We start from the raw sequence: 65,526 nt of genomic DNA, 5'->3' as shown, positions 1-65,526 counted from the left end.
TAGGCGATGGAACATTTTCTTCTTGAGGCCATTCAGGCAGTTAACTGAAGACCTGATGTATGTACAGGGATTAGCGCACAACACACCCATGTTCATCCAGGTACTGATGCGGGGCTGGAAAGTCCAAGAGCTTAAGTTGCCAGAGTGAATTAAAACAAAACTTATCTTTTCCTTGTGCTTCAGCCCACTTGAAGTTAATTTAGCAGCTTGCCCTGGCCAGTTTTCTCAGCTCAGTGGTTAGAGCATCAGCCTGAGGACTGAAGGGTCTGGGGTTCAATTCCGACCAAGGGCACCTACCTCGGTTGCAGGCCCGGCCCCGTCCAGGTGCTTGTAGGAGGCAACCAATTGGTGCGTCCCTCTCACATCGGTGTCTCTCTCTCTCTTCCCCCTTCCACTCTCTCTGAAAAAGCAATAGGAAAAAGATCCTCTGATGTGAACTAAAAATAATAATAATAATAATTTAGCAGCTTGACCACAGTGACTCCATTTTATTTCTTCACTTTATTTCTCACTCTCCATTTTAGTCTCCACCCTTCCCCATGACTATCTGGTCCCCCAGAGGGTGACCTTTCCGGCCGCATCCCAGACCCCCTTGCTTCTGGTAGTCTTCAGAGGGGGAAGGAGCCGGCAGGGGATCAGAGGGGAGGAGAGTGAGACGGGGATGTTTACTTCCCAGCTCCCTCCCTAAGCCACAGGTTGACAAAGGCTGCATTCCTTTGAAGGCGCTGCTGTTGGCTGGCCCTCCCTACATCTGCGGCTCTGTCTCTTTCCTGGTTCCAGTAACTTCCCTTTGTCTCTTCAGCAGGCCTCTCTATTATTGCTAGCCCCGGGTTGCCTCATCAGCCCTTGCTGGTTTTCCTTAACCCTGCCTACACCCCTGTAAATAGTTCCTTCATTAAACTCTCCTCAATTTCTCTTTGAGATGCCATATGATTCTTTTTTTAAAAATTATTTTTAGAGAGAGAGGAAGAGAGAGAAATATCGATGGTCTGCCTCCTGCCTCTTACTGGGAATGGAACTGGCAACCTTTTGGTGCAGGGGAGGACACCCAACCAGCTGAGCCACACCAGCTAGGGCACCATATGTTTCTTAAATGGGCTTGTATTGATATAAGCTGAGGGGTTGAGTGACTTTCCCAAGGTCACACAAAGAGTAAGCGACAGAAGCCCTGAGAGTACTAATTCTAATACAGAGAAGGGCTGAGTCTTTTTCTGGCCTGGCCACCCTGCCCAGCCCCCTCCCGGAATCTTGTACCCAGCCTAACCTGCCGGAATCTGTGATCCTTTTGTTGGGATGGGATTGTATTCCCCAGGGCTCCCTTCCCGGACCTGGCCCACAACTTCAGTAACCAGAGCTGTGTGAGAAGAAAAGCCAAAGCCACTGGGGTAGCCGCACCCCAAAGAGAGGTGAGGTCTCGGGTGAGTCAGGCCAAAGAGGGTCCACCTCTCTGTCCCAAAGGCCAATGCTGCCCTGTAGCCCTGCCCCACTAACACTGGCCTCTCAGCCGCTGGCTATCCTCCCCTGTCTTTGCCCACAGGGTTCTCCACCCCTCCCTCCCCCACCCAACGGGTGTCCTGGAACTGGGACATCTGCCTCCCACCCCCACCCTGGGCCTCCAGAGATGTGAGATGGGACAGGGCTCTGGGTTGGGCCTGCAGGCTCCCTACTTCCCCTTCCAACCCCTGATCCTCTCAGATTCCCAGAGACGGGTTCTGGCCAGGGAGGGTGGGGCTGCTCCAGGGACCATCACGAGCCACGGGCTGCCTAAACAGTGACAGAGCTGTGGCAGGGAGCAGACCTTCACCCATCTCTGTGCCTCCAGTTGACTCAAATGTGCCATGTTCCAGCGCCTGCTTCTCCCACTTGTGATCCTCGGTAACCTCAGGAGACAGAGGATGCTGCAAGAGGCCTGGGTCCTAGCATCCGAGCAGCTAGAAAGCAGGACTCCTGAGCTCTTCACGGGAGTCCAGTGTCAGAAGAAGGGCAGGGGGCCATCAGGAGGAGGGAGTGAGGTGTCTGGAGGGAGAGGAGTCGCGTATGCTGGGAGGGAGAAGGGCTGCAGTGGGGAGGGAGAGCAGATGTGAAGCCCGGGGAGGGAGTCGGGGAGGGCGGGGGGCACCTGCAGGCCTCAGCCCCTTCCTGCCTCCCTCTCTCCAGCCATCAGCCCCATCCCAGGAGCGTCCCAGGACTCAGGTAGGGCAGCTGACTGGGGAAAGTCAGGTGCAAAGGCAAAAAAGATTGGAGGGCTAGCTTGGGTGCTGGGGTGGCGTGGGGAGGGTTGAGGGGGTTGCTGAAAGGGCAGGGAATTGGGAATGAGGAAGGGGCGGATGGAGAAAGAAGGTGAAGGCTGGGCAGTGCCAGGGGCTGGGCAGGGCGGGGGCCTGGGAGTCATCAGAACGTCCCTCTCTTCGCCTCTGGCTCCCAGCTCGAAGCCCTTCACCAGAGCCTGAAGACCTGGGTAAGGAGGGGAGGGGTGGCCTCAGGTCCACGGGGAGGCTCAGGCTGGCTAGGCAACGGGGGTGGAAATGACCAGAAACTTAGACGGGCCTGGGTCCTCTTTGTTCTTTGCTCAGGGGGGCAGACCGAAGTAGGCTGGGGAACGGGGCTTTGTCCTCAGTTACCTGGGCCTCTGGGTGGGGGGCAGGGACGGGATATGACCTCCGCGGTACCCCCACCGCAGACTGCGGTCGCCCCGAGCCCTCTACCAGAATCGTGGGGGGCGCCGACGCGCAGCCGGGCAGCTGGCCGTGGCAGGTGAGCCTGCACCAGGGCGGGGGCCACGTCTGCGGGGGCTCCCTCATCGCCCCGTCCTGGGTCCTGTCCGCTGCGCACTGTTTTGTGAGGTGAGTCCCCACCCACGTCCAGCTCCTCTCCTTCGAAAGCCAAACGCGCCCGCAGCTCGCGCCCGGGCGCACGTCTCGTTTGGAGACTGGCTGCCCCGCAACCCCCGCCCCCCACCCCGAAGTCGGGTGCTCCGCGGGGTGTCCTGGTTCCCAGCGAGTGGGAGCCGCTAAGTACCCGAGTGAGAATCACGTCGCTCCCCGCCCCAGCTGCCCCGACCGCCCCCCCCCCCCCCCGGGTTCCCGCCGTCCCCACCTCCCCGTCCCGGGCCCCGCCCCCGGTGGGGTCAGCCTGCCCCCTCTCGCCCGGCCCCGGCGCAGCACCAACGGGACCCTGGAGCCCGCGGCCGAGTGGTCGGTGCTGCTGGGCGCGCACGCCCAGGACGCGCCCCTGGCCGCCGCGCACGTGCGCGCCGTGGCCGCCATCCTGGTGCCCGACAACTACAGCGGCGTGGAGCTGGGCGCCGACCTGGCCCTGCTGCGCCTGGCCGCGCCCGCCCGCCTGGGCCCCGCCGTGCGCCCCGTCTGCCTGCCCCGCGCCGCGCACCGCTTCGCTCACGGCACCGCCTGCTGGGCCACCGGCTGGGGGGACGTGCAGGAGGCGGGTGAGCGGGCTGGGCGGGGTCCGGCCGGGGGCTGCTGGGGAGGTGCAGCCCACTGATCCCTCTTCTGCGCCGCACCGCGGGGGCGTGTCCTAATAGCTGGGCCTCAGGGGGCGCGGGCCTGGGGCGGGGGTGCCAGACCGAGGGTAAGCACCTTGCCTCCCCAAGGGCTGCCAGACTAAGACCCCTGCGTCATACCGCCCCACCCCCATTCCCTCCTCACCTCAGCTTCCAGTTTTCTTTCCTGGGTTTAGGATCAGACTCGAGTTCCCATCCCAACTCTGTTTCAGACGAAGCACTACGCCCAGTTCACTTCTTCCTCTGAAAATTGAGGAAAATAGTGGCCACTTCTTAGGGTTATTGGCTGGATTAAATGAGAAAATCCAAGTAAGGTTTATAACACAGTGACTAGCCTATCTGTAATCCGTGCGTTTTAGCTATTTTTACTCTAGGGGATCCGAGCTCCAAAGCACAGCACCTGGTGCAGAGGAGGCCTTCAGCAAATGTCAGTGTCTGCCCTCCTTTCCCCCGTCTCCCTTTCTCCCATCTCATCCCCCCCAACTGCTCTCTCCTCCCCCACCTCCTGTCTTCTCCCTACTCACCCTCATCACCCTCATTCACTTATTCTATCTTTCATGTATTCAACACATATTTTTTGAGGACCTCCTTGTGCCTGGCACTATCTTAGGCATTAGAGATATGCCAGTAAACATAGCAAGCAAAAATTCCTGCCTTCGCAGAGTTTACATTCTAGTGGGTAGACAACAATACTTATTTAGCTAAAGAAGCAAACACTTCTATTAGAAGGCATGGGAAGAAACGGACAACTTCCATTCCCATCATCCCCATTACCCTGCTATCTTTCCGTGTTAGCAAGGCCCCCACAATAATTCCAAAGCGGTGGTCAGACCTGTGCAATGCCACGGCCTTTAGAGAGGATACTTGGGGAGCAGATGCCACAGCCTCTGCTCGCAGGGGCCACATCAGGGCAGGAGGTGACAAGGAAGGGTCAACCTGAGCACCTAGGAAGTCTGTGTGGATGGGGCCAGGCCATCCTGAGAAAAGGCACCCAGAGCAGGAGATTTTTGGAGAAGTTTTGTGAAGTCAGGACATACGTTGGCATTACAAGAAGGTGGGGGGAGATGGAGGCCATCCTGGAAACCCAGGTGAGGCAAAGTAATGGAGAAGGGCCAGGCTACCAGGCTGGAGTGGAGGGGGCAGGGGCAATAGAGGCTGAAAAAGCTAGAGGGGCGGGGTGTTGGACCATGAGGGCCTTAAGGTCAGACTGAGGGCCAGAGTACCCCAGCAGCTCCAGGGATCCCCAGGACAATCCCTAAACTTCTCTGGTTGGCCCTCAAGTACAGCCTCAGCCATCACCTGGCCTCTCAGGATTCTGGGTGGGGAGGGAAGGAGCTCTGTCCACACTCTCCCCCACACTTGCTGGATCCTGAGACTTTGTGTCCATTGCAAGCAGGTTCACCTCAGGAAGGGACTGAGGTCTCAGGTTTAGACAGTGGGATCCATTTGGTTGTCCTTGGTAAGATTAGAGCGGAGCTTTAAAAACATTTCTCTGGCAGGCAACAAGTGAAGGGTGGGTTGGGGAACAGATCAGTGAGGAGGCCAGGCCAATCATCCAGGCTCAAGGTTTTGCCTCCTGAACTAGGGCAGTTGCAGTAAAAATGCCAAGCGGTCACAAATGATAGGTTTTCTCGACTTGGGAACTTATTGGGGAGAGGAAGTTGAGACAGGGGTCAGGGATGACACCCAGATTCCATGCTTGGCAACTTGATATAGGACCACACCTAGTGTATATGGCATCTTCGTTGAAGGGTCCCCTCTCAGGACTGACACAGCCCACATCAGGGCTCAGAGCTTAATGATTTTAGCCCCCACGTGAGTCCTTTGTTGGCTGGGTACCTTTGTACAGTATACAACCATCCATGCAGCTCTCACTGGGTGCTTGATGGGGTCATTTCTGAAATGAGGATTTAGGAAGGGCAGAGAGGAGCAGATGATAATTGATTTGGATCTGGTGGGCTGAAGCGCGATGGGGCATCTAGGTAGAGATGTCCAGGAGACAGGTGGAGGGGACAAAGCTGAGCCCTGGGGAACAGGGGACTCCACAGCTGCCTCACAGCATTTTCTCTCTCTTTCTGCCCGCAGACCCCCTCCCTCTCCCCTGGGTGCTGCAAGAAGTGGAGCTAAGGCTGCTGGGAGAAGCTGCCTGTCAGTGTCTCTATAGCCGACCGGGCCCCTTCAACCTCACTTTTCAGCTATTGCCAGGGATGCTGTGTGCTGGCTACCCAGAGGGCCGCAGGGACACCTGCCAGGTGAGGGGAGGCCCCTGCACCTGCCTGACAAGGCCAGGCAGAGCAGGGTGAGAAACAGACAGATCCCATCTTTTTCATATCTCTGAGCCTTAGCTGCAAAAAGAAGACAAGATGCCAATGGATTAGATTGATGTGAAGATTATAAACGGACAGAACTTGGGGCTCAACAGTGGGCACTGTTATTTATGGCAAGATAGTGCAGTGATTATGTGCCAGACTCTGGAGTGAGTCTGCCTGGTTTGAAGCTCTGCACCACCACATATTAGCAGTGTGACCTTGGCCAAGTTATTTAACCTCACGTCCAGACTTTGTCATCTGGAAGATTGGAGATGGTAGTTTTACCTACCTCATGGGGTGAATATGATGAATAAATTAATTTGTATATGTAAGAGCTCTTAGAACAGTGTGTGGTCTTTAATAAGAGCTAAATCAGTATTAGCTATTAATATTGTCATACTCCCACTTCCCAGTTCTCCCTGGGTGCTTGACGGAGCCATTCCCGAGGCAAAGATGTAGAAGGACAGAGTATAGCACCTGTTAGTAGATATCAATAAATAGTTATCCTTTAAAGGAATTAATCCTCCACAGAAGGGAATTTTCCAGATGACCTGCTGAAGGCCAAAATATAGTATACCATTTTCCCCAGAAACCTTTCTCAGATCACACACATTTTTTAGGGTGCTCAGTGTGCATGGTGGTGATGGGGACTCAAGGTAGGTGGTCTGCAGGGTCCCTCCCAATTATGAGGTTCTGGGACCTATGGACATACTCCTCTGCCTTTATCAACAGGATTGCAAACCAAATTCCTCGAGAACAGTGCTGTCCAGCAGAACTTCCTACAGTGATGGAAATATTCTGTATCTGCACTGTCCAGGGTAGTAGTCACTAGCCACATTGTCTACTAAACACTTGAAAAACATTTGCAATGTGGTTAGTGTAACTGAGGAATTAAGTTTTTAATTTTATTTAGTGTCTGCCGTATTGGACAGCACAGTTCTAGAGGAGTCTGAGCCGTCTTTGTGACCCTGTTCAGGCACAGAGATACCTGAGCTGGACTACAGAGATGTCTTAGGGACAATTCCTCTAAGCATGAACTAGCCCAGACCCACCGTTTTAGTGTCTGGTCATTGTAGTTCTTCCTCCTGTCTCTTCTGGTTGCTTTTAGATTTCCTTTTTTTTTTTTTTTAATTTACTCATTTTATATCTTATTGCTTTCAGAGAGAGGAAAGGAGAGGGAGAGAGAGAGATAGAAACATCCATGATGAGAGAGTCATTGATCGAGCCCGCAACCCAGGCATGTGCCCTGACCGGGAATCGAACCCCGATCGCCTGGATCCCAGGTCGACACTCAACCGCTGAGCCGGGCTAGATTTCCTTTTTTTAAAAAAATATTTTTTAAAAACATACCTTTATTGATTTCAGAGAGAGGAAGAGGGAGAGAGAGTTGAAACATCATCAGCCTTTCTGCTTTACAAGTCTTTCTTCTGTTTAGAGTCGTAGGAAACACAGAAGCTGACACAGCCAAGGCAGGGTCCTAGGAGACAGTGGCTGTATACTGGGCCAACTAGAAGAGGTGTAGAACCTTTGGAAGGTGGCCCATCATAAGCTGGTGGGTACCTGGGCAGATCCCCTGACACGGTGTCATCTATCACCAGGGAGACTCAGGGGGGCCCCTGGTCTGTGAGGAACATGGACGGTGGTTCCAGGCGGGAATCACCAGCTTTGGCTTTGGCTGTGGGCGAAGGAACCGGCCGGGAGTCTTCACTGCTGTGGCTCCCTACGAGGCATGGATCCGGGAAAAGGTGATGGGCTCAGAGCCTGGGCCTGCCTTTCCAACCCAGTCCCAGGGGCCCGACTCAGGCCCCTGGGAGCCCATGGATGAAAACTGCACCATCGCCCTGCCAGGTGAGGGGGTGGGACCCTGGATGTCCCCTGAACATGGGAGACTGAGTTGGGATGGAAAGTGCTGGGGGCTCAAGAGGCCTGCTGACCCAGGCCTCTCACCCCTCAGTGTGCGGGAAGGCCCCGAGGCCAGGGGCCTGGCCCTGGGAGGCTCAGGTGATAGTGCCAGGATCCAGACCCTGCCACGGGGCACTGGTGTCTGAAAGCTGGGTCTTGGCACCTGCCAGCTGCTTTCTGGAGTGAGTGAAAACCCACGTCTCAGACAGATGCTTGCCCCTCCCCCCTTCGGCCTGAGACACTACCTACCTGGCCCCAGCCCTGAGTGGGGGGACCTCAGCCTGGACTGCCAGGGAGGGGGGCGTTCTCCTTGGGTGGTGTAGGACCCAGCTCACAAAGCACGGTCCTGGGACATGGGGGCGAGTAGAAGGGTTAGTATAAGTTCGATCCAGGATGCGGGAGTCTGAGTGTGCGGTTCTCAGGCCTGTGATACAAAATCCCAGCCTGGGATACGGAGCCTAAGTCAGGGTGGGAGGTTTGAAGCCCGGGGTGCGGAACCCAGCTCACGTCCCCAATCTCCCCACCCCGCGGCCCAGCAGCTCCGCCCGCCCGCCCCGCGACCTGAGCAGCTGGCGCGTGCTGCTGGCCTCGCGCCCACGCGCGGAGCAGGTGGCGCGCCTCGTGCCCCACGGGAACGCTTCCTGGGACGACGCCTCGGACCTGGCGCTGCTGCAGCTGCGCGCGCCCGTGAACCTGAGCGCGGCCCCGCGGCCAGTGTGCCTGCCTCACCCGGAGCACTACTTCCTGCCCGGGAGCCGCTGCCGCCTGGCTCGCTGGGGCCGCGGCGGTGAGCGGGGGCCCAGGGGCGGGGCGGGTGGCGCGGGGCCCGGCTGAGCCGCGCGCGGACTCCTCCTTCCCTTTCCTCTCCCAGAACCCGCGCCCGGCCCTAACGCGCTGCTCGAGGCGGAGCTGTTGAGCGGCTGGTGGTGTCACTGCTTGTACGGCCGCCAGGGGGCGACAGTGCCGCCGCCCGGAGACCCGCCGCACGCGCTCTGCCCCGCCTACCAGGAGGAGGAGGAGGCGGGCCGCTGCTGGGTCAGTGGCGGGGGCGGGGTCTGCGGATCCGATTAGGACTCGGAGAGAGGCGAGGGGCGGGGCCTGCGGACCTGACTAGGACTCGGAGAGAGGCCGAGGGGGCGAGGGGCGGGGCCTGCGGAACCGACTAGGACTCGGAGAGAGGCCGAGGGGGCGAGGGGCGGGGCCTGAGGCTGAGCGCCCCTGGGGGCGGAGCCTGGCCCGGGGATTTGGGGAGGGGCCGGAGGCGAGCTCTGGGCTCTGTCGGGCTTTCTCGCTATCGGTTTAAAGGGAATCCTAAAGTGAGGATTGACTTCTTATGTAGATTATTAATGGAGCCTGGCTTGGAGGAAGTGGGACTTACGCCCGAGAAGGGGGTAATGTGGAGTCCAGGAAAGCCCTTCGATACCCTCTCAACACACACTCACACACACACACACGCTCACACACACACACGCTCACACACACACACACTCACACACACACACTCACACACGCTCACACACACACTCACACACACACACTCACACACACACTCACACACACACACACACGCTCACACACACACGCACCCGCTCACACACACCCACACACATACTCACACACACTCACTCACACACTCACACACACTCACACACACACACACGCTCACACACACACACACACTCACACACACACACGCTCACACGCACACGCACCCGCTCACACACACCCACACACACTCACACACACTCACACGCACCCACTCACACTCACGCACACTCACACACACTCTCACACACATGCACGCACACGCACACTCACTCACACACACACACAGTCACACTCACACACGCAGGCGTTGGTAACACGGTCTCTTGCTGCAGAACGACTCCAGTTGGAGCCTTTTGTGCCGGGAGGAGGGGACCTGGTTCCTGGCTGGAACCCGAGGTTTCTCCAGTGGCTGCCTGCGTCCCAGAGCCTTCCACCCTCTTCAGACCCACGGCCCGTGGATCAGCCATGTGACTCGGGGAGCCTACCTAGAGGACCAGCTGACCTGGGACTGGGGCCCTGAGGGGGAGGAGACTGAGACACAGACTTGCCCTCCCCACACAGAGCATGGTGGTGAGGAGGAGGCCTTTGGGGCTTAGTTCTTGGGGGTGCTTAGTTCTTGGGGGTGCTTAGTTCTTGGGGGTGCTTAGATCTATGGTGGAGGCTTCAGGGGTCAGCTGTGAGACCTTCACTTAGGTGGTCACCTCCTCTCCCTAGCCTGTGGCCTGCGGCCAGAGCCTGCTCCAGTGGGGCTCTTGTGGCCCTGGCTGGCAGAAGTGCATGTGGCCGGTGATCGAGTCTGCACTGGGATCCTCGTGGCCCCAGGCTGGGTCCTGGCAGCCACTCATTGTGTCCTCAGGTGGGTCCACCCATTTCCTGGGCAAGAGGGAAAAATTAGGAGATGAGCCAAAGGATTCTTGCAATAGTGGGATATTCTCCCTTCAGGGCTCTTAGAGCACAGGGAAACTTCTGTGAAGTGTTTTGAGACAGACGAGAGACTTGGAAGGAGCAATGATAAAGGAGTTAGTGGAATAACGCTGGAGATTCTTTCCACCCTTTGCCCTGGGCTGGGAAAGACTTTACCAGTAAGGGGATGAGGGCGGAAGGTGGGCAGGAGGTAACAATGGGCTTTGTTCCAACAGGCCAGGCTCTACAACAGTGCCTTATATTGAAGTGTACCTGGGCCGGACAGGGGCCAGCCCCCTCCCGCAGGGCCACCAGGTATCCCGGTTGGTCATCAGCATCCGCCTGCCCCGGCACCTGGGACTTCGGCCCCCGCTGGCCCTCCTAGAGCTGAGCTCCCGGGTGGAGCCTTCCCCTTCAGCCTTGTCTATCTGCCTTCACCCAGGGGGTGTTCCCCTGGGGGGCAGCTGCTGGGTGTTGGGCTGGAAGGACCCCCAGGACCGAGGTGAGAGCCCTGGGTCCTGGGGGTGAGAAGTGGCTGGAGGCCAGAATCCCTGGGACAGCCCTCTTTCCTCTCTCTAGTCCCCGTGGCTGCTGCTGTCTCCATCTTGACACCACGACTCTGTCACTGCCTCCATCAGGGTATTCTGCCCCCTGGGACTCTCTGTGTCCTGTATGCAGAGGGGCAGGAAGACAGGTGTGAGGTACAGGGGCCTGGGCATCCTGGTCTAGGGAGGGGAGAGGCAGTGCTGGGCAGCTGGACCCTGGAGAGAAACAGGGTTAAAATTCTTGGGCGCTGGGCCCTAAATGGGTATAAGCAGTGCTTCCTGGTTGGACTTTGGAGAGCAACCGGGGTCCTGGATTCCTAAGGATGGAGACAAGCAGAGTTTTGGACTGGACCCTAGGAGAAGGTGCAGGGAACCAGGACGAAGGGTAAGAGACCCTTTTGGCCTTGACTTTTACTCTGCAGGTGACCTCTGCGCCTCCGCTCCTGTGCCAGAGTGAGGGAGGCTCCTGGGTCCTCGTGGGCATGACTATTAGAGGGAGCCGGGAGCTGTTTGCCACCATTGGCCCTGAAGAGGCCTGGATCTCCCAAACAGTGGGAGAGGCCCATTTCTTGCCCCCCAGTGGCTCCCCCTACTGGCCACCTGAAGGCAGCAACCTCTGTCCTCTGGACATGGCTGGGGCCTCAGGCTCCACTCCTGCTGCTCTGTTCCTGCTGCTACTGACCTCCCTGATTCAGGGCTGAGGGGTCTGACTCCCTGACCACCAACCACCTCCCCTTCTCCTTCCCCACCCCCTCCAGCCCTCCATTTGCCTCCCAGTGGGGTTGGAATGTGACTTAACCGGCTTTCAATCCCTTTGCCAGAACCTCCAGAGCTTCCCACCCACCTACAAAGGCTTCAGATAATTGGGCCTCAGTGCCTGGATATTTTGGGCCCTGGAACCCTTGGGGGCAGCAAAAGTGGACAATAAAGGTGTAAACAAAGACACATGGCCTTGTGGCATTGCTGAGGGCAGGCTGGGGGGCTAGAGGGAAGCCCAAGGGATAGGGCCCTTCCCTCCTGGGCCTCTGTGAGTCAGGCCTTGGGCTCCCAGGAAATGTGTCCCTGATAACGTGGCAGCTGTCTCTCATTCCTGCCCCAGGGTGGGGGAGGTTGGGCCACCAGCTGTGTGTGTGTCACCTCCCCAATGGAATCAGCATCCCCAGCACCTGCTAGACACCTCAGCCCTAGCTCTGACGTTGCTGCCCCTCCCCCCAGAGTAAGAAGGACTGAGGGTGAGGGTCATAGAAGGAAGGATCCAGGAATCCGAGTCTGAGGTCTGTCTACAATATCCTATACCCACAGGGAGCCACCCCCATCTACACACCCTGATGAATGATGTCCCAAAGTATACACCTCCGGTGTTCCCAGGACACACATGACACTTGTACCCACCAAGGGTCCACAACTTTCACATCCTGCCCAGTGCTCTCAGGGTTGGAGTCCCCTCACCATCCTTGTATGGACATCCCTCCGCCTCACCCACCAATCTTGGCTCCCCTCCCTGCATTAATTCAAGCATGTTCCCGGCTAACTACAGAGTCACAGCACAGCTAGGGTCTGTGCTCCCTAGGTAGTGGGAACACACATGGACAGCCCTGGCTGGGGTCAGGAAAGGGCCACAGAGGTGAGGTTTGAGCACAGAGAAAGAGCAAGTGGGGACCTGGGGAAGGGAGGTGCTTGCGGTGGAAGCCAGCTGATGAAGGTGGCAAAGGGGTCACCTCTGAGGCTGGAGTCAAATCTCTGGTTGAGTAGGCAGAGGATAGGGGTGGGGACACCTAAAGGGCAGCTGGAAGTTCTTCTTGGGAGACTGAGGAGATGGGCAGAGGTCCTTAAAGGGCCAGGCTTATCTTTAGCTGCCAGGTCCCAAATAGAATATTCCCCTGACTCTCCACAGGGACATACATCCCCACTTGCTCCCCCTACCCAGTCACCCATATGCCACCCCCACAAACATTTAATATACCCCATCTTCTATCCCAACACACCCACAATGCCCAGTGTCTTGCCCCCTCCTTCCCACCTTAGACCCCTTCGCAGTCAGCCTCCCTCCTCTCACCCACTCCAGAAATTCCCTGCCTTCCAGCCTGGGCCCTAAAGTCTTGGCTTAGGGGTCCAGACACCTAGTCTATGGAAGGCAGTGGGGAAGTGGGGTTCTATTTTTCTGAACCTTGAAGCCAACAAGTATTCGCAATTGCCCACAGATTTATCCGCTCACAGAGGAAGTGCCCCTGACCTAGTCACGCCGGCCTTCTTTCCCTGAACCTGTGCCACCTGCACCCTCTACCTGAAAGTGCTTCGCCTGAGCCACTCCCCCCGACCTTTGTTTTGTGAACACCTTTCCGTAACACCTTTTCTTTAGGTCTCAGTTCTGAAGGCATTTCCTTGAGGAGCCAGCCTATGTCAAGCTCCTGTAAACGGCTCCCCGAGCCCCCTTTCCCCCTTCTTTATCACAGTTGCTAGTTTGAAATTATTCTATAATTGTTTGTGTGAATATTTGAGTCAAGTCTGTCATCCCTACTTCAGGGTGAGCTCAGGGAAGGCAGGGATGGTGTCTGTTTTGTCTCCTGGGACAGAGTAGGCACTCAGTAAATATTTGTGAGATGATTGGCACTGCCAGACACGCTCACCCCACCTCACCACACAGATGAGGCTGCAAGCTCTACAGAAGGCTTGAAACAGCTCTAGCCTGGGGCAAACCCAGGTTCCTAGGCTCAGAAATGGGGCCTTAGAAGGAAAGGGGGTAGGAGCATCTGTGGCCCCAGGATAACAAAGGCTGAGCCAAGCCCTGGGAGGCATAACTGGTTTGGGAGACCTGAAAGACCTGGGGCCAACAGCAGCTGGGTGGCCCTCCAGGGAGCTGGGCCACTGGACTTTCCAATTTCCATCCCTGCCTGGGGCTGCTCTCTGGTGGACCAGCCGCCCCCTGCCCGCCCCCATGCGAGAGCTCAGGACGGGACACCCACACCTGGGGTCTGGGAGGGCTCAGGGCTTCCGAAGTGAGAGAAGTTGGCAGAGCTGAGCGGGGAGGGCGGGGCCAAGGGAGGGGCGGGCAGGTAGGTGCCTCGTCCCGGGAGCTGCCACTCTGGGAGTTTTCTGTGTAGGCAGGCAGTGCTGGAGACGTGTCCTCACTGAGGGCTGCCGAGAGTCCTTCGTCTCCTTTTGTGCCTGCTCCCTGCCTTTGAAACCAGCCTTGGACACCCGCTCCGACCTTCCCAGCGCGGATTCCAGCATCTCGTCCCTCTGGGCCGGTCACCTGAGTCTTGGCTTTGAAACCAGTCCTAGGTCCCTTCCCTTGGGTGCCCGGCGTCTCCCCAGGGGCCCTCATCCTGGGCCATGGCCCAGAGGGCAGGCCTGGGGCCTAGTCGGCTGGAGGCTGTGGCCATTCTGCTTTTGCTTGGATTATTCCAGTCCGGGCTGGGTGAGTATGGAGGAGGAGGGGGCACGGGGAGAGGTTGTCCTGGGCTCAAAACCCCCGGCTCCCTAGCTTTTGGCCTCTTTCCCTTCAGCTTTGACTCCTGGGTGGGGGGGCAGCTGTCCAGAGAAGTGGCAGGTGCTAAGAAGTCTCAGAACTTGAGTCTTCCCTGCTTACCCCTCCCTCTTTCTCTTGCCTTCCAGGAACTGCTGGGGCCCGGGCTGAAGGTGAGGCTTGGGGGAGGGGAGGGAGAAGGGGGTAGAAGAGGGGACACAGACTCCGATTCCCTTGGAGGGTTTAATGAGTGCCTGCCTCTCTCTGCCAGGCTGTCTCCCACCCGTAACCCTCTAACTTAAGTCCCCCCAATGGCTCTGTGAGATGAGGACTGTGGCCCTCGTTCTACAGATAAAGAAACTGAGGTACAGAGAAGTGATTTGCCCGAAAGCGCACAGTCAGTAAGTGGGAGAGCTGGGGTTTTGAGGGAAAGAAACCAAGGGCCTCCTTTCTTCAAAGGAATGTCACCAGACTCTGAGTCCTGGCTTCACCACTTACTGGCTATGCGGGTGGCAGGTCCCCTCAACTCGAAAATGCAGTTGATTATGTTTATCTCCTGGGGCTGTATGAAGAATCCTGAAGATAAAGGAAGTGAAAGCCCATTCAGGGCCTCGAGTTGTTCGAAGTCACTAAATAGTAGCTATTGTCATTATTATGAGGGAGGAGGAACCTGGCCGGGCAGTTTTCTCCGCTCCTGGGAAGGTGACTTTGTGAAGGGCAGCTGGATCCTGTTCCAAACAGCTAGCCTCAGTGGGGGCAGGGTGGCCTTCACCTGGACGGAGCCCAGGTGTTCTGTTCCTTTGTTTGATATCCGCATGCACTACTCCATCTTTGTGCCTAGCCCCATGCAGGGCACTGGGGATATGGGACTCTGCTCTGGCCCTTGCCTTTAGGGAGTGCCCAGGTTGGTGTGGTTGAAGCGCATGGAACAATCGTGTGATTGGGCAGTGTCAGGGAAGCCAGGCCCTGGGAGCTCCGGTGTATTGCCTGACTCAGTCAGCAGGTCAGGGCAGGCCAAGGAGGGGCTGCCATAGGCAAATGGAAGTTTGCCGAGCAAAGTAGGGCTGAGGAAAGGTATTCCAGGTAGTGAGCTAGATAAGCCAAGATCTAGAGGTGAGTGTGAGGCCCCATGTCTGTGACAGGAAGTGTCCAGGTAGATGGCTGGAGTAGATGGCACTGTCGTGGATGGTCTGGGATGTATCTTAAGGGCAGTGTGAAACCAGGGAAGGACTTAAGGGGGTGTCACCTGGCCAGACTTCATTTATAAAGGTCTTCAGACTTATAAGGGGTGGACTGGATAGAAGGCTGGACGGCCTGAAAGGAAGGAAGCTATAAGAGACCTGAATGAGGTAATGGGTCAAGGTGGCAAAACTGACCATGGGGACAAAGGGGTGGCTGACTTCTATGAACTCACTTCCCAAGTTCCACAGTAGATCTCCTGGGCTCTACTGGGAGTGGCAGGGCTAAGGATATGGTATGGGGGCCCCAGAACGGCCTGACCCCCCTCCCCTTCCTCCCTGGGCAGCCTATTGCGGTGTGGCCTCCCAAACACGCATCACAGGTGGAAACAGTGCAACCCCTGGCCAGTGGCCCTGGCAGGTCAGCATCATCTATGTTGGCGTTCATGTGTGTGGCGGTTCTCTCGTGTCTGATCAGTGGGTGCTGTCGGCTGCTCACTGCTTTCCAAGGTACCAACTGGGTTGGAGGCAGGGTGGGAAAGTCAAAAGTAGGCTGGAGGTCAAAATTCAGGGATTCATTTACATCAGAGGTTGGGTTCTTGGGTTGGGTCTAGGGGTATCAATCAAGTCTGAAAGACCAGTCAGGAGTGAAGGCCAGAGGTCACAGGTCACAGGATAAAACTAGGGCACAGTTTGGGATGACAAAGTTCTTTGCCTGGGATCAGAATCTGGGGTTAGATACCATCCAAGGAACCAGGACAGGTCTCCTGGGTTCTAGCCTTTGCCCCCACTGCTTGCAGGGAGCACCACCATGAAGACTATGAGGTGAAGCTAGGGGCCCACCAGCTGGACTCCTATACCCCTGCAGCCGAGGTCCGCACTGTGGCACAGGTCATTTCCCACACCAGTTACCAACACGAGGGCTCCCAGGGGGACATCGCACTCCTCCGTCTCAGCAGCCCTGTCACCTTCTCCCGCTATATCCGGCCCATTTGCCTCCCTGCAGCCAACGCCTCCTTCCCCAATGGCCTCCAATGCACTGTCACTGGATGGGGCCATGTGGCTCCCTCAGGTGAGGGGGGCACTAATGTCTAGAGGCATGGAGGGAGCCTGACTCAGGGTAGGAGACCCTGGCTAAGCATCTTTTGTCCCCACAGTGAGCCTCCAGGCCCCCAGGCCACTACAGCAACTTGAGGTGCCACTGATCAGTCGTGAGACATGTAACTGCTTATACAACATCCAAGCCAAGCCTAACGAGCCCCACTCTATCCAGCAGGACATGGTGTGTGCTGGCTATGTAGACGGGGGCAAGGATGCCTGCCAGGTAAATGCAGGGGGTCCAGTGGAACAAATGAGATGAGTGCATCTTGGGAAATGAAGGCTGACGTGGGTGACTGGAGGCCCGGGGCCTGATCCTAATGGCTGTTGTATGGCTTTTCTCCTCAGGGTGACTCTGGGGGCCCACTCTCCTGCCCTGTTGGGGGCCTTTGGTACCTGACAGGCATTGTGAGCTGGGGTGATGCCTGTGGGGCCCCCAACAGACCTGGTGTGTACACTCTGACCTCCAGCTATGCCTCCTGGATTCACTACCATGTAGCGGAACTCAAGCCTCAGGTGGTGCCCCACATCCAGGAGTCCCAGCCCGACATCGAACTCTGCAGAAACCATCCGGCCTTCAACTCCACCCCAGACCAGGGTCTGTTAGGGCCCATCCTTTTGCTGCCACTAGCCCTGACCCTGGGCCTCCTCCACCCATGGTAGGAGCACTGAGCTTCTCATCCTGGGAGTTGACCCTGCTTCTAGGACTGCCATATATTGTGCCCAAGGACAGATGCCTGTTCCCAGGAATGGACCTGGCCCCTCCTTGACACTCTTTGGGCCTGAGGCTTAAGTCATTCCTTCCTCCTAGGACCCTGTGGGAGTTCAGGGCACCATCCTGATGTTTGAGCCCATTCTCCTACAGTCTCTTTGGGACTATAACCCATAGCCAGGAATTTTACTGCCTGTGGTACTGGCCAGAACCTCTGGCCACCTGCTGTCCATAAGCCTATTGGTTGGGCTCCTGTGAAGCTCCCAAGGAGCCTTAGCTAAGAAAATGGACCCTGGCTCTTATGTTTCTGGAAGACTGGACAGCTGCCCAGCTGACTGCTGCTAAAGGGCTGGCTTCCATGCCTGACTTGCTCTGCCTGATGAGCCCCATCGCTTCACCCTCGTCTTCTGGGCTGGAGCTGTCTCTGAGCAGCATGTTTCTAAGGACAGAAAAGGCCCCAATCTTGCCCCATTGGCTGCCATGCCCCCACTGAGCCTTGATTTCTGCACTCCGGAGGACTGAGCCCCCACCGGAACTGGGCTTGGGCTTGGATCTGGGGTGGGGGGTAGAAGGAGCAAGAAGGAATAAAATGTTTTGAGCACAACTGGCTGTGCGTGTGACATGCCATGAAGACCATCAGTTCTAGGCTTCTCCCTCCCACCTCTGAAGTCCAGAGCCACCGACAGAACTTGCTTTATTAAAAAAATGACGAAACAGACTGTACATATTTACAGGCTAGGGGGCAAGGAGGTGAGGGTCCAGCAGCAGGGGCACAGGCCACTCACTTCTTGGAGAGTTTGACTTGCTTGTGCTTGGGGGGTGCCCACTTAAGGCAAACAGAGTCCACTGTGGGGAGAACAGACATGAGAGAGGCAGGGCTGGGCCTCTGGGCCGAAGCCAGGTTTCACCTTTAGGCAAGAATAAGGGCAGACTGAGTCCTGGGGAGGGGGCAGGGAAGCCCGGGCATGAGTAGCCTGCCTCAGGCTCCGGTCCTGGGAGCTGGTCAGACTGGTTTAGGATCATGTGACAGCAAAAGGAGACTGTGGCTCCCAGTAGTCCTTACACCTACCCCCTACCACACACACCCTAGGTAGCCCCCCACCTACCTGTTATGGGTGGTTTTTTATACTGAGCACTTTTGAGGTGTTCCTCTACCAGCTTGGGTGTGACACAGATGACATGCTGGCCTTTCCAGTACTTGACCATGTTGAGGGACTGTAGGGTGCTGATGATGTCATTCTGGGTGATGCTGGTCATCTGGCTGCAGAAAGGGATTGGAGCAGATGCTGGGAGAGTTCCCTTGGGGGGTCTGGCTGGGACAGCAAAAGGGGACAAGGAGACAGGATCACGGCCAATCTTAGGAGAATCTTTCCTTCTTGGAGAATTCCAGGAAGCCTCCCTCATGAGGTCTGTGATGGACAGCATGCCCAGGACAGGGTTGGGGTCCAGGGTCCTCACCTAAGGTCCTTGATGGAGAGTGTGCCACGGAAGTCTCGCAGAATCTCCAGCAGGACCCAAGACCAGTAGCTGCGGTAGCTGAGCTTGCCCAGGTCGGACAGTGGCTTCTCAGGGGAGCCTACAGTGCTCTCTAGCTTGGATAGCTCATAACCTGGCAGTGGGAGGAATGAGGGTCCTGAAAACCCAGCCCCACCCTGGTACTCTACCCCCACCACAGGTACCCCTTTCTGGACAGAACAGGAGTCACTCACTGAAAGCAATGAGGAACTTCCCATAGCCACGGCGCTGGTAGGGAGGCAGGGTCAGGATGCAGGCCACATTGTTTCCATCTGGAGACTCCTTCTCCTGCAGGGGTGAGAAGTCAGGGTCTCTGAGGAAGCTCAGCCCCTACTTCAGTTCATACTCACTGCCCTCCCTCAACCTCGACCCAGTACCTTAGAGAAGTAGCCAACGATGTGGGCCCCCTGCCTGTCCACCTCAGTCAAGATGTAAAAGACGAAGGGCTCCACGTCGAAGTACAAGGTCTTGTGGTCCAGGAAGAGCTTGGCCAGCAGACACAGGTTCTGACAGTAGATCTGAGGGGCGGGGGAGGTGGAAGCAGACTCAGGAAGCAAGTACAATGAGCCCATTGAGGCCTGGGCAGGAGCTGCCACCCTGCTCTGCAAATGCCAGGCTCCACAGACCAGCCGGTGCCAGGCCAGTGAGAAGTGCCTCCTCACCAGAACAGCAGCACAGGGTTTCCGTGTGGAAGAGTACCTGCGCAGTTCAAACCTGTGTTGTTCAAGGCTATGTCCCAGCACCTGGCACAAGGCTAAGCATGAAGCTGGGTGCTTGTTAAATACATACTTGATGAATGAATGGGCCTCAAACCTGACTCCGTAGCCTGAGCGGTCTGCCTGCTTGGCCATGCTCTCTGCTGAGCCTCGCCTGCTGCAGGCCTAGACACCACCTGGCCAGAGACCAACGTCAGGAGGAACAGTGGGACCTAAAGGTTGGCTTCATGGCACAGAATAAGGGTCCCTCTGGTGTATGACGCCTTTTATATCCACTCTCATTTGACCCAACAACTGTGTAAGCCCAGCATGGCTAGTCCCATTTACTTAAAACTGAGGCTCTGGGAGGGGAAGTGCTTGCCTGAGACCTCAAAGCTGGCAGAGGGTAGAGCCAGCAAGAATACCCATGCCTCCTGTTAGAGCCCTTTCTGCCACTCTCCCCATTGGTGCTCAAGAAGGCAGAGCAGTGGGCAAAGGCCGGGCTCAGAGTGAATCTTCCTTCCCCAAGCTAATTATCACAGGCTGACTGAGCGGCGACAGGTCACCAGTAATAACGAAGGCCCATTACTGAGCACCTACGTGGTCCAGGTACCATGCTAAGTATGTAAGTATGAGACATTGCTATCTCAGTTATTCCAACAACCCCATGAGGTAAATATTATCATGACTCCTGTCTTATAGATGAGGAAACAGGAACAACGTTAAGTAACTTGTCTAAGGTCAGCTAGGAAGTGATGGGTCATTTGAAGCCCAGAGCCACTCAGAAGCCTGTCTTCTTCGTCTTACACTCTAACTGCTGTTCCACAGGAAATGGCAACATCTGCTGAGACCTTCCCAGACTGACAGGGCAAAGGCCAGGTTCTCAACAACGGTGAAGCAGATCCCAGCCCCACCTGGCCCCATTAAAGTCCTTTTGCCAAGAACAAGGAACTCAGCCAGCAGAGCCACAGAGCTCTCAGACAGGAGACCTTACACAAGGCAGCTCCCTCCCAAGGAAAAACAAACACCTTTTCTTCAGGCAGGAAGAGAAAGCCCTTCTAGAAACAGCCTCAGGCATGACAATCTCCACTCTGGGTTCCAGAATTGCCCGAACCTAAACTACCCCGAACCTAAACTACCCCATCAGGAGAAAAGTCCTCAGGGAAAGAACAAAAACCAGTCCCCAGGCTGGCACCACAGGCCCACATGTTTACCACGCATCAGCCACAGGGCAAGTGCCAGGCTGAGCGTGATCCTGCAGGTCTCTTCCTGGCAGGGCTGCTTACCCTGATGACAGTGAAGACTGTCCAGAGATGCCAGTGCTCCCCCACCTCCCCACATCCACCACCTTGGCCACCCAGCTCACCTTGTGGTCTTTGCCATCCACCTCATACACAGAGATGTTGCTCTTGCGGTAGATCTCCTTCCCTGGGGGCTGCCGCCACTGACACTGACCCTGGGGTGGGGATGGGGAGATAGAGGCCTGAGATCCCAAGGTTCTCTGCCAGGTGCCCGCCATCCTGCCCTGTGTGCCTTGCAGCAAATCTCTGCTCCTCTGTTTCCCTCTATATAGATCCTGGGCTCAACACTTTACCCACATCAAGTAATCCCTCCAACCACCTGACAAGACAGAGCCCATTTTACAGATGATGAAACCAAGGCCCACAGAGGCTAGGTAGCTGGCTCGAGCATCACACAGCTGAATGGCTTGAGTCCATGTCAGCCTGGCTCCAGAGGACTCTGGAGGGCTCTGATCCGTGGCACTGGTGTTTCCCAAATTGCATGCATTTGCCTCAGGTTCCTCCCTTTGAGAAACACGCTGCTTGCTGCATGAAAGATGAGATGCCCCACCCTGGCAGCTCCTGTGCACCAGTGCCTCCCATCTGTCCCCACCTTCCAGTCCCATCACTTGCTTCTGCTTTTGCACTGAAGAACCTGGCACTGGGTTGGCTTTGATACATATGTGGTGAAGGGCAAGGAATCTGAGGAAGGGGTAAGGGCAGGGATTACTGTCCCCATTCCACAGAAGAGGAAACTGAGGTCTGGGGAGGGGCAAGTAGGCCTAAGTCACTCCAGCAAGGATGGAACCAGGCAGGAATCCTTTGAACCTGTCTCTGTCTCCAGTGCCACAGTGACAGCGCCCTCAGCGGGCTGGCCTGCCTGGTGGCCTCACCAGGTGGAAGCGGTAGCTCTTCTCGTATTTCATGTATTTGAGGCAGTACTCGCAGAGCCAAAGCTTGGGCTGTTTCCCATAGTCTTCAGGGAATGGTGAGAAATACCAGGCATCAATTTCGTAGTTCCCGATGTGGATTTTGTCCACATACTTCACCTTGGTGATCTGTGGAGGGAAGTGGATGGCTCAGTCAGAGCAAAGAAAGCAGGGGGGAGGAGGAGCCCACAGTCAGGACCCCTGCCCCTGCTTACCGCCTCATGTTCTTTCTCCAAGGCTGCGGTTGTGGGGTCCATCTCTGCATAGGTCTGGGCAAGGAAAGAGCAGTGGACAGAGATGAGAAGTGGTGGTCAGGCTGTCCCTCTCCTATCCCAGCGCCCACCGTGCTTCCCTCCTGTCTTCCACATCCGGAATGACAATAACCACATAAATAGCTCACTTGTTTTACCTGGTTCTGAAGCTGCCTTGTCCAAGCTCCTCTCCCGCCTGCCCACCCATGTATCCCAGACGTCCGTGATGCCCAAGTTTGGGCCTTTTGCCAGATGAACAGGACTAGGATCAGGAAGCCTGGTTATAGTTCTTGGGCTGGTAAGAGCTTCAGCTTCACAATGAGATCAATCCAGCTCAGCCAGAGTTGTGAGACAGATGAAATAATGGATCCAGTGTGCCTGGACCTCTTTCCTGAACACCTGAGGAGATGCCTGCCCATGGGACTGCTCCCAGAGGTTCCTCCCACAGGCATATCAGACTTGAAATGTCCAGAGGGGAACTCATGCTTTCTTCCATGCAAACCTGTTCCTCCTCTTGGATTCCCCATCTTACTGGGAGCACCACCCTCAGTCCAAATGCCTGAGACCAATAATGAGCATGTCTTAAGACTCCTGTCTCGGCCTGGCATTCAATTAACAGCCAAGTCCTGTCAACTCTACTCCTTGAAATCTCTGGAATCAGTTCCTCTCTGATATTCTCTCTGTCCTACTCCAAATAGCCACTGCCACCATCCTAGGTCTGGACAACTAACTAGGTTTCCTTAGATTCCCAGCCTCCAGTCTCAGCCCCCCTGCAAATCTACACTATCATCCCTTCTTTTTCCAGCCTTTGTGCCTTTGCACATAAAGTTCCTTCCACCAGGAATGCCCTTCCTTACGCTATTACTGCCAGAAAATGCTTACTCAGTCTAGCAGAGGGTGAACCAGGTGACCGCGTGATAAGGCAGAGCTCTGTGAACTATCGCATGTAATTGTTTTTGTTCTGTTCTTTCCTGTCCCTCGAGGCCCAGCATCCTCTCCATCCCCTCCAGGAGGCTGGACCGGATTCTCCCAGTGCAGAATTTACCCTGTCCTTCCCAAGTCAGGAACACAGGAATCAACAACAGTAACCTCTAACTGCCCCACTTGGCTTCCCTATTTTCCACATTCTTAGAAAGCAGGGACTGAGTCAGGTCACACTCACAGCACATCCTGTTCCTAGGCCCAGCTCTGTAGGAGGAACCAAGTATAGCCTGACAATGGAGTGGGGACCCAAGAAGGCCTATAACCTATACTAGAGTAGACAGCAGCCTTGCCCTGAGAGGTGAGAAGGGAGAAAGGAGCCAACGTTTTACTCAGATGCCCCTTCCACAACGCACTTTGTCTGCACGGACTCATATATACAGCACTCACTTCTATTTTACAGAGCAGTAACCAGGCAGGGAGAAGTGAGGTCACTTGCCCTTGGGGATGAGCTAGCTGCCATTACTCCCAGTGCCAAGCACTCCACAGGCATTATTTCATTTAGTCCTCACAATAAGCCTGAGACAAGACTGCTCATTATCTGCACTGCACAAAAGAGGAAACTGAGGCACAAGGAGGTGAGGTCACCTGCCCATCACAGAAAAGGTACTGCTCAGGACAGGTGGGCATACGCCCCTGGTCTGTCCAACTCCAGAGTCTAACCCCCACAAAGATGAAGGAAGATTTTCCTCCCCATATGCCTCCTTCAAACGCATCTCCCAGCTTTCCAACGCACAATCCTCTTCTGCAAATGCATTAAAGAACTACAAAAACACTACTTTTCTTAAATGCTGCAATTTATTTAGAATTAAACATTAATTAGGTTCCAAAGAATCTTGCTGCCTGTCAACTCGATGATTATCCATTCTTTGATTTTATCTCCACTGACCCACTGTCATCCACCTGGCCGACTGCCAGTGAAGAGGTACATCTCTGAGACTTAATTGGCCAGTGCAAATTGGTTGAGGATCTTAAAGAACCTTAGACCTGTGCTGTCCAATAGTGTAGCCACTAGCCACATGTGGCTACTTAAGTTTAAATACATTAAATAAAATTTAATTCTTAGTAAACACATCTCAAGTTCTCAATAGCCACATGTGGCTAGTGGCTACTCTATTGGACAGTACAGATAGAAAGCATTTCCATTTATCACAGGAATTTCAATTGGACAGCGCTGCCTTAGGCCTTGAAGGGTCATTTTAGTTCACGGTATTTCAATTGCTTTTTATCACAAAACCATAATAGAAAGTGCAGTTAACACTATAAGTAAGTTGATGTTTATGCATATATATACATGTAATTGTATGTGAAATAAATGCTCAAAATAATACTTACCTTAAATAAAGTGCAATATACTCTGTTATTTTTCTGTTTTATCCTATTTTCTTCCATTTAAAAATTTAAATGCTGGTCACAACCCACTGGTAATCTACTAACAGCTATGTCCCACAGTTAGCAAAACATTGCTGCAAAGCACACGAGCACTTTAGAAGAAATCACATTAGTCGAAACTAATGAATGTCTGTGTGTCCCAAGAGCTCAATAAATCCTGTTCTCTTGCATTCCCCATTTTACAAATCAAGAAACTAAGGCTCAGAGGGGGAGAAAAGTAACCTCGCAGGGGCAGGCTGGCTTGATGAAAAGAACCTGGGTTTTGGAAACAAGTGGACCGAGTTTCTAGAATGTGTCAAAGTCACAGTTAAGGATTTGTGCCCTGAAGGTGGACAATGGCAAATCTAATTCATGACGGGGTTCCTAAATCTATCTGTACCTCCCTTATAAGCTGGTGATAATCATGCTTACCTCAGGGGGTTGTTGTGAAACTTCAATGAGATCATATATTCAAACACTTAGCCTAAAACTTTAGGTCACAGGCCAATAAATGTTTGTCATTATTAATTCCAGACTCACCTTTTACTAGCTGTGTGACCTTAAGTATGTTACCTAACCTCTCTGAGCCTATTTCCTCATATACAAAAAATATATACAGGATGGGGCAAAAGTAAAGTTTACATTTGTATTATTTTCCATACAAACAACTGCAAACCTACCTTTGCCCCACCCTGTGTGTGTGTATCCCTGTGGTGCTGAACTGCTAAGGAAGATTTGATGAGTTTATACACATACAGTACTCAGCATGATTCTGGGCAGTAGTAAGTGCCCAATATCATTCATTCTCTTCCTTCCCTTTGGACTTCAAGTTGGTTTGTCTAAGGTGGCACAACAGGAGACAGAAGAGACTATCAGTGCAGGAGGCCTGAGTTCCAGTCCCAGCTGTGCCATTTGCTACCTATGAGACTGTAGCCAAGCCCTTGCCCTCTCTGAACCTGTTTTCTCATTTGGGAAGAGTAAATGAGAAGAGGTAGGTAAAGGCTCTGACACACTGTAGAAGCTTAAGAAATGGGAGCTGTTGTGGTTTTGGCACTGGGACCCAAAGGAGTTGGCAGAGGCAGCTGAGCCTCCAGGGGCCCTGGGGAAGGGGAGAGAGCCCGGACCTTCTGCACATGGTTGATTTCATCATGCTTGCGCTTTTGGTTGCGAGTGATCTTGCGCTCAGGCTGCTCAGCCAGCTCGCTCAGGTACTTCTCTGAGTTCTTCTGGACGGCATCCTTCACTGTCTTGGTCAGCGCCAGCCGGTTCTTGTCTACCCATTCGTCTAGTCGCCGGTTAACTGTGAGGATGCACCATGAGAGTGCTGCCCTTCCACCCCTCTCCCCCCACCCCGGCCCAAATACCCCAAGTCACTCACAGCCCACATAGTGTACATAGAATTCCTCTCGGCCCTCCTGATCATTCACTCGAGACTGGATCACTTCAGCAGAATCTGCAGAGGAAAAAAGCTAGTATCATCAGGAAGGCAGAGCTGGAACACTGAGCTGTTTCCAGATTGCAGATGGAAGCTAACCTCACCTGTCCACATCTGCCATTCAATTCAATCACTGCCTGTGAGGTACTGTTATTCTTATTTTGCCCTCGAGAAAACTGAGGCTTACCCAGGCTTACAGATTTGAAAAGTGGTAAGAGCTAATACTTAACTGAGCTTAAGCCTGACTCCAAATTCAATGCTTGGTTTACAATATTCAGTTGTCTATTTGTTCAGAGGTCATGAAGGCTGGCTCTAGAGTCACAGAGTCTGGGTTTATATGTAACTCCAGCTCCCCACTTCTTAGCTATTTTAACTGAGCAAGTTATTTTGACTTTCTGAGCCTCAGTTTCTTCATCTGTAAAACAGAGATAATAGTGCCCACCTCAGAGAGTGAGTTAATGCTTCTAAAACTTTTAGTATAGTGACTGACAACTAGCAGACCATTCAGTAAGTGAGGAAGGCAACCACCGAGTGGCTGGCCCTATGCTTTGTTGTTGCTGCATGCAGAGGACAGGGCAATGAATCACAAGCAATCCTGCCCTCCAGAAGTTCCCACTTTGATGCGGAGGGCAGAGACAGAAAATGACAACAATGTTACATATGCCATGGCTGAGGTATGAAGGTGCAAAGCACACACACAAGAGAATGACTCACTTTGCCTAAAGGTAATCAGAAATAGCATCACAGAGGGATGGGGTGTTAAAAGGATGAGTTAGGAGCTAGGCAGGTGTGCAAGGAGAAAGGGCGAGCATTCCAAGCAGAGGGCAGAGGCAGCAAAAGGTCTTCAAGGAGTATAGCGTGGTCTGGTAATGACCTTTAATAGGGGTGGCGAGAAACCAGAGAGGACACGACGATGAATGCCATTCCGCGGAATTAGGAAGGAAGGGGAGGGGAGGGGAGGGTCGTTTTTGAGTTCTGGGAGGTCCTCTCTGCCGGTAGCTGAAGGGGGCAGGTGTAGGGGGAAGTCGCAGAGACAGGAGACCAGTGAGGAAGCACGGTTAACAAGGAAAGGGAATGAGGCCTCAGGCTGGCAAAGAGTGGGCTGGGAGCTCGACACACAAGAATTTGGAGATTGCCTGACTGGTGGCATTTGTGGGATGGCCCGAAACTCCGCGTTCTTTCCCAAGCCCCGCCCCCCACTGCTCACAGCCGGTCTCAGAACCGGCCGGCCCCGGCCCCGGCCCCCGCCCCGGCCTGCAAACACCGCCCCCTGGCCCTGGACTCCGCCCTCACGCCAGGTGCTATCCGGCCGCCGGCACAGGTAAGTCTCTCCGATCTCCACGGTGACTTCCGGCTCGCCGCGCGCCGGGGTCGGCGGAGAGATGCGACCCGGGGACGGGGCGGCCCCCTCAACCGCCGCATTCTCCCCGGGCCCGGGCTCGCCCTCCCCCGCGACCCCTGAAGTCGCCGCCGCCACCGCAGCGGCTGCTCCCTGGGCCGCCATCGCTGTAGTGGAAATGACGCCAGATCCCGGCGCCGCGCTGTGCTTTTGGCTCCGGGTCAGCGCCGCGTGGCGGAGGCTGCCGGCCCGAGGGCGGAGTCTGTGACGTGGCAGGAGCTCATTGGCTAGTGTGGCAGCCTCCGCGGCGCCGGACGAGCTCGCGGTTTACTGTGCCAGTTGCCCCGGAGTTTCTCTTTCCGGATGGAGGTATGGCTGCGCCCTAGAGCTCAAGAGAGGACTTTCCTGATGTGATGATTCAGCTCGATCTTTTTAAAGGCCTTGGTGCCTGGGGAAGCCAAGACGTGCCAATTCGCAGGGGCGCTGTTCCCAGTTTAACCGGGCGGAGCCAGAGCAGCCTCCCTGGCTGCGCGATACTAAGGCTGTGGGCCTGGAATTAACAGCCACCTGCACTGCCGCTTCCGCCAGCCTTATACTGGTCACCCCTTTTTTAAATGTTGAAGAAACCACCTTCCTTGTTCAGGATGGTTAAAGGATACAGGGTGGGGGAAGCTGAAGAGTGCCCAGGGACAGCCAGTAAATCACTCACAGAATCAAGCCTTTGTAAAGAATGGACCAGACCCCCAAACCAGACGTCTTCTGAACAGAAACTAGCCAGAGGCAGTGGACATAACGGAGAGCCTTCGGGCTTAGCGAGTGAGGAATCCTGGGTATGACCCTACTCTGGGGTAAGTTGTACAAGTGTGTCCATTCTCAGAGCTTTAGTAAGGGTTAAACTATGTGTAACTGTGTAAGCCATATAACTAAAAGGTTAAACCATGTATTCATCTACCTCTTATGTATATAAAGCAAGTGCACTGCACAGTTCCAGATAGGGTAGGTGCTCAATAAACATTCCTTTCGCCACTCTCCTGATCGATTTATAATTTGGCTATTAGACTTCGAAACAATTATAAGAGTGGTGAAATGCTCAGGGCCTGAGAATGGGACTCAGAGTTTACAGATCAATAAATAGCTGAGTTAGGTCTTTGTGGGGGTTGGTGTGTAAGTGCTGGTAACTTGGCTTTTGGAAAACGGAGTTTGGGGGAGGGGCAATGAATGCCACGTGTCTGGCAGCATAAAAAGAAAAAACCCAGAGGGAATAAATAGGAAATAAAAAATTAAAATTGTAATGTCTTCTCCCACTCTCCAACCCACTCCCCCATCTTCAAGATTGTTAATTCTATCTACCCAGGGTTCTGGTGCCTCACTTTTGACTTCACCTGACATCTTCAATTAGGAGTGCTGTCCCTTCTAGATAAGGATTACCCTTGGCTTTGTTAATCCCTGATCAGGGTCATTTCACCAACCTCCTCACTATTCTCCCTCCTATCCACCAGCCACCAGTGGTTCTTCTAATGTGCAAATCTGACTTTTCTCCGAAAACTATATAGATGTTTCACCCAGATCCCCTGGAATCTTTTTGTTGCTTCTGTGTGCCAAATTACATTCTATGTGCTTTCAAAATGTAGCACCAGAGGTTTTATTTGGCATACTGCCTTTCTGGCTAAGAGGTGTTTTGCCTGAAATAACTGAAAACTATTTCAAGTACCTCCCAACAGACATTAACCAGTGTCTGTGAAGCTTAGCTCTCTTGCCTCCAACTCTGTGGCAGAACTAACTGGCTCTGGACTTTTGCCTGAGATCACATCCTTGCCTGGCCTTCTGCCCTTCCCTTTCATGCTTCCCCTACTCCCTTCTGGGAGCATTTTCTCAACAAATCACTTGGATGCAAATCTCCCTCTCAGCATCTGCTTCTAGGGAACCCAACTTGATATGATACACACTTTCCTAGCTTAAAATGCACCTGTGGATCCCTGCTGCCTCCAGGATAAAGTTCCTGCTTCTTAGCGGGACAGTCAAGGCCCTGAACCCTGACTGCTTCTGCCCGCCTCTCCAGCCTCACTCCCTGCACTGCAGCCAGCAGATTTTCAGCCTGGCAAGTCACTAGTTTCCTGTCCCCCCTCAATCCCCCACCTCTATCAGCAATCCCACCAAGCAGGCTCTGGGACTTTCTCCTTCCCTGGTAAGATGGGCAGGGGGGGACTCACCTGCCCTGTGGAGCCCTTTCCTTTCGCCCTCCCTGCCAGGGTCCTACTGTCCTCTAGGGCTTGCCAGGGCACAATCGTGTGTTCCTTTCCTTGGCAGCAACAGGCACAGGTGGTAGGCAGTATTTTTAACCTTACATGGGCTCAGGAATCAGGTGGCTCAGGAAGTTGCCCAGTCGGGTGACCTTCGCCTCCAGAACCTGTGGCTGCCAGGAAGGCAAGAGTCAGAACTGAGGCCTGAAGCTGGGCCAAACTGGGCCTTCAACATTGTCTGGGAAGTAGAAACGTTTGTTAAATGAAATGAAAGATCTTTGCATAAACTGCCAGAGTCACCCCCACTCCCACCAAACCAAATGTGCAAGAGACTTGGAGCAAATTCTATTGCTGGTCTGCCAGTCTGTCAGGACAGTTAGGAGACTGGACATGAACTAGTTAAACCCAAGGGCCCAGGGAACCTGAATGGGGTCAGAAACAAAAGCTCACCTGCCCTCCCCACACGGGGCCCAAGAGGGCATTCAAAATGTGAACTTTAATAACAGCAGGTCAAAATGGGATTCCCCAGGAACAAGAATGATGAAGCTGATGCTGGAGGCCTCAAGGGTCCCCACTTCCTTCCCTCCAAGACCGGAGGCGGGGAAGCAGTGGACCCTGTTGAGGGGGGCACCCAGCTCCATGTAAGTCCATCTGTTAGGGGTCGTAAGACCCAAGATGCAGCAGCATGTGGAGCAGAGTGGCACCCTGTCTGGCCCAGAAGGTCCTGGCAAGGTGTGTGGCCCGGGCTGATCAGGCAAGCAGGCCAAGGGCTGTGGGGTCAGATGCGGAAGCTTTCCTCCCGGCCATCGATGTGACGGAGCCGAAGATAGACATCCGTGCCAATGCCCTGCAGGGACTGCAGCTGAAGGGAACCACCAAGGTACTCCGCGTAGGCCCGTGATGTGGGCAGCCCGAAGCCAAAGCTGGGGGTGGGGGTAGGGGATAGGACAGGGGCTTCAGAGGCTTGAGTCTCCTGGGTCCCCACACCCCTCCATAATGGCCAGGTGGGGCCTCACCCATGCATGGGTCCTGACTGGCCACTACTGTGCATGTCCAGGTGGCCGAAGAGTGGGTTGATCCGGGGGTCCTGGGTGCTGGACTCAGCTGTAGTGAAGTGGTAGTCCATAACCCGATCCAGGTCTTTGTGAGCAATTCCCCCGCCCCGATCTGAAATCCTGATAGGATGTCAATAATATGAGCTTGGCTCAGCTTGGTGGGGGGGTATCACTACCTCCCAGGCAGACAGTGCCATCCTGTCCCTTCTACCCAAAGGTGGAATGTGGTCCACCTAAAGCCTTGTACCTTGTTTTTTATAAGCTACATTTCTCTATCCTCACCTCTGCCTGGGCCACTGACTGCTTATACCTTCTCACAAGATTTGACATTCTCAGCCCAGCATCATAGACTGGTTTACTCCTGACTCTTTCCTCATTCTAGGCCCCTCAGTTGCGAATGAGGACAGTGCCCTGGGGCCTGCACCTGGCCCAATTCATTCTTATCCAGATCGTGGCAATCTCAGGACCAGAGAGTATGTCTGATCAGGGACCAAGTCTCAGAGTGGGGCAGGTACTGGCTTAAGGTCATACAGCAAGACAAAAACAGTGCCTGGAACAACTGTCCACCCCAACCCAACTCCAACTCAGGGCAAACCTGATGACGAGATCAATATCGTTGTTGGCGATGGTGATAACCACATCTGGGACGTTATAAGGCGTGTCTAGGTGACTCTCCATTGTGGCTCTATATAGGGGGAAAGACCAGTAGTAGGTGGTGGTATCCCAGCCTCACCCTAGTCCCTATCTGTCCTCTTTCAACATACCCAGCCAGCCCACCTCATGGCATTCTTGAGCAGCTCCGGCAGGATGTAGTCCAGTGGCATAGGGATGAAGGGGAATCGAGCAGCCACATGTCCATTGATGCGGACACGGGGGGCATTGCCGTACTTGTGCTCACACAGGCGTCTGTGGGTAGGAGCAAGGGTTCAGACCTACACCAGTGGTTCCCAACTAGAGGCACTTCTTCTGTGCCCCTCCCCCCAGGGAAATTTTGCAATTTTTAAAGACATTTTTGCTTGTCACAACTGGGAAGTAATACTGACATAAAGTGAGTAGAGGCCAGAGATCCTTCTAAACATCCTAACAAGCATAGGACAGCCCTTCACAAAACAATTATCTGACCCAAAATGTTAATAGTGCCACAGTGGAGAAACCCTGTCCTAGACCATGCCCCAGGCAAGGGCTCCGATCCAAGCCTTCCCGGCCCAAAGGCATCCACCCCCTTAGCTGTTCTGGCCTTACCTGGCAAAATCCACCCACTTTTCAATAATCTTCTTTGGCGAGAGGCGAGTGCAGATGATGCCAACAAAGTCAGGCTGTCAGGAGAAAGAAGGTCCGGACTAGGCAGCCCTCCACCCGCAGCCACCAAATGCTTGCAACTTCTGGACTGCTGAAGTGGTCCCAGGCCCTTGGCCCAGGTCCCCAGTCCAAAGGGGCCCCTGGCTCAGTCCCCTCTGCCTCACTTGACATTCCCAGGGGGTTCTCAGGTCCCAGGGTCCCACCTTGTCCTCATGCAGTGCCAGATGATGTGTAGCCAACATGCGGATCCCAAGCCTTGAAGTCAGGGTCTTGTCCAAGAAGTAGCGAACAAGCTTCTCATCCTGTAAACAGTGGGGCCTCAGTAACGCTCTGCCCTTCCGAGGCCCCCCAACAGGCCACCAGTGCGCTGCCCCTGACCTCTATGTGCTTCCGGCTCTCACGTAGGCCCTCAGCTAAGAGGGTCACCACATCTTTGTGGTCGTCCAGCAGCTGACGCACCAGCTGGCAGTATTGGGCTTCCTCCGTCTGGTCCTTGATCTGCAGGCCACAGAGTGATGAGTATGGATGGTCCAGCCCTGACCTCTCAACCCCTCACCCTGCCCTGGCCCAGCCCTCACCGGAGGGAAGTCTGTCAGCTTCTGGAAGGCACGGATGTACAGCTCGTGCTGCAAGGAAGAGGCAGTGTCAGAATTCACAGGGATGCTCTGGGCACTGGGTAGAAAACAACTACCTATGCCTACCTAGGGGACTGCCATCACCCCAATTCACTAGGTTCAAACCCCCATCACGGCCTTTCAAGTCTCCAATGAATATGCAGCCTTGGCTTCTGAAGGCTTGGGTTTGAGTCCTCTATGACCCTGAAACCTTTTGGCTGGCAAATCTCTGCCACTCTGGTCCCATTTCCTCATTTGTCCCTTGGTGGTGGGCACACTGACCTAAGGCTCCCCTCTACTAGGGAAACCCATGCCCCCTCGAGGCCACCTTACCACGTGCAGTATGGTGGGGTTGCAGCCAATGATGAAAGGCAGGCTTCGGAAGCCCTTGATTCGGTGAGCGATCCTCACTGGCAACTCTTGCTGCAAGTACCGCCCACTTTTCTAGAAAAAATGAAGGGAAGGGCTGGGGCCTGAGAGGCTGGACCAGAGCACCAGGAACCAAGAGAAAAACAGGGCAGGAATCTTACCAGAAGGTGGCTGCCATCCTGAGAGCGGCCTGAATAGAGCATCATGGTCGGAGTGAGGCGCACTGAGGGCTGCAGGGGCAGATGGGGCTTGAGCACTGGATCTCCAACACTTTGCCCCGCCACCTTTGCTCCGCCCCTTCCCTGGACACCCACTCCAGCTGGGGACCCAGACCTCGCTGCCCCAGCTGCGCACCTTCTCTGCTGCCACGTCAATGGCGGACTGGTTGTAAAAGGAGGTGACAGTCTTGGAGCGCTCCCTCGCCATCTCCACGTGGTGAGTATCGGTGGCGGAGGTGGAGAGGGCCCGGAGCAAGAGTGCAGGCCCCAGGAAGGGCCGGAGTGGAGGCCCCACCCGGGGGCCACTTCCCAGCACCGACGCCAGCATCATCCTCCTGCTCCTCTGCCGGACTGGGCGGCCACTAGGGCTAAGGACCAGGTAGACGGAGGCGACCCCAAAACGGGGCAAGGGTGGTGTGGCTAGGCAGGCAAGGGCTCTTCTCTTGAGTCAGGGGCGAGGGCCGTAGGAGGATGCTGACCAGCTCAGCCCCGGGGAGCCGCTCTCATCTACCGGGGCGGGGGGAGGGGGAGCCGTAAGGATCCAAATCCAGACGACCCGCACCATCTCCTCACTCAGGCGCTGGTATCCTCAGACCTAGGCAATCTCCCTAACCCTAACCCTAACCCCAACCCCGTCAACCACCTCCCCAAACACAGGCAGGCCGAACCCGGACAACCTTGCTTTCCCGAGCGCCTATTCTTCACCCTGAGGCTCTATCTGGTGGTCTAGAGCGGAGGGGATCCTGGGACCCGTCCAGCTCAAAAGCCTCGCCCCGGCTCCTGGGCACCCTCGTTCAGGAGACGGGGCGACCCCTGCCCGGCGCCTCGACACCCGGCCCTCCTGCCCTAACCACTCCCCAGCTTGGCCTGCGTACGTGCGGCGCAGGGCACTGAGCGCCCGAAGCCGGCTGCGGCGAAGCGGTGACCCGGAGTCCCCGTCTGGGCTCCCCCTCCGCGAGACACTTGGTTCAGCTGGGTCCCCCACCCCGTATGGTAGATGCCAAGCCGCGTGCCGCGCGCTCCCGCGGTCCAGCACAAGGGCGCAGGTTGCGGGCATGCGCTGCGCAGCCTCGGCCGGCAGGGGCAACGGCTGTCCCACTTACCGCGGGGCCCCAGCCAGGGCCGGGGTCTGAACGGAACGGCCCAACTGTCGACGGGCCGGGCCGGCCGAGCTGCCCAAGCCCAAGCCTCTGTGACGCTGCGCGGACGGTGGGCACCCGGTGCCTCCTGGGAGTTGTAGTTTGGAGCGGAGTACTCGCAGCCCGGGCGCCCGCTGCTCCTGTGTCCCTGCTCTCGAACTCCCAAATAAGCTCCACGACTCCCTCCCCAGGGCTGCCCGATTTATCTGGTCTCCGTGGCCCTCTGTCTCCTAGTATATAAAATGGGCTCCCCGGGAGAGAAGCGGGAGAGGGTGAGAAGATTCTTAATCAGCTCACAGACAAACCCTACCTGGATTCCTTCCCTGAGGTCTGGCTTTCTCCTTTCAGCTCTTGATTCGTTCATCGGAAATCAGACTGCCTGGTTCAAACCCCAGCTCAGCCACTTACTATCTGGGGCAATTTACTTAAACCGCTCAATCCTTTAATTTCAGTGTTGGTAAAATGAGGGTGAGCAACCTTGGGGTTGTGTGGCTACGTGAATTTATATATGAAATTTGCCTGAAACTATGCCAGGAGTGGAATTAGCACTATGGAAGTGTTAGGTGTGATCATTTATTCATTCATTCCTGCAACTAACACTCACTGGGTGACTTTTCCGTGCCAGGAGAGGAGGTTGGGTGTTGAATCAAATAAAAAACCCTTCCCAAAACCCTTCCCTGTCTCGAAAACAGTTTCAGTGTCATCAGCTGTAATGAGGGCTGCACAGGAGGTTGTGGGAGTGCCAAATAGGGATGGGGACATTGGTACGGGTGCAGCGTAAGAAGGACTTGGCCAGGCACGGGGGCTGGAGTGGGAAGGGCGTGATGGCAAGATAGAGAATAGCCTGGATAACCTGAGAATATGGCTGCAGCCATGTGGAGACTGGGAAGGAGAGGAGCTGAGTGGGGTGTCCAGAGTCAGATCATGAGGGAAAACAGTCTGCATTTGTTCTGAGTGGTAAAAAGCCACTGAAACGTTTTAACTTGTCAGGTTTGCCCCTTAGAACCCTCTGGCTACAGCGGTTGGGAAGGTAGGGATTGGTGAGACCAAAGGCAGAGAGACCGGTGAAAAGACACTTTTTCCAAGCAAGAGATGATGGGAGACTTTTCAGAGAATGTGTGTGTGTGTACTTGTACTGACTGGATTTTTTTAATTTTTTTTTTTTTTTTTTACCGTGGCTATGTATTTTATAAATATTTAAAAGTTTTTAAATGGGGGGGAAAAAATGAGTTAAGTGAAGCACGGGACATTTTTGGAGCCCAAAGGCTGTCTTGAACCTTAAGCGGTTAGGACCCTTCACTATGGTTGGCCTACCTGAGGAACTAAGGGAAGATCTGCAAAGACCACGAGGAAGGGGCTCCCCGAGTCTCTGGATTTCCTCATCGCTCCCCATCCCCCTCCACATACACATGATTCCCATCCTTTCTTTTCCAGGGTCCTGGCACTATCCTGGAGTAAAGCCAGGCGGCCACTCAGCTCTAGAGGCAGGCGCTGCTTGAGCCCCTGGCAGAAGGGAGCGGGGAGGGTGCTTGGAGCCGAGAGCACGCGCAGAGGCAAGGTCTCGGCGTGCTGGCCCTGTGCCAGACTCGGGGCTCACGTGGCCCCGGTGTGGACCGGGTAGGGAGCACTCGCGCTGGGCCCGAACACACTGCTGCCTCCCAGGGGCGAAGATTGGACGTGCACCCCACGATTCCTCTTCCAGAATGCCGCTCTCATTTAGAGCTTACGGTTGGTCTGGCACTCTTCTAATAGCCTTATGTGTACGAATTTCATCTCCCTAACAACCCTCTGACTTGGTACCATTACTCTGCTCATTTTACATATGGGAGAAGTGAAACCCAGAAAGCCCCCCCACCTCCTCCCCCCACACCCCCCTTCTTTCCTCTGGGTCCTTAACCCCCCACACTCACTGGCTCCAGCCACACTGGCTTCCCTGTTGTTCCCTAAACATACCAAGCACATTCCACCTCCGGGCCTCTCACTAGCTGTTCCCTCTATGTGGAACATCCCCTAGGTATCTACATAGCTTAATCCCTCATGGCCTTCAAGCTTTTGCCCAAATGTCACCAGAAGGAAGCACACCCTGACTGTCCTGTTTAAAATTGCAATCGCCTGGCCGCCGGTGGCTCAGTGGTTGAGCGTCAACCTGGGATCCAGGAGATCAGGGTTCGGTTCCCGGTCAGGGCACATGCCCAGGTTGCGGGCTCGATCAATGACTCTCTCATCATTGATGTTTCTGTCTCTCTCTCTCCCTCTCCTTTCCTCTCTCTGAAATCAATAAAGATATATTTTTAAAAATCTTATTCTAAAAATAAATAAATAAATAAATAAATAAAATTGCAATCAACTCCATTCCTGCTGCCTACTGTGCTCTACTTTTTATTTTATCCGTAGCATTTAGCACCATCAACATACTATATACTTTATGTATTTAATATAACTGCTCATTTTCTTCTCCTCTTCAAAAATGTGAGACCAGAGCATGAATACTTGTCCGCTTTACTGATTTATCCCAGGCCCCTAACCCTGGCACATAACAGGTGCTCAATAAACATTTGTTTTAAAATGACTCCTAGCCAACTGGGGGCGGAACAGAGGTCAGACCTAAGTCCTAGTCCTCTGTACTAGTTTCCTGTTGCTGCTGTAACAAGTTACCACAAACTTGGTGGCTTAAAGCAATATGAACTTATCTTACAGTTTTACAGTTCAGAAGTCTGACGGGTCTCACTGGGCTAAAACAAAGATGTCAACAGTTCCTTTCTGGAGAAGCCAGAGGAGAATCTATTTCTTTGCCCTTTCCTGCTTCTAGAGGCCACCTGTATTCCTTAGCTCATGACCCCCTTCCCCCAACTTCAAAGGAACCAACGTTGTATCTCACTGTGCCTTTCTTCTATAGTCACACCTCCCTCTGACCCTCTTGTTCTGCAGCCCCGTTTCAGCCCCTTTTCACTTTAAAGAACCCTTGAGATTACATTGGACCCACAGGATAACCTCTGTTTTGTTTTTAATCCTCACCTGAGGATACTTTTTCCATTGACTTTTAGAGAGAGTGGAAGGGAAGGAGAGAGAGAGGGAGAGAGAGAGAGAATAGATGTGAGAGAGACACATCGATTGGTTACCTCTCGCACCAGCCCTGACCAAGGGTTGAACCTGCAACCGAGGTATGTACTGTTGGCCGGGAATCAAACTCCAGACTCTTTGGTCTGCAGGCCGATGCTCTAACCACTGAGCAAAACCAGTCAGAGCAATCTCTCTGTTTAAAAATCAGCATAGTAGTGACCTTAATTCCATCTTCAATCTTAATTCCCATTTGCCATATAACCTAATATATCCACAGGTCCCAGGGATTAGGACGTGGACATTTGTGGTGGCTGTCACTCTGCCAACCACACTATCTGGAAGAAGAGAAGTGGGCCTGAGAAGGAGCAGCCAGGGAAAGGAGGTAGGTCAGCAGGAGAGAGACATATCACAGAAGCCAAAGGAAGCCTGAGTTCCCAGGAAGGAGTGTACTACAGTGATCAATACTGTTGGGAGGTCAAGCCTGATAAGAACTGAAAAATATCCGTTGGATTTAGTGTCCTGATGACACCAACCATTAGTTGGGGTAGTTTTGGGGGCAGGAGCTAGTTTATGGTGCCCTGAGCATCAAGGAAGAAGTGAGTAAGTAGAGACTGAGAGTGTAAAATCTTCCCAAAAACTTGATTGTAAAGGGAGATTTGTTGCTGTTTCTAAAATAGGAAAGAAGCAAATTTTCAATGCAGATGAGAAGGAAGGAGAGATATAGGAGCCATGGGTCATCAATAAATGCGATGTCGCTCAGCTGGCGTGGCTCAGCAGTTGAGTATAGATCTAGAATCCAGGAGATCTGGATCGGATTCCTGGTCAGGGTACATGCCAGAGTTGGGGGTCGATCCCCAGCAGGGGGCGTGCAGGAGGCAGCTGACCAACGACCGTCTCTCACCATTGGTGTTTCTATTTCTCTTCCTCTCCCATCCTCTCTCTGAAGTCAATAAAAACATATTTAAAATAAAATAAATGCGATATCTGTGAAGGGGAGAGTTCAGCTAGTCCACCGAAAGCTTCACCAGGAGGGACTGTTGGATTGACCCAGGCTCAGGTTTTGCCAGGCGGGCACCGCAATAGAACAGAGGTTAGGATACCGTCAAGGGTGTGGCCGAGCTGGTAGAGCTGGGAATTTAAGGAGAGAGAAAGCGAGAGAGAGACCCGCCGGCAGGAGGCGCTGGTGAGGCAGGGGGGGATTGCTGTAACTAAGGATATTGCAATCTTAATGGCATCTGAAATAATTTCAGGGGAAATGCTTGGTTCTCGATGGATCGCACTACTCGCTGGATTTCGTGACCCGCTGGCCTCTAGGTCCTGGACGTCCCAATGCTTAGAATAGGGCCTGTCATAGAGTAAGCGCTATGTACTGTTAGCTATGATTAAGATACGTACGTAATTTTTAAAACTCCGGGGACTCCATTTCCCTTGAGGCTTTGCGGCCCCTTGGACTACAACTCCCCTAATGCCTGGCAGGACCTCCATTGCCTGAAGACCCAGGGCGGGCACTCTGGTTTTCCAGTCCCAGCATCCCGCGCTGTTTGCCTGCCTCACCCGCGCGCAGTTTCAGCCCGAGGGAAACCCCATTGGGTCGAGAGTGCGGAGCTAGACCTCGCCCCGCGGCGGGGTGGGCGTGGCCGTCCCTCGCCCCGCCCCTGCTCCGTGGCTGGTTCGCTTTCAGCGGGCGCCGGACACCCAGACATGGGCCTGACCTGGGGGAGCCCCGGGGCGGTGCGGCTGGCGCTCTGCCTCGCAGGCTTGGTGCTCTCTCTCTACGCGCTGCACGTGAAGGCGGCGCGCGCCCGGGACCAAGATTACCGCGCGCTCTGTGACGTGGGCACCGCCATCAGCTGTTCGCGTGTCTTCTCGTCCAGGTGCGTGTGGGAGTGGAAGGCTTGGGGCGCCCGGCCACTCGTGGGTGCGGTGCTTGGGGACCAGGTGTGCATGGCGAACAGGTTGCCAGGAAGCAGATGCATGGGGACCAGGCTGCTCCGGGGGGCACTTGCCCAGCGAATCGGGTGTGTCCGTGATAGGAGGGGCGGGCTGGGGGCGCAGATAACGCTGGGGACTGTGGTTACTATGGGGAGTAGTACGTGGATCTGGATTACAAGGAATAACGGTGACCAGGCAGGAAGGGGGGGGCCAAGGTGTAGGGACTGATGATGGTCTTGAGGATAGTCGTGCCTGGGGATGAGGCAGCCGGGTCTGGCTATGCTTCAGGGCCTCGGGCTAGTGGGATGACCAAATACAGAGGAGGGGAATGCGCGGCCAGGAAGCTGGAGAATTAGGGGTCCAGAGAGGTTCAGCCGGGGATTCCCAGTCTCTGGTAACTCTGTAAAGCAAGGTCAACCGTTATTTCTCACCACACTGGCTTAAGAATTATTGAAGGTCTAGGATGAAAAGAGAGGCCTAAGGGGGAACCTTGGCCAGGCCTGGCCTGGGAATAGGGAAAGATAGGAGCAAACACATGGAATCCTGAAGCGGTCGAAGAGAAGCTTCACCAGGAAGTCATCAACCCTTGGCCTCAAGCTGGGGTAGGGGGTTGGGGACAAAGGGCAGGGAGACAGTCCACGTGGCTTCTTGGAAATCACCCCTCCAGGACAGGGCCCAAGGCACTGGGTTGACACTCCTTACCTGCGCCCTCCCCTCCACCAGGTGGGGCCAGGGCTTCGGGCTGGTGGAACAAGTGCTGGGCCGGGACAGCATCTTCAATCAATCCAACAGCATATTCGGTTGCATCTTCTACACACTACAGCTGTTGTTAGGTAACTGGCCCTGCCCCTTCTTTGCAGGCCCCCTTCCTTTCCAGTCCCATCCCTTGCAATCTTGGGGACTCCTACAGCTGACAGGCAGCTGCTCATCACAGCACCCTGGGGGTGGGAACTAATAGGAGGCTTTCAGTTAGCTAGGAAATGTCAGAGCCAGAGGACCCTTAACCACTTTGTAAGACACCAGTTTTGTGGGAAAGATGCAGAAGTTCTTTTTGGGGGGAATCTAAGGATCGTTTGTCTTTCATTTCATGTACATGAAATTTCAGCAGGAAAATTCATTACTTGGGTCCCAGGGATCTTTGAACAGATAGGAAAACCAAGGCCTTGGTAGGACCTGTCAGACCCTCTTATTTTAGAGACTCTTTCCAGCAGCCCCTGCTGTCTGGGTGGCACCATGTAATGTAGTCACGGCAATGTTCTAGAGGTGGCCTGTCCCTGAAGCCCATGTTTGACTCTTTTCTTCCTTGCAGGTTGCCTCCGGGGCCGCTGGGTATCTGTCCTGCTGCTGCTGAGTTCCCTGGTGTCTCTCGCTGGTTCTGTCTACCTGGCCTGGATCCTGTTCTTTGTGCTCTATGATTTCTGCATTGTTTGCATCACTACCTATGCCATCAATGTGGGCCTGATGGTGCTCAGCTTCCGAGAAGTCCAGGGGCCCCAGGGCAAAGTCAAGGGGCACTGAGCCCTCACCCCGAGCCAGGTTGACCGCTTATGCTGTGCTTTGGCATGTCAGCCTTGCCTAAGGGGGACATGTCTGGGTCCTTAGAAGAGTCTACAACCCACCTCCACCATACTCCCAACACAGGATAATGGACCAAATGTGCCACACTCTTTCCTCCACCTAGTAGCTCTGGCTCCAAGGATTGGTTTCCAAAGCTCCTGCCATTGCCTGAGGAGGGAAGGTTCTGAGCAATAAAATTTGTTAAATTGGTTAAGTCTGAGCCACTTGTCTGCCCGCGACCCCAAGTCTTGCCTCCTCTGGGGCTGGAAGGATATGAGTCAGAGGGAAAGTGAGGGTCTTCCTGGGATGGGTGGTTAGTTCCTCCTCCAGCATGTGGAGTCAGCAAGACTGGGGCACCCCTAGCCCCAGGAAACAGGCTGGCAGCTTGCTGCTGCCCACGGGAGCCAGGCCTCCTCTCCTGTGAGGGCCAAGCACCCACTTGCAAGGGGAAGCTGCCCTGGTTCTACGCATGCTTGCTGAAACCTTATCAACCACCCCAAGACAGTGTTGGCAGCCCTGAAGGGCCAGGGACAGGTTGGGGTTTTTTCTTGTTCTCCCTAATACTTACTCAGAACTTACTTGCATGCCAAGAACTGCCTAAGAACATGACATGTGTTAACTCGTTTAATCCTGATAGCAATTGTATGACATAGATACTATTATTATCCCTATCTTGATGAGGAAACTGAGGTGAAGAGAGGCTAAGTAACTTGCCTAAGATCACACAGCTAGTGCCTGGAAGGGGGTTAGGGAGCCCTCAGTATTTTAACCCACCAGGGCCATCTGGTTCCGGTTTCTGTGCTCTTCACCCTATCCATAGCTGCCTCTGTGTTGGAGTCAGGGTTCCTGAACATTCTGGGCTGGCCTGAGTTAAAGTCAGGAACAAGAAAGAATGTACTCTGAATGTTCTTCCCCCCTGATTGAGTCTTCCAACACCAGCAAGAAAAGTGGGCACCACTGGAACTGTCTGCTGAAAAGGTGGCAGGCCTAGAGGGGTGCTGAGATTTGCCAGTCTCATGGCTAGCAAGTAGCAGAGAGCCCTGGCCCCTTGACTGCCAGCCCTGAACACACTGTATCTGAAGCAAGATGGGAGAAGGTATGTGAAATCCACTTGGACCTGGGCCTGGGAGAGAGGTGCAGAAGCTGAAATGGAAAGTGGGAACTGGGAGGGCCTGCCCATGTGTCCTTCACAGTTACAGGAGATAGTTTACTCTATGCCAGGCTCTGGTCTAAGTGTTTTTACGTTCAAAAGTTCTGAGTTTTTCAGACTAGGCACAGACAGGCTAACTGTCCAAGGTTACTCAAGGAGTGAGGGAACTGGCATTTGAACTCAGGCAGTCTGGCCATGGCTGAGGCCCAGAGAGGGGTGGTAAATAGCCCAGGGTCACACAGCCCCAGGACCAGGAGCCACTGGCTTCCTTCCAGCCTAGGAAAAACAATGACACCTGACTCCTAGCCAACTGGGGGCGGAGCAGAGGTGGAGCTAGGGAGACCCAGGTGGCCTCTCAGAGCCACAGCAGGGCGGCAGAGTAGCCTGGAGCAGCATGAAGCAGAGCTGGGGACCAGGGCTACTTATCCTGGGAGCTGTGGTCCTCATAGAGGGTGAGCCACCTGTGTTTGAGTGGGTGGGGGAGTGGTATCGTGGGGGTTCAGGGGCCACCCTCTGCTCCAGCACATCTTGTGTGTGAGGAAGACGGCCTGTGGGGTGACAGTCCACCTGTGGCGATGTAACTGTGTCTGGCTGTGTGTGGGGAGGTGTATGTGGCTGCCTGTGTCAAAATAGATATGATTTTCTTGGGCTGGATTGTCATAGTACCTGTGTGTGTACCCTGTGCCCGTCTGCCTCTCTACTTCTAGGAAGACCATAGGCAAGCTCTGGGGCCCTTTAGCCTCAGTCTCCCAGTCTTATGTCCCATCTCTCCTGGCTCAGGTGTTTAATGAGTGTGTTTGTGTGTGCCTATTATGGGGAAGAGGCAGGGCAGGGGACTCTTTGGTTGAGTCTGGCAGTTTCTGCAAAGGTGGGGGTGTCTGAGTCGTCAAAATGGGTGGGGTGAATCTCAACCTCTTAGAGCCCTCCCTCACTTGGACATGACGCGGGCCCCTAATCCTTCCTCGAAGGCCTTCATGCTGAGGGCACAATTAAGCTAATGCTCTCCACATATATAGGCTGCCTCCTGACTCAGTGGGGGGCGGGGGGGCAGGAGTTGGGGTTTCTGAAGCGTGGAAAAGGGTTGGCCTGGTCCCAAGCTGAACCCCAGGCCCTGCTCCTCAGGCCCTGAAGTGCTGAGCACAGCTGAGGGAGGAGAGTTAATTACTGAGCATATGCTCTGAGTAGGTTCCAATAAAAGCTGTTTCTGGACCTCATATAAATATTTTCACTCTGGGAGGGGCTGGTGAGGTAGCCACAGAGTCATAGACAAGGGCCCAGGGCCTGTCCTCCAACCTGTCCCCTCCACCAAAGCTGGGCCAGGTAGGTAAGGCTCCCCCAAGTCTTACCTGTGTCTCTCTCCCCAGGTCTTCAAACAGCTCAGCGTGGTAAGCTCTGGGGACATGGGGCCTGGGCCTTACTTGGGTCTGGGTCGGACCCTGGGTGAGGGCAGGATAGGGGCCTGCTGTCAGCCTGACCCACCCCTCTCTACAGCCTGTGGGCAACGTGGCCCTGGCCCCCCTGAGCCTCAGGAGGGCAACACGGGGCCTGGCGAGTGGCCGTGGCAGGCCAGTGTGAGGAGGCAGGGGGTCCACATCTGCAGTGGCTCCCTGGTGGCAGACACCTGGGTCCTCACCGCGGCCCACTGCTTTGAAAAGTGAGTCATGGCTGGGGTCCGACAGGGTTTCTGACTTTGGGGTGGGTGCTTTGGGATCAGACTCCACAAGACTAAACCCTGCCTCTAGAATAACGAAGGACTGTTTCCTAAGACGACGCCATGTGCCAGGGACTCATTATCGAGTTACTCTTCACAGCGTCACGGTAGAAGCCTCACAAACGAGAAACTGCTTGGGAGGAGGAAAGACCTTGCTTAAAGCCGCAGGCTGATATTTGTCCATTTTTCACCTACCTTGTTCTGTCTCCCCTGGTGTACTGTGCCCCTCTGCACACCATGCCTGGGCCTTGTCCCTCTCCTTCCAGAGCGGCAGTGACAGAACTGAACTCCTGGTCAGTTGTTCTGGGCTCTCTGCAGCGTGAGGGGCTGAGCCCAGGCGCAGAGGAGGTGGGGGTGACGGCTCTGCAGCTTCCCAGGGCCTACAGCCACTACAGCCAGGGCTCAGACCTGGCCCTGCTGCAGCTCGCCCACCCCACAGCACACACACCCCTCTGCTTGCCCCAACCTGCCCACCGCTTCCCCTTTGGGACCTCTTGCTGGGCCACTGGCTGGGATCAGGACACTAATGATGGTAAGTGCTGTCCTAGGCTGAAGCCCAAAGGGCCAGTCCACTTGCCCAAGGTCACAGAGCCTCAGCTGCCAACTGTTTCTGTTTCTAGTCTCCCTTGCTCCCCAGAGCCCAGACTCTGGCCCCAACCCCCCATCTCTTTCCAGCTCCCAGGACCCTACGGAATCTGCGCCTGCGTCTAATCAGCCGGCCCACGTGTAACTGTCTCTACAACAGGCTGCACCAGCCGCTGCTAGCCAGCCCAGCTCGGCCTGGGATGCTGTGTGGGGGTGCCCAGCCCGGGGTGCAGGGGCCCTGTCAGGTCTGAGGGGGAGGAGAGAGGAAGGGAGCTGAAGGGGGAGAGGCCTGGCTTTGGGCTGGGTGCTCAATCCACAGGGATGGGTGGAAGGATGGCAGAGGTCTGCCCAGGGCTGGGGCTCAGGTGTCTGTCCTTGACTCCGTTGCCCCCTCCAGGGAGATTCCGGGGGTCCTGTGCTGTGCAATGAGCCCGATGGACACTGGGTTCAGGCTGGGATCATCAGCTTCACATCAAGCTGCGCCCAGGAAGACACTCCTGTGCTGCTGACTGACATGACTGCTCATAGCGCCTGGCTGCAGGCTCGAGCTGGGGGCGCAGCCTTTCTGGCCCAGAGCCCCGAGACCCTGCAGATGAGTGATGAGGACAGCTGTGTAGGTACGAGCGGAGGCTGAAGTGCGGTGTGTGGGAACACCCAGGCCCGCAGGAGGACTGGGCAGCAGGTGGAAGCCACAGTGAAATAAATTTCAGCTTGGGATAGAGAATGGACACAGGGCACCCACAAACTGTCCTATGCTAACTAGGGGAGTTCTAAGGCCCACCCCTTTGAGCCCCTAGGGTGGGAACAGCCCCATTTAGGGCTGAGAGGCATAGACGTTTCAGAACTTTATGGGTTTGGTGATGTAGCTGAAGGTTTTTGGGGTTAGCTACGTTTCCAAGCAAGGACCAGGTGAGACTGGACGGGCAGGGCTTCCACTCAGAATTCTAGCATAAAGCGATTAACGTGCAAATTGCATGCAAAATAATTCCTGGGAAGGAAGCTATGTCTTGATGGTAAGAGAACTAGTGAGCCAAGAATTCTGGGGCAGGTCCAAGCCCAGAGGGGTGCAGACAGGTGGGGTGGAGGAATAATGAGCCGGCCACTCCCTTGAGGCTGGACCATTAGTTAAAAGCTTAGGCCCTAGCTTTTGAATATCAAATCTGCTACTTACCTGTAGTTACTAAGCTAGAAAGTCACTTAACCTCTAGGGAACTTTGGTTACAAGGGTAACGAAATAAAAGGCTGTGAGGATTTGATAGTACATGGGAAGCACTTAGCACAGGGCCTGGCAGGCAGTGAGGACTTCGCAAGAAGGCAGATGGTGTAATCCGCCTGTTTCAGCCTGCGGATCCTTGGGGAGAGGAGGTCCCCAGGCAGAAGCCTCCTCCCCATGGCCCTGGGACGCCAGGCTGAAGCACCAGGGGAAGCTGGCCTGTGGCGGAGCCCTGGTGTCAGAGGAGGTGGTGCTGACTGCTGCCCACTGCTTCATTGGGTGAGCCCCATCTCCCTCGCCTTCGTGCCCCACCATCCCTGCTGGCAGTCCTGCGCCCAATGCTGTCAGTACTGTCTCCGCACAGGCGTCAGAACCCAGAGGAATGGAGTGTAAGGCTCGGAGCCGGGCCAGAGGAACGCACCCTAAAGCAACTCATCCTGCATGGGGCTTATACCCACCCAGAGGGGGGCTATGATGTGGCCCTCCTGTTGCTGGCCCAGCCTGTGACATTAGGCCCCAGCCTGCGGCCCCTCTGCCTGCCCTACGCAGACCACCACCTGCCTGATGGGGAACGTGGCTGGGTCTTGGGTCTGACCCACCAAGGAGCAGGTATGTAGGACAGGGCCACAAGCAGCTGTCCATCCAGCCCAGAGGCCACTGAGGCAGCCGGGTCTTTCCCCCTCACCCCACCACAGGCACCAGCACCTCTCAGATAGTACCTGTCACCCTCCTGGGGCCCAGGGCCTGCAGCCGGCTGCATGCTGCCCTTGGTAGCGATGGCATCCCCATTCTGCCAGAGATGGTGTGTACCAGTGTTGTGGGTGAGCCGCCCCGCTGTGAGGTAAGCCCCAGTCCCCCAAACCTTACCCCTGGCATCCTCACCCTGCAGCTCATGTACAAGACCTGCTAGGCTTGGCCTCCAGACCTGCCTCTTATCTGAAATTCAGCCTTTTTGCCAACTGGCACCCTAGCCACTCTGCCCTTTGCAGCTGCCTGGGGGTAAGAGGAAGTCACCCAGTGTTACCTGACCCCTACAGGGCCTGTCTGGGTCACCACTGGTGCATGAGGTGAGGGGCACATGGTTCCTGGCTGGGCTGCACAGCTTTGGGGATGCCTGCCAAGGCCCCGCACGGCCTGCAGTCTTCACAGCGCTCCCCACCTATGAGAACTGGGTCAGCAGTTTGGACTGGCAGGTCTACTTTTCCAAGGAGCCGGAGCCCGAGCCTGAGCCCGAGCCCGAGGCCGAGATTGGAAGCTGCCTGGCCAATACAAGTATGTGGCCCTGAGGCCTTTGTGCTGATCCTCCCTCTCCAAACCTCTTCTGTCTGTCTAGGGAAAGATCTGTTCTGAGTCACCTCTAGGTGCCCTGAGTGGGGTGGAGCAGTAGACGGGCCCATCTGGATTCAGTTCTGGCTCTCGTCACTGAGTCGAACAGGCATCTCAACCTCCTGAACCTGTTCCCTCATCCATCGTGGGGGCCAAGTAGCACCTTCTCCCTCTTCCTTCTAGGGAGGGAAGAGAGTTGTGAGGTGAGGACACTGCCCCCCTCTTCCTCTCCCTAACAGGCCAACCAGCTGGCTGTTGACAGGTGGCTCTGGGATGCTGCAGACACATCACCACCTCTTCCCCTCTCCATTCCCCCCATCCACACACGATTCCAGGCGCTGGAGCAGCCCAAAAGCCCAGTGGGCTCTGGAAAGGAGCCTGCCCGGATTGGCAGCTGCCTCCTCTCCCAACCCTGCAGGACAGGGAGATGTCACCTGTAGATGCTTCCCTCTCGGCTCTGCTCTCCGACGCAGGCGTCCCAGCTTTCCCTGGTCTTCATCCCCTCAGATATAATCACACCAGCCAAGTACTTGGAAAATTTTCTTTTTGGAGGAGGAGGGGGGAATGGTGGTGCAATTTTCCTTTTTTTAAACTTAAATAAATTGTTACAAAATAGACTTTAGAAAATAAGTTACAAATTGTAGCAAAAGGCCCCCTTCCACAGGCAACATTCCTACCCCTGGCTCTCTAAATCTGCCTCCCCCAGTGTTGGAATCTGATTGGTGAGGGTGGCCCAGCATCACTGCAGACCCTGGCATCAGGTTTCTTACGGGATGGTCATAATGAATAGCATGGTGACAAAGGCTGGGAAAGGAGATCCTTCAAGGACAGGGACATGAGGAGAATCTCACCCCCTGCTTGGGAAAGAAGACAGATCTGGATCCTCTTTGCAAGGGGAGGGGAGAAGAGATGGGGTTGCCCAAACTACTCCTGAGTACAAGAGATCAAGCCTTTCCCTGCAACCTGCACTCTTGCCCTGTATTCTGATCTTTGGAGAATTGAAGTTCACAGGGAGAAGCTGAGGTCTGCAGACCACTGGGGTGAAGGGTCCAGGAGTGGGGTCGTGGGGGTGGATGGAGGGGGCAATGACAGGCCCACCGCTGGTGCCTTTGAGGCTCCTGGGGAGAGAGAGAAGTTACTGACTGAGGGGGCAGACACCACACAGCTTATATTCCCCCTCCCTGGCCCTGCCCATGGCCCTGCCCATGGCCCCAGGAAGCTGTATGAGAACCCCAGAGTCCTAGGACTTCCAATAATTTTCCCAGACTTGGCTGACTGGCTCCTCACTCATTCCCTTGAGGTCACAAGAATCTTTTATCCTGAAAGCCATTTCATTGGCTCTCTCAGGGGGATCTCAGCCACCATCCCTCCTTCCGTGACAATCTCTGGTCAAAGGCCCACCATCTCAGGACACCCTCCCTTGGTGGCCACTAAATGGAATGGGTCCTGGGAGATCTCTAGAGGCGGTAGAGTGAGCAAGCCCAGGGCTTGCTGAGGGAATAGGCTGTCCCACTATTCCACAGTCTCGTCTTCCAGCTTGGCTGGGTGGAGGTGACTCTGTGGAGATTCCCTGATAGAGGGAGATAGGGGCTAATGACTGTTGTTGCTACAGCTGGGCCTGGCTTCAAGGAAACCATTATCTATGACTCAGTCCTCCAGTTAAAGGTGTGCTGGCGGTAGGGGGTGTGCAGGTGGAAAGGGTGGTTTGGTTGGATCCTAAAAAGGACATTCACAGCAGAGAGAGAAGAAAAGGGTTGAATAAAGGGAAAGAGAAGAGACAAGAGGCAATACTGGTAGGAAAGGACCAAAGGTCTGGTTTTCAAAAGAGGAGGGGGAGCAGAGACCAGATGCAGGGAAAGAGGGACAGGGAGCTGGGGGCCATTCAGTGGCCTAATTTTACTGAAGCCACGAAGTCCAGTATGGGGGTGTCTCCCACACCCCATTCCTCATTCCCTGGCTCCCTGCTTACTCTAGAAAAGAGTAGAACCTAAATCATCTTTTGCTCTGGGAATCATTATTGGCTGGATCAGGAGGATTTACAGATGTAGTAGCCAAAACAAAAAGACTCCTTCTCTTTGGCTCTGGCACAGCAAGGAGCCCAGACAGCTAGCTGCCTCTGCCCCTGCCTACTCCTTACCCCATCCCACCATGCTATATCTATTTACCTGGCCCAGGGGTTCAGATTTAGGCCAAAGGCAGATCTTCAAACTAGTTTTCTCTCATACTCAAGCTGCTGGTCACCTCTTGGAATCCACGTGACTCCCTCCTCTCACTCCTTGCTCTCCCATTACATCGGGGCCAGATTTTGCCCTCCACTGTATGCCCACCTCCTCTGGGATCCTTCAATCCTCTGCCCATTCATACCCCCGTACCAGAGTTGGCCACTGTCCATTCCTCCTGGTGCTGCTGCTGGTGCTGCAGAAAGCTGATGCGGCGGCGGAAGTGGCGGGGACAACGGGGGCAGGTGAAGGGCCCCTCCTGGGGTTCATGGACCCGCCCATGGCCCTCCAGCCGGGCAGCTGTCCGGAAGGCCTTGCCACAGATGCTGCAGCGATGGCGTTTGGGGTCCGTGTGGGTCCTACCATGGTTCTTAAGGGAAAGCAGGTTGGGTAGAAGTTTGGGGCAGAGGGAGCAAGGATAGAGTCCAGTGGTGTGGGCCTTCTGATGGTTCAGCAGGCTACCGGCATGGCGGTAGGAACGTCCACACTGGGCACAGCGGAAGGGCCGCTGCTCATCTTCAGCCACTGTGGACTTTACTCCCTGCCCTCCATTAGCTCTCTCAGCATTCTCTCCAGGGGCCCTGGGGGGGTCTGCTGGGGCCTTCTGGGCTTTCCCTTGACCATTGAGATCTACCTCATCCTCTACTGCCCCAGCTTTGGGACCTCTGGCTTCCTCTATCTGGGGTGGCACCTGACTGAGGCCCCTGGCATGAGTTTGCAGGTGACTGGCTAGTTCATGTTGGGACTGAAATGTCTTGCCACAGTCAGGGCAGGCAAAGGTCTGGGCAGCTATGTGGTTGTGGCTGTGACTCTTAGTGGCCACAGGATTCAAGAACTCCTTAGAACAAAGCAGGCAATAGTGGCAGTCTGCCTTATGGGTGTGGTGGTTCAACGGGCCTTCCGATTGGCAGTAGGTCTTACCACAACGGCAGCAGGAAAAGGGGTGGCTCTCTGGCTGGAGCTGAGGGCTGCTGTCTCCAGTGTCCCAGCTATCCACATGACTCAGACTAGGTCCACTGTGCTGGCTGTTGCCAAGGTGGCAAGGACTTTTGGGGACACTGTCCCCTGACTCGTCTTCTGGCTTGGTCAGTACATGACCATGAGAAACCCAATCTCCATCATGATTCACCAGTCCCCTGTCTCCTTGCTGCCCATCTGCTTGTTCCATGCCCCAGGATACTGGCTCTGTGGCTTCTGAACCTGCTGATATGATGGGGCTATGATTCTTTTCCCCTGGCCTCATGGCTCCATACTCCAGCTGGCACACTGACTCAGTACCACCAGGTCTGTCCTCTAGTCCCTCGTCATCAGTGAGGTTCCCCTTACTGCCCTCTGTGCCATCGGGGCCTCCCTGACCACTTTTGGTCTCTTCCTCATGCTCTCGCAGGTGCCGCTCCAGAGAACCCCGGCCAGGGAAGCCCCGGCCACAGAGGGCACAGCGGACAGCAGCCCGCCGGGATCGCCCTGCTCGCCGCCGGCGGCTCTCTGAGTGCAGCCTCTGGTGGTCCTTCAAGGCCATGAGGTTGGAGTAGCTTTTGGGACAGGTGGGACAGCTGTACTGGCCTGTCTCATGGCTGCACCGGTGGTTTAGGAGGCTGCCAGCATGGCGGTAGTTCCGCCCACACCGCCCACACCGGAAGGGCCAATCTTTCCGAGTCAGTTTTCGGGTGCTCCCACCCCCACCGCGCTCCAGGTGGATCTGCTGGTGGCTAGCCAGTTGTTTCCGCAGGCGGAAAGCCTTGCCACAGTCACTGCAGCGGAAACGCCGGGGATCCGCATGGATGCGCCGGTGGTTCTTGAGGGACATGAGGTTTGAAAAGCCTTTGGAGCAGGCCTGGCAGCCAAAGTGGCCTGTTTGGTGGCTCTGCCGGTGATTAATGAGGCTGCCAGCGTGCTTGTATGACCGGCCACATACCTCGCAGCTGAAGGGCCGCTCAGAACTGGCCTCGGTCTGGCAGCCCTTCTCTGCAGTCTCCAACCTTAGCTCCATCTCCTCCCCCTTCACAGTGGTCTCCTCCCATGTCTCTTCTTTCACCCTGGTCATCTCCTCTGGAGGCTCTACTTTAAGTTCCTCTTGGAACTTCTCCACTTCTGCCTGCCCCAGCCCCATCTCTGCCACATTCTGGGGCTCACTGCTGCTTTCTGCCTCTGGGATGGGCCCCACTTGGGGCTCAGAGCCTTTGCAGCGTGGGTGGTTTCGTAGGTGATTGCGGTAGGCAGCCAGGTTGGGGTAGCAGCGGGAGCAGACAGGGCAAATGTAGTCTCCAGTCTGGTGGATTTTGCGATGGTTCACTAGGCTGCCCCCATGGCGATAGGTTTTGCCACACTGGTTGCAGCGGAAGGGACGGGGCTGGGCCTCCAGAGAAGTTTCCCCACCCTGTAAGCAGAGGCTGTCTGCAACTGTGGCACCTACACCCTCTCCAGACTTTGTGTCTCCATCCACTGCAGACAGAAAACTCACTGCGCCCTCCACGATTCCATCTGCAACTGCTTCTGTGGCATCACCTGACTCTCCCAAGTGGTTGGGAGCCTTGTCTGTGGTGTTCCCAGAACTCTGACTTTGGTGATGACGCTCCAGGCTCCCCAGGTCATCATAAGTCTGACCACAGCAGCCACAGATGTGCCCATAACCGGCTCCATCCAGCGCCTCCACCTCCCGCTGCAGCTGATTCAACAGCTCTGTTTCCGAGAGCTGCAGTGAGGTACTATGGGAGGAGGCTGCCACTGCTGCTCCTTCCTCTTCTCCCTCCTCCTCTGAGCCCTCAGTCATGCCAGAGGAGTCATGAGCCTGGCGCCGGTGAAGCCTGTAGCCAGCCCGCCCAGGGAAGATCATGCCACAGAGGCAGCAGAGGAAAGGCTGTGCTGGGGCTGCCTCCCCGGGCCTGTGGTTCTGGAAGTGGCTGCGCAGGGCAGGCAGAGAGTCAAACTCCTTCGGGCAAACGGAGCACTGATAGATGTCTGGTGGGTGGCAGGGCCTGTGGCTCAGCAGGCCGGTGGCATGGGGGAAAGAATGCCCACAGACAGAACATGTGTGGGAGACCTCAGCCTGCCAGCTAGTGACAGCTTCAACAGAGTGAGAAGAGCTGGGCTGGCCAGTGGCGGGTTTCTGGTCTTCATCCACCCCAGGGAGGCCATCACAAAAGCGTGTTCCATTGTTTTCCTCATCACCTGGGATTTCCAAGTTGTGAAGGAAACAGGCCTCCTTCCTTTCTGGTCCTTCCTCAGGACCTCTGCTCTCTTTATCACTGTGGAAACAGGCCTCATCCCTCTCAGGCCCACATTTGTCTCCTTCAGCTTGAGCCTGCAAACAGCCCCCATCACTTTCCAAGTTGCCTTTGGCTCCACTAGGACTTTCCCCTGAAGGGTCCTGGGGACAGTCTAGGCCCTCATTGTCTTCCACCAACTCCTGGGCCCAGTTCCCACCTGACGGGAGTTTGGCTTCTCCCCCACCCCCAGCACTGCCAGTCCGCCTCCAGTGCCGCCTGCTCCGCCGCCGACTGTGGCGTCGTAAATGATTCTTCATGGCAGCCATGGTGTGGAAGTGCTTGGCACAGGCCCCGCAGCTGAAGTCCCCTGTCTGGTGGGTCTGCCTGTGGTTGATAAGGCTGCCTGAGTGGCGATAGCTCTTTCCACAGTCACGGCAGGCAAATGCCCGAGGAGGTGACACCCTGGTCTCTTTCCTGCTGTTTTCCCCTTCCCCATGGGTCCGGCTGTGATGTTCAAGGCTCTCAGGGTCTTCAAAGTGCATACCGCACATGCTACATACCTGTGGTGCTGTCCTATCTGCTGCTAGGGGGACATCAGTGGCCTTCTCTTCATGTCTACACCCATTCCCCTGATCTGTACATGGGGCTGCCTTTGCTCCTACTGGGTCAGGCTCCACCTTGAGATGGCTGGGGGGACCTTCAGCCCCTAGGCCTGTGCTGCGGCGAGCAGATTTGCAATGGACCCGCACATGGTTGCGCAGAGCCATAAGGTTGGGGTACTTGCGGGGACAGAGCGAGCACTGGTACTCTCCAGTCTGATGGCTGTGGCGGTGGTTCACCAGGCTTCCCCGGTGGCGGTAAGCCCGACCACATTCATTGCACTTATAGGGGCGGTGGTCTAGGGTGGTGTTGGGAACTTCTCTCTCTTTGTGGGTGGTCTCAGCCACAGGCAAGGAAGCTGGTGGCTCGGATGGCTGTCCATCCTCTGCAGCTCCTTGTCGGGGTCTGTGATGAGCCCGCACATGGTTTTTGAGAGCAGCTGCGTTGTACAGCTGCTTAGAACAGATGGAGCAGGGATAGACGCCTGTCTGGTGGCTCTTGCGATGGTTGATAAGGCTCCCAGCATGGCGGTAAGTACGGCCACAGTCTCCACAGCGGAAAGGTCGGTACTCCTCCAGGCCACTGTCCTCCAGCTCCCCAGAGCCATTCAGCATTGGTGTACTAGGGAGTTGATCCCAACTGTTCTCATCTGTGTGCCCATTGGTGGTGGGCATCCCTTTCTCTTCCCACAGCTGCTCCTGCCTTTCTCCCTCATGGGATTGCTGGTGTTCGAGCAGCTCTTGGGGGACCCGAAAGGCACGGGGGCAGTGGGGACATTGGTAAGGCCGATATTGGGCATGGAGTCGGGAGTGGTTCTTCAGAGCCATGAGGTTAGAGAACTCCTTGAAACAGATGGCACAAGGGTAGATGCCCAGGGTATGGCTCTGGCGGTGGTTGGTGAGGCTCCCAGCATGCTTATAAGTCTTGCCACATTGACTACACTTGTACCGCCGTTCCTCCTCAGCAGGAGAGGACTGGGTGGGCTCCTGGCCCCCTGTGAAATTCACCACTGATTCAGCTAAATACTGTTCCAAATTGCTAAGGAGGCTGCTGGCTGGAGTGGGGAGCAGTGGGGCTCTGGCAGAGTTGGTGATGGGCCCCCAGTCCTCTGCACCCTCCTCAGGATTTGGCTGGCTTTCCCAGCCTTCTCTTTGTCTGGTGGGTGGATCTTCCCAGGTGTCCAGAGCTGCCCTAGGGTCAGGCCCAGAGTCACAGCCAGATGTTTCTTCGATATGTTTTTTCTGGTTTCCCCAGCTTTCCCCATGGCCAAACCTCTGGCCCCACGAATCAGTGGACACTGTCTCCCCCTGGAGGTGTGCAGTGGCTTCCTTGGGGAGGCCCTCAGGAGCATGAGTCCTCATGTGCCTCTTGAGCGCCATGGGATTAGTGAAGTCCTTGCCACAGGTGGTACAGGGGAAAAGTCCGGTCTCCTGGGTACAGTGGTGGCTGACCAAGCTCCCTGGGTGACGGTAGCCCTGCCCACACTGCTGACAGCGGTAGGGCTGAGGGATGCTGTCAGCCTCCTCACTGTCCTGGTTGGAGGATGGATGGAGCAGTTCACGGTGAGTTGACAGTTCCAGGACGCTAGAAAAGTGGTGCTGACAGTCACAGCAGCTGAGTGAGGTGGGCACATCCTCCATGGGGCAGTGTGGCAGAAACTTGGAGGTTCAGGAAGAGCAGGCAGGTGGTAAAAGCATCTTCCTCTGGTGGTGGGGCCACGGCCTAGGAAGAGGGGGCAGTGGTCAGAAGGAAGGCCGGAATTAACTTTACCTCTTGGCTCTATAAGCAACAAGTTTACCAGAGGTCACAGAGAGATTCCCCAAACAGCAATGCCCAGGGACCTGCTTTCTACTGGATCTAATCTGAAAGCACCATCGTTTAAGGACACCCTGTAAACAAGCTGCCCAAATATGGGAGCCTCCCCAGGCCTAACTCATCCCTAGAGGTATAGGTAAGTCTAGAGGGATGTAACTGACTTCTGATCGCAAACCTATTAACCTGTTCTTCAGACTAAATCCAAAAAATCTTACTGCCTTAAGCCCTCTTCTCTCCATAATTCTGAAACAAACAACGTACCTCCTGTGACATCTTAAAAGGAAACCTGAACCTTTTCTGGGCTCTGAATAAGAGATGCCTAATCCTCCCTCCTTCACCCCTCAGCTAAATAGAGTAGCCCAGAGGCACTGAAAAAGCAGCCTTTCTCCAGCTGATAGATGAGGGTCTGAGAGATGAAGTTAGGGCTCCCATTCAGAGAAGGGGCTGGCTTGTTCCCCACATCCCCTATTCCTTTCATGGTCACAAAGTCTTCTTTCTAAAAGATTCTCTTGGCCACTTCTTTCACCCACTTCCCCTGAACCCAAACTACCTCCCATCATGGAAATTCCATCCCATTTCTTGTTCTTCACCCCCTCTGCCTTTTTCTTTATGGCACCTCCGCACTACTGCCCCTTCTCAGTCTTTCTACCTCCTCTCATAATACTGATGATGACAGCAACACATGCTAACTGAGCATTACCAGGTGCCCAACACTGTGCTAAATAAAGAATACTCATTGTGTCACTTAATCTCCCACAACACATAGCAATGCCTGTATACACCCGAGCAAACCCACTGACTGAGGCAATCTTCTTTCCAAAGCCTTTGCCCTCTCCAGGGCAAGGACCCCATCGTCCCTTCTACATCACCTTGGCTTTCCGACTTTTTCTTCACTTCCCCTGGACCCCAATACAACTATCCCAGACTAACCCCCTCACTGAACCTGCTCCCCGAGCTCTCACTTCTCAAAGCCCCTTCGTTGAATCCCCTCTCCCGATCGTCTGATCTCCTTATCAAAGGAGTCCTCTCGCCTCACTGATCTTTTAGGCCAATTTCCTCTTAGGACCCCTACCTCACTCGGGTGGCCCCTTCTCGTTCCCGCCGCGGGTGCGTCCGTTGAGGACCGCGAACGGGAGCGCGCCTGCGCACTGGGACCCTCACCCTAACTGCAGCCGCGCGCCCCAAGGGGTGGCTGTGGGGGGCTCTCGCGCTCCCACACACGCACACCCCGCCAGGGCTCCCAGGAGGTGGGAAGGGAGGGAAGGAGGGAAAGGAGAAGGGGGAGAAGGAAGGAGGTAGAGTAGTGAGGGCGCAGCTGGCAGGAGCCAGGAGCCTACCCCCAGCTCCGCGGACACTTCCTATTGTTACTAGGAAACAGGAAGTGTTCTAGCCGCAAAAGCTTCCCCGCGAAACCTCCGCCTGGAGAACACTTCCTGACCCGCCTCCTAGCCCCAGTTCTACGCAGACACACTTCCGGTACTAAGCAAGAAGCCGCTAAAATGAGACTCTGACCCCGCCCACGAAGGTCAAAGCACGGCGTCCTTTCCCACTAACCTTAGCCACACTTCCGGCAAGAGCAGCTAGAATTGAAACGGTGCATACTGACTAAGCGTAGAAGAGGGAAAAAGGGTTCCGCAGTCATAGCCTGAGTACTTTGTTGTAGTTTTCGTGGGGGTCCCTGAAAAACTTCTCAATACAGGTGGGGGTGAGCTTTATGCACTCCCTGCTGTAAAGGGAAATGTCGTGGAATATAAGAGGATTTAGGCACTACACAGCTTGAACATGGCCTTTTTGTCCTCCCACTTTATAGTTTTTGGTGATCTGGCCCCGAGCTAACAGGAGCCCGGTGTACATAGTAAGCCTGTCCGGCGTCCTCTGTCTTTAGCACCCACGGAGACTCCCTGCAATTTACTTCTCCGCCACCCTCCGTAAAGTTTGCTTTCCTCCGGGTCGGTGAGGCTCTCTTCCACTTCCGCCCGCCGGTCCCGCCTCTCCGCCCTCCCCTTCCCGCCCGCTGGGTCCTAGCGCCTGCCCCTCCCTGGCAGTGTCCGGGGCTCCGATGGTGAGAGGAGCTGTCGCTGACGCCACGGAGCCAGCCCAAGTCCGTTCAGGTAGGAAACGCCTGCGGGAAGCCGCGGGTATCCCCGGGTGCCCCCAGCGCGGACAAAATCCGAGCGGACCTCAGTTTCCGAGGGCGGATGGGGTTGGCCTGGCGCGAGCAGCGCGGGCGGGGCGGGAGGAGTGCGGCCCCGGGAGGGCTCGGGAGCGCTCCGGGCCCAGCGGGTCCTAGAACCCGCCGGCTGTCCCCGCGGGCCGGCTGCTGCGGACGCCTGGGCTCCGCAGGCGCGGCTGCCCGCCTTGCGCGGCACGGACCCGGGGGTCCTAGAGCCCGCCACGTTGCGGGCTTTTGTCCCTGGCGCGCAGCCCGCCTAGCGAGAGCCCGGGCGCCTGCGGTCCCCTCCCCGGCCGAGGTCCTGGCCACCCCTCCCGCGGTCCTAGAGAACGCCATCTTGCAGGTCTTTGTCCAGCCCCGGCCCTCGGTCCATTCATTTGTTCATTCTCTCATTCTTCGTTCACCCCTTGCCACATCCTCTAAGGCCACTTTTTCCCAGGGCTTATTCCAAGACGAGTCAGCTCAGGGCCCTGGCCTGCGGGGCTGTCTGTCGGGGGCGCAGACACAGACGGTTGCAGATTGCAGGGGGCGAGAAGCGCAGCGTTTCTGCAGCTCTCGGCCCCTCCTCAACGCGTCTGGAGAGGCCCTAACGCTCTTCAAACCCCCACATACCTCAGGGACCGCTTTTACTGATGAGAAAACCGGGGCCTAGAGCGCCGTGGCGCTCTTACTTCTGCCTTTTCCCGAGGGCACTGGGGAAACCGGTATTTGAAGGATGGCAAAGAGTTTTCCCATGGGAGAAGGCAGACAACGGAGGCAGAGGGCAATGCATGTGGAGATGCATTTAGGTGGGGAAGTTTGAGAAGTGTGGCTGGAGCTTAGGCTGCTGCAGGGAGGGGGGGAACTCGCTGGAGCTGAGGCTGGAAGAGTAGGTTGGGGTTAGGTTGTGAACTGACCAGATTGGAGGCCTAGGAAGTAATTAACTCTCACCTCTGCTCCCGGGGTTCACACTTCCCCACCGCCATCTCCCCAAGTCTGTGAGGCCTGTGGGTGCCGACTTGTTTAGGCCTGGAAGACTGAGGTGCAGAGACGTTAAAGAGTGGCTCTTTTCACTTCATCCATCCCTCTGGGAATTAAATCTCTGCATCCCTGGCGTTTAGGCAGCAGGACTTCATCCCTCTTCTAAGCCAGTAGTGAAGCAAAGACAAGCCTCCCTCACTAGAGCAATGAAGCCAGGGTGGGAAATAGGGGTGAGGTTTGGACCTTGGATAGACAGAGAAATTCAGTTAACAAATAGTTGTCGATGGACATTCTCACAAATGTCTACTATGGGGAAGGCAGAGGCTATAGGCCTGGGTTTTTTTTTGTTTTTTGTTGTTTTTTTAAAAATATATCATTATTGATTTCAGAGAGAGGAAAGGAGAGGGAGAGAGAGAGAGAGAGAAACATCAATGATGAGAGAGTCATTGTCGCCCTGACGAGGAATCGAACCCTGATTGCCTGGATCCCAGGTCCACACAACCGCTGAGTCACGCCCGGCCAGGCTCGGCCTGGGTTTGAATTGTGTCTCACAGGTTGATTCTTTCAGTTTGTTTTGGGGTACCAGTCACAGTTCTAGGTGTAGTGGATACAGAACAATAAAGGTTCCTGGGTCTTTGCTAGCCTAGACTCTTGTGTTAGAGACAGAGAATTAACAACCAAGCCATAAAATGTGTAAGTGCTATGAAAGCAATAATTAAAGGACAGAGAGCAGAAGTTTGGGAGGCAGACCACCTGGCTTTGAATACTGACTGTCACCGTGACTACTTCATTTCTGTGTGCCTCAGTATCCTTGTCTGTATGTGGGGGAAATAATACTGTCTAACTTAGTCTATTCAGGCTACCATAACAAAAAACCACAGACTGGGAGCTTAACCAACAGAAATTTATCTCTCACAGTCCTGGAGGCTGGGAAGTCCAAGATCAAGGTGCTGGCCAGTTCCTGGTGAGGACTCTTTTCCTGGCTTGTAGACAACCACCTTCTTGCTATGTCCTCACATGGCCTTTCCTCCATGTATGCACACATTCAGTCTGTAACAAACTTCTAGGCATTTGTGAGACTTAGCTTGAGTAGTACACATAACATTCTTAGAATAATACCTGGCTCATGCTAAGCTTGCAAGAAGGAATGTTATCCATAAAGCCCCATAAAGGAAATTAAAGAGGGGGGAGGAGAGAGAGTGATTAGCAGGGGTGCTGATAGCATTAAGAAAGGTGGTCTGGAAAGCCCTCTTTGAGAAAGTGACAGGGACCCAAAACCCAAATAAAATCAAAGGGATAGCTACACAAAGGTCCTTGGGGAATAGTGGTTCTGGCAGAGGGAGCTGTGTGCAAAAGCCCTGAAGTGAGAAGGAATTTAGCTCTTTGAAGGAAAGAAAAGGAGCCAGTGTGGGTGGAGCTTAGTCAGCCAGGGAAGAGGAGTGGGAGTTGGGGTAGGCAGGAGTTAGATGGTTCAGGGCCTTTCTGGCCATGAAAAATATATTGGTCTTTGTCCTAGGAACATCTCATGGTTTGGCTAATAAGCCTTAAGTAAATGAAGACTGCTAGAGAAGAGCCCAGCCCAGAAACCTGAAGACTTGGATTTGAGTCAGGGCTCCTTGACTAGCTCTGTGTTCTTATGCAAGTTTTTTCCCTTAGTGGGGCTTAATCTGCACATCTGAAAACAAGGTGTAGTAAAAATGCCCCTCTCCTAGAAGCTTGTGAAGACCTAAGGATGTGTCTTTGGTTAAGTAATGAGTAATGGTTGGAATGACCCAGAGAGTATGTTCATAGAAAAGATTTCTGAGTCCTGCCCCACACTGCCTGAATGATTATTCTTGTACAGAGGGTTCAGACGCCTGACATGGAGAAACACCACTAGAGTGGTGGGTGAAGAGTCCTCACTGAACTGTGAAGTGAGGAGATAATGGTGGGATTTTAGACAGGGGCCTAGCCTGCCTGGCCCTCTGCTCTTCGTGGAGTTGGGTGCCTGCTGGCACCAACCTGGTGCTCCCTTTCCCTTGGAAAGTGCCTTAGTAGAGATTTACCCATCCAGCTATCTGGTGTCTGATTCACTGATAGGAAGACTGAGGCCCAGAGCTCAAAACCCAGGGGTCCAGCCCTCTGAGAGGGAAACAGACATGCAGGGTTCTGACCCTGGTCTCAAGGCAGTTCTACAAGGATGAGAGAAGACGAAGATGCGACCTGAGCTCAGAGTCTGGTCACTGTGGGGCTGGCCCAGGTGGCAGACAAGTCTGGGAAGGCCCAGATAACTGAGCAAGGGCCCAACAACTCAAGGCAAGTTAAACACCTGGATTCAGCTTCCAGTTAAGAATTACTAGCTGTGTGACCATGGGCTAGTTATTAAGCACAATGCTATATTGTTTCTCTGGGCCTCAGTTCCCTTATCTGTGAAAAGGGAATAATAATAGTACTCTTCTCATGGTGTTGACAGGAAGTTTAAATGAGTTAATACATGTAAAGAGCTTAGGATACTGCCTGTTATTTAGCAAGTGCTCTGTAAATGTGAGCTGTCACTTTTTATTAAAGAGAAACTTTATTAGTCAGACTGTCCAGAGATGGTCTGGAAAGGAGGTAGTGAGTGCCTCATCCAGAGATAGGGAAGGATCCCCTGGAAACTCTAGGGAACTCAAGCCTGGGGGAGGTTGGTCCTCAAGCCCTTTAACTCACTTTCCAGCCCTAGGATTTAGTGGAAAAGGTGGAAAAAACAACAAAACAAGCTGAGAGTGGAACAGAGTTGTGTAGGATTGGGGCCAAAAACCAAAGGGGAGATGTAGGAAGAGTTTCCTGGGTGAAATGGGACTCAAAGGAAGGATTGGTGGGATTTATAACAGCAGGAAGAACCTGGGAACTTGCATGGTGTGATGGAAGCCATGGAAAGTTCTTGAGTGTCACATAGTACTTTAGGGAGTAGACGCTGGCTGCCTGTGTACACTAGATTGTGTGTGTAGGGGTAGGGGACTGAGGCAGGTCCACCAGGCAGAAGGGGACTCGCTCTAAAGAGGCAGCCCTTGCCACTTACTCCAGGGGCTCCAGTGTCCTCCCTGGGTCATAACTTAGAAGCCACCAACCCCTGAGGTGTAGAGATGGGGAAATAGGCTTAGAAAGGAGCATGAGAACTCAGGCCTCCTACCTCCCATCCTAGCTTCTGGGCACACCAGGCTCCCCTCCCTTCTCTATAGCAGATCCTTACCCCACCCAGGCCACCCCAGCAGCTGCTGCTGAGCACTCCGTAAGTGGATCTGCCCATAATCCCCTTCCCTTCATCCCCCAGGGAGGATGAGCTGGTGTTAGGGCTAATGCAGCTGTTAATCCTATTTCTTCCCAGCCGTGATCCACAGGAACAGCTGTGTGGAGGGCGTCTGGCTCTGAACTGAGAATGAAGGGGCCTCAGCTAGAGTGGGTGTCCCAGGAGGCCAGGTTAGATCAGATACATTGATTATGACCCAGAGGCTTCTAACTGCTAGCACTGACTCAAGCTGCCATGAGAGTGACTGAGCTTCCCATTACCAGAGCTGTGGGAGCAGAAGCCCACGGTGATTCCAGAGCAGAGGGTGGACCAGGATTCTTGTCTGGGGTGGAGTCCCTTACAGCTGTGTAAGGCCAGGATTCTGTGTGAACAGTTGCTGCCTCTGAAAGCTAACCAACCAGAGGGGAAAAACAAAATGCCTATGCTGGGGACCTGTCATTTCCAGACAGACTGTGCCAATCACCACACTGAGCCCACTGGTCCTGTCCTCTTCTGGGCCTACCTCTGTCTTCCCTGGGCGCTTGGAGACCGTCAGGACGGACCCACATCTAGGTAGCCTCTGTCTGCAGCCTTGTGTAGGAGCCTGCATCCTGGCACAGGCCTTGGATGCTGACCTGAAGGAAGATGGTGAGATGGATGGAACCAGGCCTGGGAAGGCCATGGGGCCTGGAAAAGCTCAGGCAGGGGATTGAAGTACAGGTGGGCATGTTGATGACCCCAGCCTCCTCAGCCCATCTGAAATCACCCTGCCCAACTCCTTTCATCAGTGTACAGACCAGAGAGGAATCTTGAGCAGACTGTCAGAGCCAGGAATGGCTAAAAGGAAGGATGTGACACCCTGGGTGGGAAATGCAGATAAGTTAGGGTTCCCACTGACGCCTCATGAGGGCTTTGGTGAGGGGAGAGGCCTTGGAGAATGGCAAAGGGATGTGGCTTCTGTTTAAATTTGCTTCTCTCGCAGAGCTTGGTCCATCGAGGCCATGGAGGTGGAGTCTGTGGAGGCCCGGTCCCCAGGCCTGGGCTACAAGCGCGCGGGCCGCCGTTACAAGTGCCTGTCCTGTACCAAGACCTTTCCAAATGCACCCAGGGCAGCGCGTCACGCTGCCACACATGGGCCTGTAGACTGCGCAGAGGAGGTGGCAGAGGTGAAGCTGAAGCCAGAGGCAGAATCTAAAGCAGAGGATGCCAGCGGAGACAAAGTGTCAGGTGCAGCAGCCAAGCCTCGGCCTTATGCATGCCCACTGTGCCCCAAGGCCTACAAAACAGCACCCGAGCTGCGCAGTCATGGGCGCAGCCACACGGGCGAAAAGCCCTTCCCTTGCCCCGAGTGCGGCCGCCGCTTCATGCAGCCTGTGTGCCTGCGCGTGCACCTGGCCTCGCACGCCGGCGAGCTGCCGTTCCGCTGCACGCACTGCCCCAAAGCCTACGGCGCGCTCTCCAAGCTCAAGATCCACCAGCGCGGTCATACGGGCGAGCGGCCCTACACCTGCGCCGACTGTGGCAAGAGCTTTGCCGACCCCTCGGTGTTCCGCAAGCACAGGCGCACGCACGCTGGCCTGCGGCCCTACGGCTGTGAACGCTGCGGCAAGGCCTATGCCGAGCTCAAGGACCTGCGCAACCACGAGCGGTGAGGGCCTGGAGGGGTTGGGAAGAGCCGGGCAGTGGGGTGGAGGTGGGACAGCAGTGTCTGCTCTGTGACCGGTCCTGGGCTTAGGTCTTAGGAGTGGAATGAGCCAATGGGAAGGTGAGTGGGTGGAACTATGGGTAGTGGGGGGGGGCTGGGCATGATGGGGCGGGGCCCTGGAGGATACAAACGGGGTCTGATTAGTCTGGGTTCCTGGACAGCAGGAAAGTGGCAGGGCTTGCCGTTGGGCCACTCAGAGGGTCTTTGGTTGAGCACAGGCGTGAGTGGGGTCCGGTATGTCTAGGTCTTTGTAGTACAGACGGGCATTTTCTGGAATCTAGACACCCAACCTACAGGTTTCTTACTCTGGGGTGTAGCTCTGTGGCCTTTAGGGGACTAGACCAAGGCCCCCAGGATGTTAGGGTGCAGACAGGCAGCGCGCTCAGGTGACGGGCCTGCCGCCTTCATGCCGGGTTCCCCGCACTCCCACAGGTCCCACACTGGCGAGCGCCCCTTCCTCTGCTCAGAATGTGGGAAAAGCTTCTCGCGGTCATCCTCACTCACGTGCCACCAGCGCATCCATGCGGCACAGAAACCCTACCGCTGCCCGGCCTGTGGCAAGGGCTTCACCCAGCTCAGCTCCTACCAGAGCCACGAGCGCACGCACTCGGGCGAGAAGCCCTTCCTGTGCCCGCGCTGTGGCCGCATGTTCTCCGACCCCTCCAGCTTCCGGCGCCACCAGCGCGCGCACGAGGGCGTGAAGCCCTACCGCTGCGAGAAGTGCGGCAAGGACTTCCGGCAGCCGGCCGACCTGGCCATGCACCGGCGCGTGCACACGGGCGACCGGCCCTTCAAGTGCCTGCAGTGCGACAAGACGTTCGTGGCTTCCTGGGACCTCAAGCGCCACGCGTTGGTGCACTCGGGCCAGCGGCCCTTCCGCTGTGAGGAGTGCGGGCGCGCCTTCGCCGAGAGGGCCAGCCTCACCAAGCACAGCCGGGTGCACTCGGGCGAGCGCCCCTTCCACTGCGGCGCCTGCGGGAAGTCCTTTGTGGTATCGTCGAGCCTGAGGAAGCACGAGCGGACCCATCGAAGCAGCGAGGCCTCAGGGGCGCCCCCACAGCAGGAGCTGGTGGTGGGCCTCGCGCTGCCTGTCGGCGTGGCGGGCGAGGGCCCAGCGGCCCCAGCGGCAGGCGCCGGCCTCGGGGACCCTCCAGCGGGGCTGCTAGGGCTGCCCCCCGAGTCAGGCGGCGTGATGGCCACGCAGTGGCAGGTGGTGGGCATGACGGTGGAGCATGTGGAGTGCCCAGAGGCCGGGGTCGGGGAGGCTCCCGGCCCCTTGGGAGGCACGGGCGAGGCGGCGGCTGAGGAGGCTGACGAGAAGCCGCGGCAGTTTGTGTGCCGGGAGTGCAAGGAGACGTTCTCCACGCTGACGCTGCTGCGACGGCACGAGCGCGCGCACCCCGAGCTCCGGCCCTTCCCCTGTACCCAGTGCGGCAAGAGCTTCTCCGACCGGGCTGGGCTGCGCAAGCACAGCCGCACGCACAGCTCTGTGCGCCCCCACGCCTGCCCCCACTGCCCCAAGGCCTTCTTGAGTGCCAGCGACCTCCGCAAGCACGAGCGCACCCACCCTGTGCCCGTCGGGACCCCCACCCCCCTCGAGCCCCTTGTGGCTTTGCTGGGAATGCCTGAAGAGGGGCCGGCCTGAGGCCCAGCCCGTTCTCTGAACTGCGGGAGCTCAGCCCCCGTAGGGTGCCTCCTGAAGCTCCCTTTGCCCCAGCTTACTCTTTAAACTCCAGATCCCTACCCCCCCCCCCCCCCCCCGCCAGTTTACCTTCCCAGGCAAGAGATCTGGGGCCAGTGGAGGCTGGCACTGCTGTTGAGAGACGTGGCTCTGTGAGTAATTGTGAGTAACACTCATTAAAGCATTCGCTTTGACACTGGGTTGTCTCCTGTGTTCTGGTTGGGGGTATGGGAGGGAGTTTGGGCATCAGATAAGGTTCATTGCAGACCCCTAGATTGACAGATTAGAAACTAGAAGGGTCTTTGGGTGCATTTTTTTCAAAGCATGTTTTAGAATATCTTGTGACAAAGGATTTCATGGTCAAGTAAATACAGGAAATTCCCTGTGCCTTTCTTAGGGATTCTTGATCAAAAGTATGTTAAAGTCATTCATGAGTCCTGCCACGAACAAGCCTGTTGAGCTTTGTTTATCCCATAGTTATATAACTATGGAAACCTTTCGCTGAGTAGTTCTTCTGTCCTTTATACAGAGAATAAGCCCAAACTAGTATATGTCCTAGATGCTGCAGTAACAAATTAGAAGATATACTTGAAAAAAGGGGTCCCATTCACAATAACATAAACTACAAAGTAATAAGCCTCACAAGAAACATGCAAAACATATATGAAGAAAATGATCTCTCTATCTAGAAGAGTATAAGACCTAACTAAATGGAGATAGGGACCATGTACCTAAATGGAAAGATACATTATTAAAAGATATCAATTCTCCCCAGCTTAATGCTTAAATTCATTGCCATCCAAAAAGAATTTTTTTTTATTAAGTGAGGTGATGTTTATTATTATGATTATTTTTATATTTTAATCCTCACCTGAGGATTTCCCCATTGCTTTTCAAAGTTGGAAAGGAGAGAGAGAGAAACATTGATGTGAGCTCACATCGATTGGTTGCCTCCAGCTCATGTCTGAGCCTGCAACCGAGGACGTGCCCTTGACCAGAATGCAACCTGAGACCCCTCAGTGCGCGGGCCAAAGCTCTAACCACTGAGCAAACTGGCTAGGGCTGCAATACATTTTTAAAAAACAGTGGGTGTGGTATATTTACATTCTAGATAAACACCAAAGCCTGAAGTAAAAACAGGATATTATTGGCACAAGAATAAGTTAATCAGTGGAATGGGGGAAAGGTTTCAGAAACAGCCCTAACTATTTCTGGGACTTTAGTTTATGATAAATATGATTATTCAAGTCAGTGGGGAAAGGATAGTCTGTTAAACAGCTTTATAGTTATACCTGTACTCTGAAAGGTTACACATCTTTTTAAGTAATTTTTCAAGGACCAAAATGGAAAAATTAAAATGAGGCCCCACATTTAATGTAAATCAGTACAGCCCATTGGGAAGTTGATTTGATTATGTTTATCAAAAACTTAAATGGACATACCCTTTGGCTCGGCAAGTACACCTCAAAGAACTT

The 65,526-nt window shown here is 54.9% G+C and overlaps 8 protein-coding genes across 13 annotated transcripts; 5 read left to right on the top strand and 3 right to left on the bottom strand.

The window, feature by feature from the left end:
• The first annotated feature begins 1,838 nt into the window (after positions 1-1,838).
• On the top strand, positions 1,839-11,670 carry PRSS36 (serine protease 36). Of its 2 annotated transcripts, XM_087815170.1 has the most exons (16): positions 1,839-1,875; positions 2,158-2,193; positions 2,426-2,458; positions 2,681-2,843; positions 3,162-3,445; positions 5,606-5,772; positions 7,428-7,677; positions 7,784-7,913; positions 7,991-7,996; positions 8,268-8,518; positions 8,603-8,766; positions 9,612-9,849; positions 9,994-10,135; positions 10,419-10,684; positions 10,762-10,883; positions 11,150-11,670. In XM_087815170.1, exons 1-16 carry the CDS (start codon positions 1,839-1,841, stop codon positions 11,426-11,428), a joined length of 2,568 nt encoding a protein of 855 aa, XP_087671296.1. In that variant the 3' UTR covers positions 11,429-11,670. The 2 variants fall into 2 exon arrangements, with proteins under 2 accessions (XP_087671296.1, XP_087671295.1); XM_087815169.1 differs by lacking the exon at positions 7,991-7,996.
• A 2,167-nt stretch (positions 11,671-13,837) lies between these two features.
• Positions 13,838-17,793, top strand: PRSS8 (serine protease 8). 2 transcript variants are annotated; one of them, XM_016217667.2, is made up of 6 exons: positions 13,839-14,145; positions 14,343-14,366; positions 15,719-15,881; positions 16,172-16,443; positions 16,529-16,695; positions 16,818-17,793. In XM_016217667.2, the coding sequence occupies exons 1-6, from the start codon at positions 14,061-14,063 to the stop codon at positions 17,130-17,132; spliced, it is 1,026 nt and encodes a 341-aa protein (XP_016073153.1). In that variant the 5' UTR covers positions 13,839-14,060; the 3' UTR covers positions 17,133-17,793. The 2 variants fall into 2 exon arrangements, with proteins under 2 accessions (XP_016073154.1, XP_016073153.1); XM_016217668.2 differs by lacking the exon at positions 14,343-14,366 and having other exon boundaries at positions 13,838-14,145.
• Positions 17,794-17,858: 65 nt separating this feature from the next.
• KAT8 (lysine acetyltransferase 8) lies at positions 17,859-28,468 on the bottom strand. The gene is made up of 11 exons (XM_087815809.1): positions 26,932-28,468; positions 25,582-25,656; positions 25,328-25,503; positions 21,816-21,869; positions 21,565-21,729; positions 20,758-20,847; positions 19,074-19,214; positions 18,891-18,984; positions 18,640-18,790; positions 18,288-18,442; positions 17,859-18,027 (listed from the first exon to the last, which is right to left on the bottom strand). Exons 1-11 carry the CDS (start codon positions 27,140-27,142, stop codon positions 17,963-17,965), a joined length of 1,377 nt encoding a protein of 458 aa, XP_087671935.1. The 5' UTR covers positions 27,143-28,468; the 3' UTR covers positions 17,859-17,962.
• A 1,212-nt stretch (positions 28,469-29,680) lies between these two features.
• Positions 29,681-33,387, bottom strand: BCKDK (branched chain keto acid dehydrogenase kinase). The gene is made up of 11 exons (XM_016217666.2): positions 32,909-33,387; positions 32,716-32,784; positions 32,519-32,629; positions 32,150-32,197; positions 31,950-32,069; positions 31,775-31,873; positions 31,515-31,588; positions 31,050-31,178; positions 30,868-30,957; positions 30,234-30,392; positions 29,681-30,140 (listed from the first exon to the last, which is right to left on the bottom strand). Exons 1-11 carry the CDS (start codon positions 33,101-33,103, stop codon positions 29,996-29,998), a joined length of 1,239 nt encoding a protein of 412 aa, XP_016073152.1. The 5' UTR covers positions 33,104-33,387; the 3' UTR covers positions 29,681-29,995.
• A 5,196-nt stretch (positions 33,388-38,583) lies between these two features.
• On the top strand, positions 38,584-40,674 carry VKORC1 (vitamin K epoxide reductase complex subunit 1). Of its 2 annotated transcripts, XM_016217674.2 has the most exons (3): positions 38,587-38,845; positions 39,627-39,736; positions 40,213-40,674. In XM_016217674.2, exons 1-3 carry the CDS (start codon positions 38,673-38,675, stop codon positions 40,419-40,421), a joined length of 492 nt encoding a protein of 163 aa, XP_016073160.1. In that variant the 5' UTR covers positions 38,587-38,672; the 3' UTR covers positions 40,422-40,674. The 2 variants fall into 2 exon arrangements, with proteins under 2 accessions (XP_016073161.1, XP_016073160.1); XM_016217675.2 differs by lacking the exon at positions 39,627-39,736 and having other exon boundaries at positions 38,584-38,845; positions 40,213-40,403.
• Positions 40,675-41,594: 920 nt separating this feature from the next.
• PRSS53 (serine protease 53) lies at positions 41,595-47,406 on the top strand. The gene is given in 11 exon segments (XM_016217677.2): positions 41,595-42,062; positions 42,975-42,995; positions 43,102-43,264; positions 43,588-43,853; positions 43,997-44,151; positions 44,304-44,523; positions 45,248-45,398; positions 45,484-45,728; positions 45,815-45,960; positions 46,157-46,391; positions 46,685-47,406. Coding segments are annotated over 11 exon segments (2,022 nt in total). The 5' UTR covers positions 41,595-42,004; the 3' UTR covers positions 47,047-47,406.
• ZNF646 (zinc finger protein 646) lies at positions 46,973-56,156 on the bottom strand. Of its 3 annotated transcripts, none has more exons than XM_016217673.2 (3): positions 55,840-56,156; positions 48,818-54,192; positions 46,973-47,563 (listed from the first exon to the last, which is right to left on the bottom strand). In XM_016217673.2, the coding sequence occupies exons 2-3, from the start codon at positions 54,108-54,110 to the stop codon at positions 47,451-47,453; spliced, it is 5,406 nt and encodes a 1,801-aa protein (XP_016073159.2). In that variant the 5' UTR covers positions 54,111-54,192; positions 55,840-56,156; the 3' UTR covers positions 46,973-47,450. The 3 variants fall into 3 exon arrangements, with proteins under 3 accessions (XP_016073159.2, XP_016073157.2, XP_016073158.2); XM_016217671.2 differs by lacking the exon at positions 55,840-56,156 and adding an exon at positions 55,358-55,656; XM_016217672.2 differs by lacking the exon at positions 55,840-56,156 and having other exon boundaries at positions 48,818-54,775.
• A 139-nt stretch (positions 56,157-56,295) lies between these two features.
• ZNF668 (zinc finger protein 668) lies at positions 56,296-64,123 on the top strand. Its single transcript, XM_087815808.1, has 3 exons — positions 56,296-56,396; positions 61,648-62,313; positions 62,803-64,123. The coding sequence occupies exons 2-3, from the start codon at positions 61,667-61,669 to the stop codon at positions 64,013-64,015; spliced, it is 1,860 nt and encodes a 619-aa protein (XP_087671934.1). The 5' UTR covers positions 56,296-56,396; positions 61,648-61,666; the 3' UTR covers positions 64,016-64,123.
• The last annotated feature ends 1,403 nt before the right edge of the window (positions 64,124-65,526 follow it).

Source organism: Miniopterus natalensis, chromosome 3 (assembly GCF_054644295.1).
Source record: "Miniopterus natalensis isolate mMinNat1 chromosome 3, mMinNat1.hap1, whole genome shotgun sequence".
Taxonomy (NCBI): domain Eukaryota; kingdom Metazoa; phylum Chordata; class Mammalia; order Chiroptera; family Miniopteridae; genus Miniopterus; species Miniopterus natalensis.
The sequence above is the reverse complement of the archived record's forward strand: the minus strand, read 5'-3'. Positions and strand labels throughout refer to the sequence as shown.

What these genes read in the sequence shown, in the direction of transcription:
- VKORC1 (XM_016217674.2), top strand. Translation starts at nt 38,673, where the DNA reads ATGGGCCTGACCTGGGGGAGCCCCGGGGCGGTGCGGCTGGCGCTCTGC. An exon ending in TCGCGTGTCTTCTCGTCCAG is followed by an intron (nt 38,846 to 39,626) that starts GTGCGTGTGGGA and finishes CCCCTCCACCAG; the next exon opens with GTGGGGCCAGGGCTTCGGGC. An exon ending in CACACTACAGCTGTTGTTAG is followed by an intron (nt 39,737 to 40,212) that starts GTAACTGGCCCT and finishes TCTTCCTTGCAG; the next exon opens with GTTGCCTCCGGGGCCGCTGG.
- PRSS8 (XM_016217667.2), top strand. Translation starts at nt 14,061, where the DNA reads ATGGCCCAGAGGGCAGGCCTGGGGCCTAGTCGGCTGGAGGCTGTGGCC. An exon ending in ATTATTCCAGTCCGGGCTGG is followed by an intron (nt 14,146 to 14,342) that starts GTGAGTATGGAG and finishes CTTGCCTTCCAG; the next exon opens with GAACTGCTGGGGCCCGGGCT. An exon ending in GCTGCTCACTGCTTTCCAAG is followed by an intron (nt 15,882 to 16,171) that starts GTACCAACTGGG and finishes CACTGCTTGCAG; the next exon opens with GGAGCACCACCATGAAGACT.
- BCKDK (XM_016217666.2), bottom strand. Translation starts at nt 33,103, where the DNA reads ATGATGCTGGCGTCGGTGCTGGGAAGTGGCCCCCGGGTGGGGCCTCCA. An exon ending in AGAGCCGGAAGCACATAGAG is followed by an intron (nt 31,874 to 31,949) that starts GTCAGGGGCAGC and finishes CACTGTTTACAG; the next exon opens with GATGAGAAGCTTGTTCGCTA. An exon ending in AAGTGGGTGGATTTTGCCAG is followed by an intron (nt 31,179 to 31,514) that starts GTAAGGCCAGAA and finishes TCCTACCCACAG; the next exon opens with ACGCCTGTGTGAGCACAAGT.
- KAT8 (XM_087815809.1), bottom strand. Translation starts at nt 27,142, where the DNA reads ATGGCGGCCCAGGGAGCAGCCGCTGCGGTGGCGGCGGCGACTTCAGGG. An exon ending in AGAGCTACCGCTTCCACCTG is followed by an intron (nt 20,848 to 21,564) that starts GTGAGGCCACCA and finishes TCCCCACCCCAG; the next exon opens with GGTCAGTGTCAGTGGCGGCA. An exon ending in TAAAAAACCACCCATAACAG is followed by an intron (nt 18,028 to 18,287) that starts GTAGGTGGGGGG and finishes TTCTCCCCACAG; the next exon opens with TGGACTCTGTTTGCCTTAAG.
- PRSS36 (XM_087815170.1), top strand. Translation starts at nt 1,839, where the DNA reads ATGTTCCAGCGCCTGCTTCTCCCACTTGTGATCCTCG. An exon ending in AGGAGCGTCCCAGGACTCAG is followed by an intron (nt 2,194 to 2,425) that starts GTAGGGCAGCTG and finishes TCTGGCTCCCAG; the next exon opens with CTCGAAGCCCTTCACCAGAG. An exon ending in CTGCACCATCGCCCTGCCAG is followed by an intron (nt 7,678 to 7,783) that starts GTGAGGGGGTGG and finishes CTCACCCCTCAG; the next exon opens with TGTGCGGGAAGGCCCCGAGG.
- ZNF668 (XM_087815808.1), top strand. Translation starts at nt 61,667, where the DNA reads ATGGAGGTGGAGTCTGTGGAGGCCCGGTCCCCAGGCCTGGGCTACAAG. An exon ending in GACCTGCGCAACCACGAGCG is followed by an intron (nt 62,314 to 62,802) that starts GTGAGGGCCTGG and finishes GCACTCCCACAG; the next exon opens with GTCCCACACTGGCGAGCGCC.
- ZNF646 (XM_016217673.2), bottom strand. Translation starts at nt 54,110, where the DNA reads ATGGAGGATGTGCCCACCTCACTCAGCTGCTGTGACTGTCAGCACCAC. An exon ending in ATGGACAGTGGCCAACTCTG is followed by an intron (nt 47,564 to 48,817) that starts GTACGGGGGTAT and finishes CTCTCTCCCCAG; the next exon opens with GAGCCTCAAAGGCACCAGCG.